We start from the raw sequence: 72,089 nt of genomic DNA on the forward strand, positions 1-72,089 counted from the left end.
CTGCTAGTGCTGTGATGACCCTCAAGAAGTTATGTGCCTAGTGAAAGTTTGAGTTTCCATCTCATATATTTTGTTTATAATTGCTTTTCACTTCAAAGTGGGAGGTTGTTCTAAGTTTCAAACAAGTAGTTCTAAGATGCACCTTATACTGCAACCATGCTATTATCATAATCATCATGCCCAGTCTTTCTCTGAGCTTCAAATTGTCTAGGATGTGAAGCAAGGCAATTGAGATCGTAGCGACAGCAAAAGCAATAACAACCATAAATGTCACTGGAAGTGAGGTGCTCAGAGGCCCTACATAACTGTACTACTTGTCAAATGTTGAAGTTCTTCTCTTTAAACACTTCTTTCTCCACTTTTCCACCTGCTTTGGATATTGCTGATGCTTTATAAGAGGTGCATCTATTTTTATAAAAATCTTTATGATACGCACTGTTGATGACATTACTATTGTCATCTTTGTTATTTCATCATTCTTGCCTTCTCTGTTGCTGAGCATTTCCCTATTAGAGTTACAAACATTTTAGTAGGCACTGGTCACCTCCTCCTTACTAAAGCCAAAGGACAATTCTAATTCCTGACTTTCTTTCTCTGAAAGCACTATGACATCACACTATTCCTTCCTTTCAGCACTCCACATAATCCTTAAGTGTTAGTAGTCCTCGGCCTCCTGTGTCAGCCTCTCTTTTCATCACTCTACATTGCATAAGTAGTTTTGTGTATTCTTAAGTCTTCAGTTATCTTTCATGTACTGATGACCTACTCCAACTACTTTCCAAAGCTCTTCTCCCAGACATCCAACTATCTTTTCAACATTTCTGCCTAAGTATCTTGCTGGCTCCTCAAATCAACATGTCCAAAATTGAACCCAAAAGCTCACCCCCAACACACACACACACACACACACACACGCACACACACACAATCTTTATTGTCATCTTAGTGTTTACTCTCAAACAATAAAATACCCACAGTTATCCACATCAATCTGCTGGCAGCCATTTTTCACACCATCGACAACCACATTTTCTCCTACTACTCATACACAGAAGCTTGCTATCTCCTGTCCATTCTAGCTTGTAAATAACCACAGAATGTTTTCACTTCAGTACCATGAGCTCAGGACAGTTGCCATCAGTACTTACCTGAATTGCTGTAACTTCCTTGCTTTCATTGATGCCCAGCACTATCTTCCCCAATCTATTCTTAATAAAGAGGCCATATAATTGTAAAAGCAAATTTTATCACATTAAAGCTCTTATTTAAACTCTTGAGTGGCTTTTCATTGCCATTAGGATGAAAACTAAACCTACCAAATCTGAAACTCAACAATTTTTCAAACCTTTTCATGCCCCTTCCTTATCTCCATTTGCTCTGTGCTTTAAAGATATTGACTGCTTAAAATCTATTGAAGTAGGCCATATGTGCTCTTGATTTGTGATCTTTACCTGCTATTCCTCCTACCGGGAGACCTTTTACTCTTCTTTTTATGTGGATAACTTGTATTTATCTTTCAGCTCTCAGTTTAAGTCATTTTCTTTAAGAAACTGTTATTGTGCTCCTCATTCCGTCCACACAAGCTCAGATGATTTGATTTCCTTGCTCCTAGTACATCTCCACCAGATCATTTAGTTATGATTATTTCTTTCTTTTCCTTATTTTATCTCCAATATCTAACACAGTGCTTGACATAGATGGTTACTATTTATTGCAAGAATAGAAAAATGAATGAAAGTATAAAGTGGCATTTTTTTTCATTGAGTTAATATATATTCTTCTGTGATAACACAATGTTGCCCTACATGCAGAATACACACTCAAGTGTATGTTTAGTGTGTCAGCAGAATGTGGAAAGGGGAAAGGTTTGAACATAAGGTTGTGGGAATTGGGAATGGAGAATGGTTTTAGGCCAGATGTAGTCATCGAGGCTTCAAGTCAATTTAAATTGATGAAATTCAAAATGTAGCTTTGGACTTTTTTTTATCATGACAAAAGCTGTTTGTTTATTTTGAACTTCTGATTTTTGCCTTTCGGCATTTTGGGAATATTTATTTAAGAGGAGCACAAGAACCAAAAGGATCAGACCTCTGCAGAGTTCAAGTGAATTCTTGTTGAAAAAAAATCAAATAAAACTTTCGTGTTTTTTTTTGTTTTGTTTTTTTTTTTTAGTCTCAGTAGAAAACACATAAGCCTATAAATGGCACCTTGGGGTACTCTAAACACAAAATTATTTCTATCCAGCTTTAGAATTAATAATATGACCTTTTATAAAGATCAGAAAATTTATGTCACTAATTATGATATGCTTAAAGATTAAAGAGGCTTTCCATTACCTTAACACATATCTGCAAGAAATGCTTTAGACAATTCAGAAAGTATACATGGGATTAGAAATTTTAACAACAAATTTATCTACAGAATGCATAGTTTGTAAATAATCAAAAATTATTTACAGATGACTTTCATTGCACATCTGTAGTAAATAATATACACATACCTTTGTGTACTGAAACTTTTGTTCACTGATTGACATAATAAAAACATGAAATGTAACAATAAAGTACATAGTCTTTGGTTCTACTAGTTATTGACATTGTTTCCCTAGCTGACAATAAGAAGGCAAGAATTTTTTTTCCAAGCGGAAATCATACAAATAGTCATTTTAGGGAAAACTTATGTGTGTATGTGTGTGTTTGTGTGTGTATATGTGTGGTGTGTGACCAGTGAGGATTTAGTTCACATCTAAAGGTTTGGAGATCCTACATAGAACTAAGCTGAACTAGCTTAGTTTAAGGATGATGATACTATTTATCTCATGTTTTCATTACAGTGGTTTAATGCTATCTAGAGCTCTTTTTCTCAAGTCTCACTATATAAGCCATATTTACATGTACAAATGTATATTAAAAATTGTACATAAGATTTGTGGAAGATGCAAAATTTACACAGGGTTCTTGCTCATTTCCTTTCTTTCATTTCTGTCCACGTTTTTTCAAACCCCTGTATTATCCTCATAAAGGAAGTTTTATCATCTCTCATTTCATGCTTTGTACTAACCTGTGTCCCTTGGGTCTCAAGGTTTCCTCTCCTTCCTCCCCATAAGGAATTTATCAAGATAGTTCCCTAAACAAAAACTATTCTCACTAAAGGCCTACTGTTCTCAGCTTCCTAATAAAGCAAAACAAAAAGAATTTTACTGTTACAATAAAACTATATGTCTTTTAAAAACTGATAAGTCTATTAGTTCATTTATACTTCTTCCCCCTTTTAAATAAATTAACAAAGTTATGCTGATTTGTAATATTAATAGTTTGTGGAGAAAAATACCAATGGTCTTTTAATGGTAATGAAAACAATGTAATTAACCAATCTAAAATTTCAAAATCTAAAATAAACTGATTAACTTCATTTTACAGTGGAAGAACTACACTTTGAAATATAGTGGTTAGCATCCTTTCAAAAAGAATACAAATTAGTTAATAAAGGAACATTTGGATAACTGATCAAATTTGTGTGATTGGCATGCAAATTGTGTGAAAATTATAATTACTTAGAGAAATTGTTTTAAAACTTCATTGACTAAGTATCTATTTGACTAAATATCTAAGAGTTTCCCTTTTATTACTTTTGAAATGAATACTACTTCACCTTAGAATAGTTTAGAATTAATACCACTTTACTGAATAAATTAAATAAGCTTGAGATGAAAACAAGCTATTAAATTCATGTTTTAGAATACCTAGGGAAGAAAATTCAGTACTTCCTGGATATAAACATAACACAGTAGATTATAGAAACAAATTAAGGGCAGAAAATTTGGTTCTGATATTTGAGTTGAGAAAGTCATGCATACAAAATTTGAATTTATTTTAATTGTTCCTTATTTGAAAAAATTGTTAATGTTATTATATATGCTCCTTTTTAACATTCCTTTTTTTAATACCATCATCTCTTAAACAGTAAAAGAGGAAATTAGAGAAAAAACTGACAAAATCAAAATAAGTAATTTAAGTAACAGTTTGGTAGCATAAAATGTTAGCTACTGACCTATGAAACTCCTCTGTCCTAGTTGTTGAGAGAGTTTTTTATATGCGAGAGTTGGTGAATCATCCTCTCTATCAACAAATATTTCATGGAAGCTATTGTTGCCCAAGAGTTGATAAGCCTAGCTATGGTCTCTATAGGTCCTAAAAAGCTGTTAAGGTCTGCAATACAAGGGCTATTCTTTAGAACATACTAGAGTAAAACAAAGGAAATAAAATGACTACCAATAAATTAGGGGGAAAATTGAAGTTAATACCTCCAGTTTGTAAAATGCAATCCCAGAACAATTGTAGTTAAATCCTCACATTATTGCTCCTACATGTTTTGAGTTCTAATGGGAGACAAGTTAGCCGAAATGCAAGAATCCCACCTAGTGAGTCACATAGAATAGCCCAGAAGGACGGCAGATGCAACCAGAATGATCAGAAGTACAATTCTAAAATAAATTAACGAGACTGCATTATCCATTAAATATTTAACATTAAAATCTTGATCCATGTTATTTAATAGAAAGAAATTTCATAGGGACAATTTTTTCTTCACAGAATTCTAAGAAGTATATCAAAGAGCCAAAAGTCATAGACCATTTACTCATAGACATTTTGTCTGGATTCCAATCTTTCTATTTTTTATGATCCAGTGGTAAAAGATTAAATACTGATTTTTTTTGACATTTAAGGACAAAACAAAATAATGAATAATGGCAATATCAGAATCATTTGTTTGTTGAAGTAAAGATTCTTACATACATGCAAAATACTTACATATAACTTAGAGTCTATGTATTAAAATGCATTTGCATGTTATATTTCCTACCCATAAATCAAAAAAGAAAAACTTCATTGGCAAAATTAAGTTACAGAGAAATATTACTGAAAAAGAAAATCTACTTTAAAGATATGTGTATTTTGTATGAATGGGAATATATAGATTTATTTTCCCCACATAACGTGGTTATTTTGGCCTTTGAGAGTTTCCAACAAGAGCAACCTAGATTAATAGTACTAGATTTTTTTCTGTGCCTGACCATGTTTCATAAGGAGAGGTTGATTAAAAAAAAAAATGTGGATTAGTCCTTTATCTCCTCCCACATAACTGAAGTAAAATTTGAAAGTTCTGAACTCCTACTTGATCTTTAGAAATAGACACTTTATTTTTCTCAAAACTTCTTTCTGCAGTTGGATGGTCTTCTAATAATTTGAGTTTTAGAAAGTAACTCAGTTGGGTTGCAAGTTAACCTCTTATAACTTAGATAAAAGAAAAATATATCTATTCCTCAATTTTCATTGGCTGCTCTGGTTTCTTTCATGAGAAATCACACACTGGTTGGTAAGAAAAAAATTAACTAAATATATTATCTGGTTTCAAACCTGGACTAATCATATTATTAAACCACCCTTCGAGTAGCTTCTCAGGTAAGTTCTCCATCTCACTGAATCTCACCATAAGATAAGTATCTAGTTGTGGGGGGGAGGGGCAGTATGTGTTGGTAAACAAGGCCCTTGGCCTCAACCAGTCCTTAGTTGTGCACTGCTGTTTGCGAGGTGAATTCTGTCTGTTTTGTCTTTAGGTATTCCTGACATCTATTGCTTAAGTCCTTGTCCATTAACCTTTGTTCTACAATCAGATCTAGAAACCATCCTAGTGGCAGTCCTTCATGAGCCTGTCTACCTAAAGATTTATGAACTAACCAAAGATTTGGGTGCAACTGGCATAGATCTTAGAGTGGTCTCTTCTGTGTGTGCCTTGCGGTATCACGGGAACTCTAGCAAGAATCTCACTTGCTTCTGATCTATAATATGGGAAATGAGGGTTCCTCTAAAGAAAGAAAACTCAATTGCTTCCCTATGCTGGACATTGCGGCACTCTCAAAATTACTTTGATAAATCTATTACCAGGTCATTGATTTCAAGCTCTTTCAGAGTTCCAAATGACTAGTGTCCTAACTATTGTGTTCTATCCTAACATAAATTCTACTTTCTAGAAAAACACCCAGGAGAAAGAAATCAAGACACACATCTGTAGTCATCTCCATGATCTCTGTTTCTAATCCGTATCTCCTATAATTTTCTTAGGGTTAGAAAAAACTGTCTTCCTGTTTATCTCTATTTGAACCTCCATGGTTTGCTCCATACATTCTAGCTGCTGTTATACTAAAGAGAAAGAAATTTGACAATCTTTCCTCATGACAATTTCCTTGCTCTCAAGGTTATTGACTTGCTTCCAATTTTAAATGTCAAATGCCGAATCTTTGTCTTTAATTTCTTCTGTTACAAATTCTAATCTTATTGAGGCAGAAGGATAGAGTTGGACAGGAGGATTTGGTACAAAGGAAGGTTTCAAAAGTTAAGAGGAAAAGCACATAAATAACCTTAAACTGTCACACTTATTACAGATTTTTTTTGTGCTTCTAAACGTAAACCATGAATATGAAGTATATGTAAAATTCAAAGGACAATGTTCTTTTAGTAATATGTTTCAGAGTCATAAAACATATACAAACTGATAAAGTTTAAAATATAAAAATTAAACATATTTGGAGAAAATACTGTTAATGTAGTTACAAAAGCATCCATACCCATAATTCTTACAAATAAATAAGGAAAATACAGATACTCTACTTATAAATAAGCAGTTTGTAAAAAATAGAGAAGAAAATAGCCAAGAAACATTAAAATAGATATTCAGAAGACTTCTGGTTTCCACTTCTATATGTAAGCAGTTTGGAAGTTGTCACTCTATTTTAACTTCAGGTAAAAAGCTGAACAGAATAGAAAATCAACAACTTATTTTGGATTCATAAGAGAAGGAAGGACACAGGGCACATTGTCGCCCCTAAAGTTTGAGAGACAGGCAAAAGTGGGGATTCATGGTTTAACACAGCAGAAATAAATAAGCAGAAAGCTTTATGGAAGTCACTGCCAGGGTTCAAGAAAATCTGGACTGTATTTGATTAATTGCTGAAAGCTCAATGCAAACTAGGCTGAGAGCCACAATCCTCAGGTAGACTCAGTCATAGGGGGACCTCAGTCATAAAGTGACTGCCACAACTTGGTGAGATTTACCTCCAAGAACCCATCAGTTTCCCACAATAAACACTGGAGAAAAACCCACTCATGTTTCCTGCAGAGAAAGTGGGAACTATTTTGAAATATACCAGATTAATACCAGAGCTTAGAGGAAACTAGTTAACCAGAGACTAACCTGCTAGGGTTTTATCAGAGCCTAATTAATCTGTGGAAATATCCAATTCCAGCTAGCTCTAGCAATTCTGCCCCACATAAGAGGGGAGAAAAGAACCTAAGAAACATTGTGACATTCAGAGGTCAGAAGCACAGGCTCACTAAAAGACTGAGACTTAGTCATAGGACTACACTATGCTTCCCCTTCTCCCATTCCTCACCATCACATTACTCAAGACCTGTTACAGCAGATCTTTTTACCAAGTACATCATGCATGGCTAAAGAAAATATTGCATGGAATACTAAAGAGCAGATACACACACACACACACACACAAACACTTTGTATAGACAGTGCAAGTATCAGAAGCAAATAGGGCAGTAATGTTAAAATTATTGGACTGGGACTAATTAATTTAAATAATTATTTATTTATTAAATAATTGCAGTTATTTATTAAATTATTAAAATAATAATTTAAAACACCTATGCTAAATACAATAAAGATACTAATGGATGTAGATAGCATGCAAGGAGATGGCCAATTTAAGAAAAGAGAATCTTAAGACAGACCTTCATAAAAATGCTTGCAATAAAAAAACACTAACAGAATACTTTTGATAAACTTATTAGTAAACTGACTGAACACAACTGAAAAAAAGACTCCACGAAATAGAAGATATAGCAATAAAATCCTCAGAAACTGAAAAACAAGAGGAAAATGATTGAAAAAGAAAATCAGAACAGAATATCCAAGGACTGTGGGAAAACCACAAAAGATATAACATGTATAATAGGAATAACAAAGAGAGAGAAAGGAACAGATAAATATTTCAAACAATAATGACTGAAAATGTTCTCAGATTAACATCAGACAGAAAACCACAGATTCAGGAAGCTAAAAAGAACATCTACATCTACATCTAAGATTATCATTTTCAAATGATAGAAAATGAAAAACAAAGGAAAAAATCCTGAAAGCCACCAGAAGAAAAATTTATTCCTCTATAATAAAATTAAAATTCTTTATAATAAATATAAGAATTACATCCAACTTCTCAAAATGTGTACAAGAAGGAAAAATGTGGAATAAAATATTTAAAGTATTTAAAGAAAATAAACCATCAGCCTAGAATTCTGTATCTTGTAAAATTATCCTTCAAAACTAGAAGAAAAATAAATATTTTCTCAGACAACAGAAAGTGAGGGAATTTGTTGCTAGGGAACCTGCCTTGCAAGAAATGTCAAAATTTGTAGTTTAGAGAGAAGAAAAACATTATAGTTCTGAAACTTAGAACTACATAAAGGAAGAGCATCAAAGAAGGAATGAGTAAAGATAAAATAATTTTATCTTTTATTCTAGTTGATCTAACAGATAACACAGCATTCAAGATAATAATAATGTTAGATTTTATTCATAACATACACACTCACATACATATTTGTATATAGGTTAAATGAATTACCAATAATACAAGGGGCAAAAGGAAAAAATTAAAATTATTTTGTTATTAGAAGAAACTCACTATCTGTGAATGATATGTTATTTGAAGTAGACTTGGATTACCTTGAAGTTTATATTGCATAATCTAGGGCAATTCCTAAAAAAGAATGTAGTAAATATATATAAATATATACATACAAGCTAAATATATATAAATATGAATATATAAATATGAATATTTATATATAGATATATAAAAACTAAAAGAGAAGAGAAAAGAGAATTATGTAAAATGTTCAGTTAAAACCACAAAAGGCAGAAAAAGAGTAGAAGACAAAAACAGAAACAAAAACAAGGGTAACAAATTAAAAGCAGTAACAAATGTGGTAGATATTAATTTAACTGTATCAGTAATCACTTTGAATGTCAATGGACTAAGTACACCCATTAAAAGACAGATTGTCAAAAGAATTGAAGAAACAAGGTCCAAATATGCAATCTACAATAAACCTAATTTAATTATAAACAAATGTATACTAAAAGTAAATGGATAGGGGAAAGTATACCACAGTAAGACTAAACAGAAGAAAATGGGAGTCGCTATAGTGATTTTGGACAGCAGACAGTATCAGGAATAAAGAGGAGCACTGCATACTGATAAGCTTAGAGTGAAATTTATAACACTGAATTAATATGTTAGAAAAGAAGAAAGATAAAAAATAAATGATCTAAGTTCCTACATTAGGAAACTAGGAAAAAAACACATGAAATCCGAAGCAAGCAGAAGAAAAAAACAATAAGAATTAGAGCGGAAATCAATGAAATTGAACATAGGTTATCAGTAAAACCAAATCACCAAAACCAAAAGCTGGTTCTTTGAAAAGATTAATATGATTGATAAGCCTCTATCCATACTAAAAAAAGAGAAAGGACACAAATTACTATATGAAAAATGAAAGAGAGAATATTATTATAGATCACTATGGACATTAAACAATTTTGATAATCTAGATAAAATAGACTAATTCCTTGAAAAACACAATTTGCCAAAGCTCATGCAAGAAGAAATAGACCATCCAAATAGGACAATATTTTAAAAGTTGAATCAATGATTAATAACCTTTGAAAGCAAAAAGCACCAAATTCAGATAGTTCACAGGTGAATTCTAGCAAACATCAAAGAACAAAATTTTATTAATTCTTCAAAATCTCTTTTGGAAGATAGGAACAGAGGGAATATATCCAAATTCATTCTAAGAGGCCAGAATTAGCTCATTAAAAAAAGATAAAAACATTAAAGAAAAGAAAACTGAAGGTCATTATCTCTCATAAACATAGATGTAAAAATTCTGGAGTGGAATCTAAATGTATAAAAGATTTATACATCTTAGTCAAATGAGATTTATTCCAGGTATAGAAGGTTGGTTCAATATTTAGAAATCAATTCATATTAAAAATTCTCAGTTAATTTTGAATAGAGGGGAATTTCCTCAACTTGATAAAAAAAAATCTAGAAAAATTCTACAGCCAACATTATACTTACTGATGAGAAACTTGAAACTTTACCACTAATATCAGGTACAAGGTTAAAAATAGTTCCCCCATCATCCCTTTTTGACATTGTACTGGAAGTTCTATCTAATGTAATAAGAAAAAGTGGACAATTTGAGATAGAAGTAATAAGTTTTTTGTTTACAGATGGTATGATTGTAGAAAATATGGATTAACAACAACAAAAGAATGCAATAAGTGATTATAGCTAGGCTGCCGGATACAGTCAATATACAAAAGTCAATTGCTTTCCTATATACCAGCAATAAATAAATGGAATTTGAAATTAAAAACACAATAATATTTATATTCACATACCCCAAAATAAAATAGTTATAAATCTAAGAGATATACATAGTAATGGAGAGGATATGTAATATTTTCAAGATGTCAGCTTTTTCCAATATGATTTTTAGATTCAATACAATACCATTAAAAATCCCAGTAAATTCTTTTTATGGGTATCTATAAACTAATTCTAAAGTTTATAAGAAGAGGTGAAAGACCCAGAATAGCTAATATAATATTGAAGAAGAACAAAGTTGGAGGACTGATGCTATTCAACTTCAAAATTTAATATAAAGCTATATAATCAATACACTGTGGTACTGGAGAAAGAACATATAAATAGATCATTGGAACAAAATGTAAAGCCAGAAATAGACTGATATAAATGTATCCAACGGATCTTTGACAAGAGCAAAGTTCATAAAACAGTAAAGGTAATCTCAATAAGTGGTACTAGAAAAATTGGACATCTAAATGCAAAAAAAAAAAAAAATCTAGATGTACGACTTACATCCTTCACAAAAATTAATTCAAAATGGATCATAGACCTAAAAATAAGATGAAAAACTATAAAACTCATAGAAATAACATATGGTAAAGTCTAGATGAACTTGGGAATGGTGATGACTTTTAGATATAACATCAAAGACATTATCTGTGAAAGAAAGAATTGAGAAGCTGGACTTTATTAAAATTAAAATACCTCTTCTCTATGAGAGACAATATCAAGAGAATTACAGTACAAGGCATAGAGTAGAAATATGCAAACAACTCTTAAAACTCAACGACAATAAAATCCTATTAAAACAAAAACAAAAACTCAACAGCCTTAAGAGATATTGTTTCACAAAGAAGATACGCAAATAGCAAACAAGCACATGAAAAGATGCTCCATATTATATGTCATCAAGGAAACACAAATTAAAATAAGATACCAGTACCTGCCTATTAGGATTGCCAAAATCTAGAACACTGAAAACACCAAATGCTGATGAGAATACAGAGCAATGGAAATTTTCTTTCCTTGCTGGCATGAATGGAAAATGTACAGCCACTTGGGAAAACAATTTGGCAGTTTTATATATATATAAAACTAAACATATTTTTACCATAAGTCTCAGAAATCACACTCCTTTTTTTACCCAAAGGATTTGAAAGCTTGAGTCCACACGAAAACCTGCACATGGATATTTATAGAAACTTTATTCATAATTGCCAAAACTTAGAAGCAACCAGGATGTCCTTCTGTAGGTAATTTAATAAACTGTGGTACCTGCAGACGATGGAATATTATTCATCACTGAGTAAAATGAGCCATGACAAGATATGCAGGATATGCATATTACTAAGTGAAGAACCAATCTGAAAATGCTGGTTGCTGGACGTAGGGGTGAGGGGAGTTAGAGAGAAGCAGATGAATGGGAAGAACACAGAAGATTTTTAGAGCAGTGAAAATTCTCTGTATGATACCATTATGATGCATAAGTTACATATTTGTCCAAACCCATAGAATGTACAACCCAAAGAGTGGACTGTAATATCAACTACGGACTTGGGGTCGTTATGATGGGTCAGTGTAGATTCATCAGTTATAACAAGGGTACCACTCTGGAAGTGGATGTTGATAAGTAGCTGGAGGCTATGCATGTGTGGAGCACAGTTATTTGTGAACTTTGTGTGCCTTCCTCTCAATTGTACTGTGAACCTAAAACTCATCTAAAACAGTAAAGTCTTAATTTAAAAAATAAACTTAAAAAATAAATGTTAAATTTTTACTGATTATCAAAGAAATGCAAATTAGAATGTGATATCATTTGCACCTATAGATTAGCAAAGATTTAAAAGAATGATAAAGGCCAGTAAAGGAAGCACAGAGAGAAACTGGCACTTTTCTTCATAGTAGAATTATAGGGATATAGTGATTAAAATCATTGATCTTAGAGGTCACATAATTTGTAAATTGAAATACTGTACTGCTAGTTATTACCTTCATAAATTTGGCAAGTAACTTTAAACATGTGATGTTTGGCTTTTCCTGTACTGGAAACGATGGCATAAGCCTTGAACAGTTCTTGGGAGGTTCCTATGTGATAATAATTATAACTCACTTGGTATGGTGTCAGTAGAGTTGTTATTAGAAAACAAATTCTTTTAAAACAAGAATTTGGCAATATGTACATTAAGTCTTAAAAATGTGTATGTCACATGAGCCAGAACTTCTAGCATTTTCAATGGAAATAATCAGATGTATGTGTAAAATGTATGCAGAGTATTTTAATTACAGCTCATTTATAATAGTGAGAAAATTGGAAGCAAATATGCAAACATAGGCGTTTATTAAAACCTTAGTATACCTACTGCAGAAATCTATTATTATTATATCCTCTTTGTTTTCTAACTTTTCCTTTTGTTTCTACAAAATCAGCCATATGTTTTAAAACATTTTGTTATATGTTAATCTATCATTTGGACCTAGAGATTTTTCAGGTGTTTTTAATCTGTCATCTTATTTAATGAGAAATCTATGCATGTTTTTGACATTAGAAAATATTCATCATATATTTAAATTAAAAGCAGCAATCTTTGAAGTTGTATATATAATAATTATTTTTAATGTTTAAAACATTACCTTTAGGTGGTTGGATTATTGGGGGGGGTATGTTAGTGTGTGCGTGTGCTTACTTTCCTATGTTTTGAAAAATATATTTCTTATTCAAATATATAAATACTATACTTAGAAGTATCTAATAAAATGCATATTCCTTTGGATGTGTGAAGATGTACATACTTTTTATAAAAAATAATTAAGAATTCCATTTTGATTTCCTTAAGCACTTTTCTGTGCACACAACCTTTTATAAAGTTATGATAGTAACTTTATAATGTTTTTTGCTTGTTTTTAAAATAGCATTATAACATTAAATAAACCAATATGTTATCCTGGCACTTAATATCCAGCTCAGATTCTGAACTACCTCTCTAGCCTTATTTTCTATGATTCTATAGTAAGTTCTCCACCTGGTGTCAAGCTCACCCACTTAGTGTTTTTCAAGCATGCATGGCCATACCCACCTCCCTCATGATTCCTCTGTTGGTAGAGTACACAAGCATTACTAAATTCTCAATCTGTTTAAACATACTCCTGATTCAAGGCCAATAGAAACGTTACTTTCTCCATGAAATCTTCTACCATCCTCTGAGGATGAAATAGTATCTTTATCTTAGAATTCCTATACTTTTCTAATTCATGATTCTTGTAATACAGTCACATAGAATCATACACAAGAACTTTTTCTGAACATTTTCCCCCATCATGTTAAATCTTTCTATGGACAGGGATTATTTTGTATTTAGTTAGCATCTATCATTTTCCTGACAAATAACAGATGCTTAAGAATGTTTGTTTGTTGACTGATTAAATAAATATTTCTCCAATTTGGTGGTTTATTGCTGGAGATTAACAATAAAAGTACTAGTAATTGTATCTGGTGAATCAATTATGAATTAGAAAAAAGCAAACTCCTAAATAATTTCTTAAAATAATTATTATAATTAAAGTAATTAAAATAAACTCTAATCCTTATAGTAGATTCATCTCACTCTACTAAATTTATTAGTATTTAACAAATTTAATGATTTGTATGAATCAGATTTGAATATAGCATTTTGATCCTGTACAATTTTCAAGGTCATGTAGGACCTTAAGGGACACCTTAATATGTTCTCTCTGCATTGTTCCTTCCGAATAACTTGAACTTCAATTAGCATGAGTGTATTAAGGGAAAAACTACACTAAAATTGAAGACTGAACAGGTCTTGCAAGACAATACTATTTAATTAGGTTGTATTCTTTTGTCTGTGTGATTTATTATTGGTTTTGGTGTGTTGTTGTATATAGCATTTTCATGTCAATGTGTCTCAATTCTTATTTTATTTTATAAATTAGGAAAAGCACTTGCCAAGAGACAAGAATTGTTACACAGTTGCAGACAGGGTTCCTGAAAAATAGCATTCCCTTTATAGTAAAAATAATTAAAAATGCTTATTAAAAAATAGAGTAAAATGTAGTTTAAAACAGGATCTAAATGTTGGCCATGGAAGTAGACTGGTCCATCAGAAGATTTATAACTAAGGGTTGCAGACAGGGAGAAAAAGAATCCCCGCGGGAACATGTTAAAATTATTCTGATTGGTGTGCATTATTGATTTATATATTGAGGTCAGGAATTGTGATTCAACTGCCCCATTTATGAGCTGCTGTTATTCATCTCAGAAATAATCTGAAATACTGCAGCTGAGGCTTCATAGCACTATTTAATTGGGTTATCTTGAGTAGAACTTTCTAAGGAAAAAGGAGAACACTAGAAATTCATCAGAGGTCTAGTCACAACTTCTGTTTTGCCATACAATTACCATTGTAGCATATATTCTCATAGCTCTCAATAGGTAGAAAGAGTTTGTCTGTTTTGTGTGGTATCCACGGTATCTCCCTTCCTCTGGAACTTTCTATGATACCAAGAGTAAGAAAAAGTTGTCAGAGAAGATAGAAGGAATGAGTTTATATTTTTCTGAACAATTTTTTAAAAAATACTTTGAGAATATATATGTTTGTGAAGGTATGTGTGTCTTATTGAAATACTCAACCATGTAAGAGTATATTATTAGCGTTTTGTGATATTGAGATCTGACGGCGCATCAAGATGCTTGGGTGAAAAAGAAAAAAAAATAAGACAAAATGCAATAGAAACCAACAAATAAAGCCCTTTGGAAATGAAAACAGAAATCACTGTTTTCTTTTATCTTTCATGTGTTTTTGCCATATTCAGAGGCAAATAGATTTTTTTTCTTTATAATTTCTGTCTTGAAAACATCTGTCTTGAAAGCCTTTGTGGTTATATCAGTGGGAAAAAAACTGAAGTCTTAGAGCAGTTTAAGTTATCAAGCATGAAGAATATATATATATATATATATTGCCTATATTCAATAATCATATCTGTGCATTAGACTCTGTTGTGGTGAGACATGAGGAAGTGCATGTTAATATTTAAACCTGACCTTGATCTCCCAAAGTATTATTTTAACAGCTAGATATAAAAGTCTTTAGGGAGAAAACACAGGGGCTTGATCATTTCTATAGGACACCACATTTGCATTGAGATAAACAATGGTGACCTAATAGTACTCATGGCATATTATGAATGTCTGAATAAACCAGTGCTCTTTCTGGTACTTGGCCTAGGAAAGATCTACGATTTAGACTGAAAATATTTAGCTTCCATGTGGTTACCTGGGCCTGAAATTACATCAAGTCTTGTCAATTCTGTTTTCTTCACATTCCTGGGCAGACCAAATTTTACCCAGTAAATCTTTCCTATCACTTAGGTCATCTCCTGCCTACGTTCCTCCTACAGCCTTTTTAATTGTCCCTGTGCCTCCAGCTTTTCTCCTTCCAATCAGCTTCAGCATTGCAACCAGGGTAATCTTCCTAAAATATAAATGTGATTACCATGTTACCTGCCTACAATCTCTTCCAATTTCTTTCAATTTGGATAAATGCCAAAGTACCTTTAAAGGCCTTCATGATCTGTACTCTATGTATCTTACTAGCTACACTCACCTAGAGCTTTTTCCCTTTCATCCCATACTCTTGCTTTCTGATCTTGTCCCCAGACCATACTATACTATTGCTATTTTCAACCCTATAACTTTGTACATGCATTAACTACCACCTCCAGCCCAGCCTTTTAACCCCACCTCATTTTTATGACTAGGCTTACATGGTATTTCCTGCAAGAAGCCCCAAGATCCTCTTGTTATTTTTCGGGGCTCTTCCTGAACACTGAAGTACTCTGCACACTCCTGCTGCAGAACCCAACACTCTGATTTGTAATCGTTCACCCCTTCTTACGTTTAAAATATACTAAGAACAAATGTTCTTATTCATCAGAGTATTTAGCTCTGTGCCCTGCCTTGAACAAAGAAGAAATAAAGGTATTCTGGTAAACTGAACCTAAGAGGTTGTTTTCCTTTGCCTCTTTCTAGTGGGAGAATAAGATACATTTCTTGACATATTTTGTACCATCAACTTTCCCATTAAGTACATACAGGGATTATACACAAAGGCCATATTTACCTCATATTCAAGGACAGGTATATCAGTAGTTAATATAGAGATACCAATGAATAAAAATCACTGTTATAAGCATACGGAGAGCATTTCTAGCCATGTGGAACATTTCTTAGGACCCTTTGGTAGGCATCCCTAGATGTAGAAAAAAGAGAAAATTCATGGCAGATCAGAGGGATAGGGTTCTAATATCCTGCACCAGCTCTGTAGCTAGGGTCTGTTCATTATTTTGACTATTACACCTAAATTTAGGGGCATAGAATTAAATACCAAGAGAATGACAATTTTTATTGTTTGCTCAATATAATAGTTCGGGTTTTTGCTGTGCTCTTAAGATATCTCACACATGCAACCTTTGTGTAAAAACCTCTCAATTAAAATTGAGGACTATTTCCCACAATTTGAAGGGGACAATTATCTAGAATTACTCATATTTCATGCTACATATACTATGTAATGTAAAACATAAAATGTAATTTTAATAGTAAAATTCCAAAATAAAAAGAACATATAATATTATCCCTTCATATAAATTTTTATAAGTAAAATCTAGATTGTACTTTAATTACAAATTTTAAGTTTTTACAATTAAAACTATAGGCCAATAATCTCCTAATATAAAGTAAGTACTTATCAGATCAAGTTTGGAGCAATAAAAATTACAAACAGTTGTAGTCATCTTTCCTGGAGCCTGGACAAATCAGCAGCAGGTATACCAACATAACCCTTTAAAAAGCCTTTCAGAGACAATATACTATTCAGGCTAAGGCCAGAAATTCCTATGACATAACAAACAAATAAGAAATTTTTCACATCAATACTGTGAAGTTTTTTGTTTTTTGTTTTTTTTGAACAACCAATAGTTTCTCAGTATTTCGCAGCAGTGTATGCTTAAAGGCAATAGGTAGCAATTTATTTATAGTATAATACAGAAGCAACATATAAAATAGCGTGTGGCCCCATGAAAAATATTCTAGGAGACTGACCAGGAGACCCTAATTACAATGTGCAAACAAGACTGGTTCCCACTTAACCCATTTAGTGGAGTAGAATAACCTTGACATTCAGTACTAGGTTTTTGGCATGAAGAAGGTCTTTTTAAGAAATGAAGTAAAAAAGCTATTTTCAGTTAGTAGAGATACATAGAAATCTCCTCTTAAACATATCAGAATTTGGTATATATAAAAGGAAATGGCTATTAAGACACCATGATTTTCTAGACCCTATGAAAGATAATTGAAGCATTAAAACAACTATATAATATAACAAATCAGAGTTGTGAATTGTTACCATGAGACATTAGAATGTCAAAAAAATCTTTCTTAATGAGTGAAATTGCACTTATGTACACCTGGGAATTTTGATAATAGTTCTTTAAGGTAACTAGGTCTTAATATTTAAAATGGAATTCTTTGGTTAAAGGCGACCATGTTTAATAATGTGTATGCGATGACAAAGGATCCAAGAAAATACAATTATTATAACTCCAGTGCCTAACACAGTGCCTGACACAAAATAAATATTTTGTAGTGCTTTGCTGAAAAAGTTAATAGATATATTTATCTCTGTATCAAAGAAATGGTACCATAATTTGGTATAGAAAACCTTGAAACTACTTAAGAAATTATGGCATACTGTATATGAAATGAAAGGTACATGTATTAAAGCAGGAAAGGAAACATAGAAGCTTAGAAAAAGAAATGTAGGGGTGGGAAAATGTCATAAAGTCAAAGTAATAACTTAGGAAAAAACATTAGAAATAAATACCTGTTATTTCAAAATCATAAAGCCCATTTGTAAACATGTATTTCCAATGTATCATAACATTGTGACTAATATTAACTTCTCTGGAGTCATACAGTACGGATTGAGATTCCAGTTCACTATTTACTCTTTGTCTGACCATGGTCACATTCCTGACTGTGTTTCCTCATCTAGAAAATGGGGATAATAATGGCAATCTATTTTATAGTGTTAGAGTTAATTTAGGCCACTCAGTTAAAGCACCTAGCAAATATAACCATTTATGAAGCTTGAGCTCACTCTTGAAAGGCAACACTTATTTTCCCAGAAGGACAAAGCATTCAGATGTTTTTTTTTTTTTTCCATTTTGAATATAGGTATCAACTAAAATTTCCAGACTCCCCCCCCCTAATTATTAAATGGGACAAAGGGCACAATAGCCAGGACACTGCACTATAACAAAACTATAATAGGCTCTTTCCATAATCATTGTGAAGCAGATATCAGCAAACTGACATGTGTTTAGTATGTGCTGGGTGAATGATTAAAAGAATGAAAAGACATGTATTTTTCAGTGTTAGTAGAAAGTTAATGAGAAGGGATGTATTAGGAGAGTGTTTATCAATTTTTAATGTGCATGTGAGTCACTTGGAGAACTCATAAAACTGAAAATTCTGATTCAGTGGATCTTGAGTGGGGCCTGATATCCTGCATTTCTAATGAGTCTCCAGGTGATGTCATTTCTGTTTTTACTTTAATCAACTCTGAGCTTCAAGTTCTGGTTATACATAGAAAGGAGAGGTGATCTTAACTGCTATATTTGCCATCTGTTAAAAACCATGTTGGGATACTGTGAAATTTGGTAAGCAAAAAAAAGAGGACATTAAACTAAAAGATTTTAGCTGTATAAATTTTTATAGCATCTAATCGAGATTGATTTTATAATTTATGGCCAGGTTTGCTCACAGGAAATAATATAGTAATAGTTATCTCAAACATAATGACACAAATGTTATTTTCTTCAATTTCAAGAGAAAAACACAGATCCTTCTTCATGTAAGAAAATAAAAGTGTCATGCATTATTGAGCAATTGTGATTTTATATATTTCTGGGCCATTAGAGTTTTTAAGAAAGATTTGTTTAAGTAAATTGAAAATATTTAAATGGAGATAGTATTTTATTATTCCTACATAAAATTCTCTCATAGAGGATGAACACAAGATGATATTTAATTTGATTCATTAATCTGTGCCTCTCGAAAACATATTGTCCTATTAACAACAATATTGTATTATGTGAACAAGTCTAAACTCACTTCAAAAGTCATTGAAAGGCAGCATGCATGTACACTAGATTTATTGAGACATCAAAATTTCATTTCATGAATTCCAAATGTTCAATTATAGCTTAGGGCGTTTTTATGGGTCTTCTAATTTGATTCTGTGCATGTTGGAAAATTGGAAAATTAGCAGCATATTGTCAGTACATAAGTTTTTAGGAAATAGTCAATGTTGAAAACTTAAAAATAATCAATGTAGCTGCATAATGAAGAATTAAGGTGTATTACCAAGCAGATTTTCTCTGACATGTACACTTTCAAATACACTTTAAAATAAATGAATTTGAGCATGAACTCCTACATGTTCTTTAATCCTGACAGATCATAAGAGGACACCTAATGTAAATGCCCCCCAAAATACAGAAAATATGTAGACTTCATCATCAATTTCACTAATAGCTATTGTGTGTAATTTATGATGATTCAAACATATGAGAGCCAAGAAGTAATTTGTTTCATATATCAGTTTGTGATTTCATGTCGACCCAATGTACCAGCAGCCAACACAAACATAAAAAATCACCAACTATAGTTTAAAAAAAAGTTCAATAATTAACAACGTAGAATGTAACTGCAGTACACCTTTCTACAGATACATATACACCCACCTCACAAACATACATATACAATATAAGACACAAGTTGCATTTTCCTAAGACCTAGTAAATTAAAAGTGGTGAATACATGTTTTACCTGAAAAAGAAAGAAAGAAAGAAAGAGAAGAAAGGTCACACTAAGACTTTTTTTATATATATATAAGGGGTTAGCAGAGATCTAGTAACTGTCAAGACTGATTTATCAGATGGACACAGTAGCCAGAATAGCCCAGGACCTAATCCAGATATGAAAGCTCTGAGTAACCAAGATTAGCAGTGTATAAAACCTAAAACTGGAAGAGAGTTGATTTATTATCATCTCTGACACATTTGGCATAAACATTTACACCACTGTCTTCAATTAAATTCCCTCATTATTTTTCACTGGTCTTCCCTTTCTTGTCCTTTTTCAGCATAGATCTAAACAGCAAAAAAAAAAAAAAAAAAAAAAAATGGCTTTTTAAAATTCCAATAAATTCATATACTTGGCTGCTCAAAATTTTCCAGTGGCTTCTTATGCTATTAAGAATATAAATCCAGACTTCATCAAGACCTCCAAGTCCCTTTACCTTCTGGACTTGCTTATCTCTTCGAACCTTATATGCTACTTTGTTGTTCCTTAATCTTCTCCAGCTGCAAAGTCTTCCCATTATTAGATGTAACACACTGAAAGGCTGTGCTTTACATAGTTTTATATAAACTTTGTTTATAATTTTACTGTTGTATCCCCAGCTGCTCAAGCAGGACTTTACTCTCAGTAAATATATAGCGTGGATTTCTATAAATTTCAGTTTCACTTTTTGATATACAGCCCAGCTACTTTGGATAGAACTGAATTGAATTTATTAAACACATACTATCTCTAAAGCACACAGTTATGTGCTATGGAGAAATATAGAGGTTGACAATGTGTTCAAAAAGCTTACAATCTATTAGGGGATCCTGATATATATAAAACAATCTAATAAAGTTTAAATAAATGCTACAAAACAGAATATGCAATAGAAATAATTGAGGCACACAGCTCCTTCAGAATCAATTGGATTTCAACAGGGAAAGTGAGAGAAATTTCATAATAGAGATAGGAGATAAGCAAAACAAACAAGGACAGTACATAGCCTAGGTATAGATTATTGCAATTTAAAATTAAAAGAAGTTAAGAGATCTATTTACATTGTCTCATTTTCCAGATGAATAAATTGAAGTATATATAAGCTAAATGACCTTTCAAAGATGGTACATCTAATCAATGGCAGTGCAAGAACAAGTTTCAATCCACACTTCTATAGATCCCATATCCACCTTAATTTGCACTACCAGGCCCTCTAATTATAGAAACTCACACATCATTTAAGATCTGCTTTTTCAACTGTTCTCTTCCTGGTAATGTCGGCTTAATGCTCATTTTTCATTCAGTCTGTCCTTTGGTTACTGAATTATACTGTATGTTTGATATTCAATGGTCCTGCTTATTTATCTCACATATTTATGTCATCTTATCATAAAAATTCATAACATTTATTATAAACAATTGCCTTCTTTATTCTTTCATTGTTTCATGTGATTTAAAAAATGCAATAAGGTCTTATATGGGTTTTTTCTATTTGAATTTTGAATTTGTGTGTGCACATGCATGTGTGTATGGATGGGTGGTGATTCATCTAGACTGATGATGAATAAAACTTAGCTATCTTTGCACTGTGATCTCTACTTTCAGAAACATATAAACTGAATTATATTTTACCACAAGGATATTTTATATAACATGGATGTAATAATTTGGTCTTAAGATGTCTATGCAAAAAAGTCCATCACTATGTTTGGATGATAGTGCTGGTAAATGCTGTCTTAAGCAAAATAATAAATTTGATAATGATTCACCACATATGAAATTATTTCCTTTGATTCTATTACTACATTTAGGTCAATGTACATTACCATCTCAGCATTTTTAAAACCAACCATCATTTTCAAGGACTCTGACAAATTATGTTGTGTTTTTAACTTTGTAATTTCCTATTTGGCAAAAAAAAAAAATCACTTTGCCTCAAATGATTGCTTGTTTCTTTGGAAAATATATATGTTCTTTTTGCACTTAACAACTTATGTAGAACTCTATCACTATGAAAGCATTTATTTCATAAATCTGAACACTTTGATCAAAACCATTTGCAAATTCAAAAATAGAGTCCTGTTTAAGATGAATTGGCAAATTATTCCCAAACCTAAATCTTAATAACAATATACACAAATTCATTTCTTAGAGCACAGCATCTTCAATCCAATCATGAATTCAGAGCAGCCTACCTATGCTATTTTGTGGGTGTGAGTGGTTTTTCTATACCCCAGAATTATTGTGCAGAGAGAAGATGTGACTTGCAAAATTTAAAAGAAAAAGTAGCAGCATTTTTTATTATGTAGCAACCAAGTAGTTTCAAGCAGAGAGCTGTCTTTATAAAATCACTCTATGGATTCTATCATATGATAATGAATAACGTCCGTCAATGGAATTATGTAACACATGAGCTTCTTTTCAAAGTACAACAATGAAGTTTTGATTATGTAGAAATAAAACAAAACAGAAAAATTTTTAAAATAATGTACCTAAAATGTTTTACAAAAAAATTAAAGATATTATGTATGAATATAGACATATATAGACACAGATATATGAATATTTAGAGATATATTAAGAATAAATTTAAGTTGTTTATCACAGATACTCAAATAAGTACTTAATAAAGATTACATATGCATAATATGCTTTATTCAAATTTTGGTTTAACTTATCTTTTAAGAAAATCTAAACTAAGAAAATCATGTAGACTTAGAAGTAGAAAGTACTTTATATAACTGTTCAACTTTTAATTGAACAATTGAGGACTGAATCTTCATCAAAACTATGGAATGGCTTGAGACTAGAATTCCAGTTAACTTTCCTCTTACTAACTGCATAACTCTATAAAATCTCTTGATTTCCTGAGATTCGGTTTATCTGCAAATTTTACCTAAGACCTCAATGGAAGCAAAGCCAACTGTAGCTGCCATAAATAAATTTTAAGAAATATTGCAGAATCAATGGGAGACTTAAAGCCCAGCTAAGTTTAAGGGGAAAATGAAAAGAAGCCAAAAGGAAGAACAGACTCCTACTTAGCAACAGTCAAATTAGTTTTTTGACTTAGGACACATCTTCAGGCAATATGTCACAATTCTATCTTATTTGATTTCACCTTATCTAAACTACTTCATATACAATCTATGAATTTATTCTTACTAAGTAACTGTAAACCCTATTCTGGGTCTAATTACTTAATCTTCTATAGTTAATGTAAACACTGCTAATGAAAATGTAGTTTGTTGTTGTTTGTTTTAAGCACATGTTGATACATGGAATAATTGGGTTAGCTTTCCTAAATACCTTCATGCTTGATGTAAGCTAAAGTTTTATAGTGAGGAAAAGTATTAAAATCATTAGACTGAAACCATAGTGCTTTAGCTTTTAGACATGCAAATGAGAAAGTAAAGAGTCAGGACTAATTCTGAAATAGCTAAAATGCAGAGTTCTATGATTTAAGTTATGCCAGGAAGGAGCCATTGCTTAAAAGTTTCTCTCACTAGTACCTACCATGTCTTGATATTCTTATTAAAATTTTAGAAAATGTTATTTGAGATGCTCTGCATCTCTTTAATAGTAAGATTGAACATTAAACTATTTTATAACCTCTGCATTTTCTTATTTTAAAATTATCTCATCATTTACCTACTGATAATTAGCATATTTAAGAGTGGCTTAGTAAACAATATTAAACAAAAAAGTTATGGCAGAAAGGGTACTGCTTAAACTTCTGAAATAGTTTGTTTTCATAGGATCATTAAGTCTCTTAAAGATCAGTTGTAACATAACAGAGAACTTAGTCATTGCTGGTTTTGCAAAGTATTCATATTATTTTATTATTTAGATTTGAATCAAAAAGTCTAGGATTTAACAATGTTGGGTGGAGAAACAAGCAGAAATAAAGAGAGGCTGATATTTTGCTAACCACGGTGCATGTGCAACCACTAGAAATGAATTAGATCATTTTATTTATCAAGATGAGTAATAGAAGAAAATTAACTGGTCACTAAGGGGAAACTTTAGCTTTAATCAAATTTTTTGACATTAATAAACTGCAGTGAATTCTTATGAAAAGTCTTTTAATTTATTCAGTATAATAAATTAAGATAGATGCCATGTTTATATGGCTCTGTATTACATTTCCTAGGACATATGTCATCATGTTATAATTGTCTTGAGTGCCAGTTAGGTGTTGAAGGTCAACGAGATGGCTCATGGTTGGGTTCTGACTTTGAGAAACGAAGTGCATAAGGTGTTTCCCTTTCCCAATTGGAAGAGGAAAATACAAATCAGCAAACTAGTCTTTTAATTGTGACAATTTTGAAAGTGTTAGTGTAGTCAAAAGTAATCTGTAACCCTGCTAGGTTTTACTCAGATGGTAAAGTTTCATTCAAGTGTCTACTGCTATTCAATGAAAATATGACCATCTGCTTTTAGATACCATACACATTAATTCATTCATTCACCTAAAATGTATTTTGAACCACTACCCTCTGCTATGCACTGTACTATACGCAGGGGAGCCTTAAACGAATCAGACAAGCTGTCTCCTCTTAGAGTTTTTAGGACCATGGAAAAGCCAATATTAAACAATTATAATAAAATTGTGAATGTGGTGGGAAAAGAAATACAGGGACCTATGGTAGCATGGACTAAGTGTTCTTACTGAGCTTAAAAGTTTAGGAGAGGCTTCCTGAAATCAATGAAATGCTAATATATATATATATATAAAAACTAATTACAAGAGGAAATAAATATTGAGAAATCTTCGAGTTAGTTTGCTCTTTGTTTTACCAATAAAAGTGGATATACCATTTTAACTTTATCTGATTAAAAAATTCAGTCAAAATCAAAACTGATCAAATTTTTCCTATGAGTTAAAGATTTAATTTTAATCAAAATTAATTTAAAGAGTTGAATTACAAAACTGGTGGATTTCAGATTCACACAGCAGTTTTGACAAAGGCAAGAGAGAAACATTGAACAAGTTTTCTATGTTTTCCTAAGTTTTATTTTTAATAATTAACTACAAATTAACTTGGAAACTATAACTATTAAAATGAAGCATGAGCCTATTCTTGACTGCCTATACTGACTTTACTGCCATTCACATATCATGGGATATTAAAATTGATGCTTTACCAGAGTGTCAAATGTAATGTGTGCTACATATCTAAGTGAAGTGTCAGATAAAATCATTTATTTGAAAGAATGTAGTTAAAACAGGTTGAGAATTAACTTGATCATTCCTGATCCCTTCTTCTAGGAAGTACTGATTTGAGATCTAATATATTAAATGTACTAGAAATTTTTTTTAAAAGAATGATTTGTCAGTAGGCTTTTTAGAGAAAAACCTGCTGCCCTCTATAATTCTCATCATCACCCTCTCTTACATCATGGAAAAGTACAGGAGAAGAAATTTTCTTTCATAATAATTACAGAGAAGAAATTTTAAGACTTCTACAGAAAGCTTAGAGTATATCTCTGCAGTTTGGAAATGATAGTAAGCGGGTCAAAGAGATTTATTGGAGAGCTGCTTGGGCAGTGTAGCAACAGAAGGCTGTGACTGCCTTTCAGTGGTAGGTCCAAACATCCATGAAAGCTTCTTTGGGATAGATATAAACTACATGGGAAGGATAATGAGCCTAGAACTTTTTTAAGTCTTACCCAAGAAAAACTTCCGGAAAGTATGTCAAGACTCTAAACTATGAGGAGTGAACTACCTGGAAAAAACAAAACAACAAACAAACAAAAATGGAAACTAAAGAGGAGGCTATCAGCTGGAGGTAAAATATGGGCTATGTTCTGAAAATTTCAACTGGAGAGTACCATGGAGAAAATGTGTTCACTACTAAGGACAGATCTCACGATACTACATCCATTTAATCATCAGCCAGACACATACAGCAAGAAATCATCTTATACCAATAACCATTCATGTGAGAAATTTCACTGACCTGTTCCCTTAACACCACATCCCTACTCTCTAGCTGTGAATGAGTTAGTATGGTTATTAGAGAGGGAAGAGGGGAATGATAATAGAATGACCGTACGTACCATACCCACAGCAAATTGACAGCTTACTATGGGCCCAGGATGGAGGATGGGAGAGGAATTGTTAAGTCAGGTATCTAGTTTACCACTGTTAGTAAATTTACTGTTTCCCAACATTTCTCTGTTCTTTTTTTGCCCTTGTCTTATCTTCCACCCCATCGTGGGAGGAGTGTAATTACTCACCTCACTGATGTTAAATTTGGTCATGTGAGTTTCTGTGGCCAATGGAATGTTAGATATAAGAAGAGTGGAGGCTTTAAATAAGATTCTTGCAGGATTTGTACTGACCTCTTCCACTTCCACTATTTACCATGAGAAGAAAATATTTTGGGTAGTAGCTGGTTGGTGAGAAGGACCTGAAATAAACTGAAGGCCTGTACCCAACTTAGATCAGCTGAGCTTAGGAGAGTTCAGCTACAATTCTAAGGGAGAGAAAGAAAGATTTTTTCTGCTAGCCACTAACATTTTGGAGATATTTCTAATGCAGAAAAACAATCTATTGCAAGTATTATGATTAGTGTAGAAGATAGGCCATTTAATTTCTTAATTGAGATTCAGTTAATAATTTAATATGACTAGAGAATATTTAACTATCTAAAGTGAGATTAAAACCTTTGAGGCCAAAGACAGATTATTTAAGGGCAAGAGAAAAATTTTTCCAGTGGCTGTTAAAAGGACAATGGGAAACAAAGAATCAAGTTGCATATTGTTGAGTACCATAAATTGCATTTGCCTATTTTTTCTAGTTTTTAAACAGTTCTTCAGAATTAGCCTTTTTTCCATTTAAAAACAAACATCGATAGTACATGCAAGACTTATTACCAATATGATTCTTATTACCAATTTCCCACATAAATCTATAATGACCACATAAATATGATCAGAATATGTATATTTTTAAATTCTACAATGTCTAGAACCAACTCTCTCAACAAGACACAACCTGAAATAGTTTCGTTGTGTGTGGAAAATGATTTTACAACTTTACTGTTTTCTAATGCTAAGAATGAAATAATTGAAACACCTTTCTAATTCATAATTCAGTTGAACTTGGCACATTTGTTTCAGGCCCTTATATTTTACTTACTATAAAAAATTTATGAAGGTCATGGTCTAAGAATGAACAAACACCAGGATGTTCTTTAGGTATGTAGTAGTAAAGCTAAACATTTTTATTGTAGACATTAGCTGCTGGTGTTATGCTGGTATACCATGCTAAAGTGATACATCTGCTCATATTATCTACCCAGCTGCGACCTCCCCTTTAAATAACAGAGCCAAATATTTCTATAAATAGTTCTCATCACATCAGCCTGAGCCCAGGCCCATTTCATACCAATAATAAGGTGATGTTAATCTTTTGATTTCTTTTCCTCTCTAGCAGATTACATCCTATTTTAAATCAAACACAAACAAAATCTTACAGGAAACATAATTAGAAGTGAAATTGCTCTAAAGCACCTTTGTCTCTGGAGGAATCTTTTCACCCTCCGTGATGTGCCAGGATGTATCTAATCTAATGATCAGCTGCCACAAAGTAATTGAATATCCCAGAGTCTGAACTGCTGGAGAGCCTCTGCATTTTACTTCTCTTATTTTTACCTCTAAATAAGTAAAAGGGTAAAGTGGACCAGCATGACAATAAATTGCTGCATTTGATGAGAAGTTGCTTATATTTGTAGTATTTATTCTCAAGGTTAATATGTTGTGGTTTTTTAGCATACACTTGAGGTATACTTGAAAACAGTTATTCATCAAATTGAATACATGGAGTTTTAAAAGTAATTTTAAAGTAGCTATGAATTTGAATTCTACGCCTTCAAAAAGTGTTAGCATCCTTCTTGATTATGAAATACATGTCTTTTAAAACATCTATTATCATCAATAAATAATGAAAATACTAAGACTCTTCTCTTGTGGGAAACAAATTGGAAAAAAATCCCAAGGCAAATTAATTAAGGAGTTTCAACAAACTATTTTTTGATGAAATGGATGCTTTTTTATGCTATATGTTAACTATCAAAAAAGAGTACTTTTGTACTCCCTCTACATAAAAAAATAACTACAGTATAAGAAATTAAAATTGGTTAAGGTCACTTATTCTGAGCATAGCAGATGTCCTCACTACAACTGAGATTTCAAAAGGCTATAAAAATTAAAAAGTGCTTGAAAACAGATCTTCTTATGACCTCAATTCTCCTTTACCTCATCTATACCTTTAGGGAAGATTGATAGCTCATATATAATATTCTATTTCCTGATAATTAGCAGAGCTACAGTCTAAAATTCCCTCAAGAGAGTAACAATCCCATATCCAAAGACATCTTGGGAGAAATATGGTAGCAATGTAAGCTTTCTTATCTCTAAGAGCATTCAATGGCTAAATGAGAAAATCTGTGATTTAAAATAGCCAGTTTCCAGCACAAAAACTTGCTGATGATAGTAAAGCTCTCTAATTAAGTTATATTATGGTCTTGGCACAACATGTAAGAAAAGCCATTCCTAAGAAGGAAGCCTTAATATGATTCTCCGCAATGTTAAATTTCAGATAATAACCAGGTAGTTTGGAATTTATTTATAGAATTGATATGAAGTAAATTAGAACCATCATGAGTGTTAAAATTCTGCTAGTATCAAATTCTACCCAGCCCATCTCTTTAACCATGAAGCTGAGGGAAAAAATATACAGAATTATTGTCGGCAAGGTCATTAGCCGTCAATGTGGCCAGTCCTCATGGGTGTGTGCATCTACACAAAAGTAAAAACCTGTTACCCACTTGCCAAACAGGTTCTCAGTGGTAATGCTTTTCTCTCTCACACTCCCAGTGCTATTTTGGGTGTCCTTTATTTCCTGCATTATTCTTCCAGGCCATTTTTCTACTTCCTTCCCTAAAATCATTCATCTTCAAATTATAGGAAATTGAATAATTATAGTCATTGGGCATATAGGCAACTCCTTTAAAAATTTAAGTTACTCTTTATAGTCATTTCTTCCAACACCATTTCTACTATATTTCTTAGTAATTTCATTATGTCCGCGTGTGTGTGTGTGTGTGTGATCCTTCTATTACATATTCTCTCAGGTCCTCTTCACTTCTCTTACTCCGATCTTTTCTTTCACCCTATATCAGCCTCTTGCTTACTTCTCTTGCTCATTCCCTGGATCTTATAAACAAACACAAACCATTCATATTCTCATTTTATATATCCTATCTTCAGTTCACTCCATTTATTATTGCTACTCCAAGTCCTTCACAACCACTATAACCTACAATCTATTGATATGACTACCATATTATCATACCTCACCATACTTAAATCACTATCTCCTACACAAGTTTTGATTCCATGTCCCATCAATAAAATTATTCCCTTACATATACTTTCAACTATATTGTCATTTTTTAATATTTTTCATTTACTTTGGCAAAATCCCAACTCTGCTTAAATCCAACTGTTTGCCTCCTATGATCCTACACACATAAAATTAAATATGGCCAGAAAATAACACAACCATGCTGATTGTTTGCCTTTAAATACCTTTCTATTAACTTCAAATATGTAATCTTTAGAGTTGCCTGGCATACTATATTTTCCTTATCTGTTCACTTTCCCTACTCATACTTAGTGACTCTGCTACCATTTTAATGAGAAAAATTTATAATAGAATATAACTTCCAACATCACCTACCTATATATACTCTTATCTTCTCTCCTTTTATTATAGATAAAATATTCATATCTCTAGCAAAAATCATGTGAATTCTCACCCCCTCTTGCATATTTAAAAACATGGCCCTTATCATTCTTTGACTTTTTAGCATTTTCTTGTACTGGAACCATACCCCACGCCATAACCATTTCTCACTAACATTATAGTAGCCTCTAAATTTGTCCCTCTTCTCCCACCATAGTTTTTTTTTTTTTATCATTTCCCAAGTCATGTTACTCTTTTTCTTTAAACCATTCGATAGCTTACAAGAATAACCAAATCCTTATGATGACCTACAAGGCTCTACTTGATTTGTCTTTCATTTCTTCTGACTAAACCTCTTCATTATTTCCTCCAAGCTTATTAGCCTCCTTTACTATTCCTTGTACACTCTGAGCAAGTTTTAACCTATGGATTTTGCACTTTGGTTCTTTGCCCAGTTTACAACTCCTTTATGAGACTTTTCTATTTACTATTCATTGCTTTGCTTTTCTCCATAGCATTTATAAATATCTAATATTTTATATTATGCTTGTTTATTTTATCATCTATCTCCATCCACTTGTTATAAACACTGGTGGATTTTGTCTATTCTTTTTCATCAATAAATTATCTTAATTATATGCCTGACACATAGTAGGTATTCGATAAATAAATGTTGAATCAATGACTAAATAACTTTAACTGATAATTTAGGTCGATCAAAATCCCAGTTACCCAATGATAAGAAAATTATAACATACTTTCATGCAGTATATTTCTATGGTTTCTAATAGAAAGCATAAAAATTCCTCTTGAAAACTACTTTTCTCTTAGATTTTTATCTGGAATAGAATCCCAAGCCAGATTTATAATCGGATTGTAATAGTAATTTCAGTAGTCCTGTCATGAGCTATTTTAGAAGAATTTCCCTATAATAATTCTAATCAAGTCTCCATTTTATTGAAAGTGAGAACTTGGTCCCTACATTTACTCTATCAACACTTCTATCTTTAAATTTGACTGTAAGTTACCTGGGACAAGAGAGAGGGGAAACTTTAGGATTAAGATGGAGTGATATTCTACTAAAAGTATAAATAACATTTTGATTTATAAGAAATGTACATAAATTCCATTATATCTCCATTTGAGAAAGACCATTTTTCTAATAAATTTTTGCATATTATGTAGAGACCAAAAGTGATTTTGTTCATTTGATTTATAGACAATTAATAGCCAGATTATCCTATTTTTTAATTCAAGAATGGAACATCTCTTATTTCATTGGACAATTCAATATTCCCAAGAGCCGGCCTCTTCTAACTCAGATGCCTTCCTTCTTTCATACTTCAAATAATTCTTACTTTTATCAGGATATTTCCATCTTCTACTCAGATTAACACCATAACCTGGATCATATTCTTTACATGGTTCATGAATAAAAGCATAGTTATCTGCAAATGACATACATTTATATGCTAAAATAATTTAGTGTAGGGTCACAGAGTCATTCTTCTGTCACTGCAAAGGGTTTTATATGCAAGGTTAGCATGCAGGTACATCTTTTTGAAGTGTCAAATAAAGAATAAACACGATGATAATTTATATTTTATACTAACATGCTGTCATGTTCTGAGCCAGAGAAAACAATCAGATTGGAATTTTAGGAAAATAAACGTGGGGTGATTTCAATAAATTAAGGCTTCTAGCTTATCCTCTCTTACTCTGACCGAAATACCAAAGGGAAAACAAAAAGAATCAAAACCCATTACAGCTATCCTCCACTTTTTGAAAGTTTGCATTATGCCACTTGGCATTCATGAGAGACCTACATTAGTACCTATTTTTGCTAACCAAAAGAAATCCAAAGAAGATTTTTGTTTTAACAGGAAAGTCAGAAAGTGAAAATAGCATTTACTGTTTGTTTTGTAGCAAGTCGTGATAGAGGCAGAGTGCTCTGGGAGCAGAGTGGCACAACCAAGCTCACTCTACTTTATACAGGCTGTGTATTTATTGTATAATTCCTGCTTTTACTTATTCTAGGTTTTGTGTGTTGTCTCGTGTGATTTGGTAAGTTATTTTTGGAGCCTGAGAACACTCAACATTTTTTTCATATATGAATGTTAATGGCTTTTTTGCTTTATGCCATTTCAGCTTATGACAATTTTCATAGGAACACTCTACTTTGGGATGGTGGGGGAAATGTATTCTTTATTTGGAGGTAGATGTGATGGATTAGAGCCCAAGAGCCCAATTAACATACTCCTGTAGTGGTTTCCTGTATTGCAGGGGTTGGAATTCTGCATTTTCTAGAATTTTCTTGTAACTACATCTCTAGATATAATTTTGATTCTGTTCATCAGATATTCTCTTGACATTTGCTTGGTAACTGTGATGTTGAGGCTATTTTTGCTCTTTAATTAGTTTCTGTTCACAAAGACCATAATAGGAGTGTCTAGTTTTCTGTGGCAACACTGGCAAAGATATCAATGTGTGATCACTTGATCTATGAGTATTAAGAAGAATTGTATAGGGCATTCATTTTCTTAGTGACTTTTTCCAGGTGTTTCTGGAAGCTGCAGCTGTAACAGTGGTTTCCTAATCATGGGGACTTTCTGAGAATGGCTTTTTTATTTTAAGTTTTCTGATTGTGGGTGGCTTTCTTAATTTGGTAATATGTCATGGCATGGATTTAGATATGGCATTTATAGTGGAAAATTACTAATTTTCTTAATCACATAAGAAGCATTAACTCCTGTTGTAACTCTGTTCTTCAAAGAAGTCATTTTGAATGCTAAGCCTAAAATACATTTCTTCAGCTTTAACAATAACTTCTCTTTTTTTAGGCAAAGCAACCCTTGGTTGACCTTACAGATTGCAAAGACCTTGTCAGCTTATAATCCCTTATTTTTTGTTTTTTATGCCTACAGTGCTTGGTCTTCCTATGCTGTCTCCCATCCAAGTACTAAGCAAGCCTGACCCTGCCTAGCTTCTGAGATCAGACAGGACTGGGCTTGTTCAGGGTGGCATGGCCATAGAACAATAACTTTTTAAGTTATTTAATGCTCTGAAATAAAATTTTTGTGCTTAAAACATCTAAAATGTCCTCATTCATCCAAAAATACATAAGAAATTTTACAAATCAACAACCAAAATCTGTCTGATTAAAAAACAGCAAAGGACAAAGACAATTTGGCAAAGAAGGCCAACAAGAATATAAAAGATGCTCGACATCACTAATCATAAGAGAAATGCAAATCAAAACTACAAAGAAATAGTATCTAAAATCATTTGGATGACCACTATCAAAAAAGTAGGAAATGAATGTTGACAAAGATTTGGGGAATTTGGAACCTGTGCATTGATGATGAGAAGGTAAAATAGTACAGTCATTATGGAAAACAACAGTACAGAGGCACCTGAAAATGTTAAAAATAGAATTACCATATAATTAAGCAATCTCATTTCTGGGTATATATATCAGAAAGAATTCTAATTGGGATCTCAAAGAGCTATTTGCACACTTGTGTTCATTACAGTATCATTTACAATAATCAACAGGTAAAGGCAACCCAAATATCCATCAACAAATGAATGGATAAATAAAATTTGTATATACATACATAATGAAATTTTATGTTTCGTTAAAGTAAAATAAAATCCTGTCACATGCTACAACATGGATGAAACTCAAAATCATTATTTAAGAAAAATAAGCCAGTCACATAAAAAATACTGTGTGATTTTACTATTATAAAGTATCTAAAATCAAAATTATAAAAACAGAAAGTGAAAAGGTAATTGCCAAGGGCTGAGGAGGGAGGAGGAAGAAAGTGTTTAGTGGGTAGAAAGTTTTAGTTTTCCAAATGAAAAAGTCTAGAGAGTTGTTGTTCAACAATGTAAACATATGTAACACTACTGAACTGTAACACTTAAAAATGATTAAAGTGGTAAATTAAATGTTATGGGTTTTTTTTACAACAATTAAAAGTTCACATTCTCTGAAACTGAACCTTGATTATTTTACAACTGTTGAAAGTCAAACCAAATAAGACATAATATCAAGCAAATACCATAACTTAAGAAAAGTCTACTATATAAAAGGAAATGGATTTTATAAAGTTACCAATAATTGAATCACAGCTCCATTTTTCAAGAAAGTTTCATTTTTGAGTTAAATAAATGTGGGACATTATAAGTTCCCTTTATCAAAGTTTAGAATGGGCCGGGATGTGAGATAAAGTGGGCTCAATTATTTGGAAAAACCATTTGGCATCTCTAATCAGCAGCATTCTAGTGAATTTGGAAAAACTTACCAGTGGCTACGTCAAGGTCTTGAGGTTTGAGACTTTTCCTCTGCATAGATTTCTAAATGTTCCAATGTGGGAACATTTTGTAGAATTGGAGAAAAACTGCACCTACATTTGGAAAAATGAAAGTTGATATAAAAGTTAACCATAAGAAAGATGAAGATAACTTTAATCTACTGTTATTATATAAAGCCAATATCAATTAGATATTCAGCATGTATACAGAAAACCCAGCAAAACTCAGTCTCTGACACAATTTTTCACTGTGCGTTTTGTTCAATTAGAATAAAAGAAATTGCCTATATTATAATAATTCTGTTCCTAAATGGGAAATGTGTATTCTGCCAATTTTCAGTCAGATGTCACATGAATGATATTGGGCACAGCAATCAATCATTTTCTTGGAAGAGAAAGCAGGCTAAACAGAAATTTATTTAAAAAGCACATTTCCTGGAGTGCTTTTAACCTATTAAGATTTTTCTTTGTTCAGGTCCCTCTTCTTTCCCTTAATCCTGCTGAATACCTGGTGATAATCTACACCTACAATATTTCTTCCAGGTTGAATACTAAATAAAAAAAGAAAAAAAAAATAACAGCAGGGCTTAGTCAAACAGAGATTTAAACAATGTAGAAAAAAAAAATCTACCTTTTTTTAGGTAGAGAAGCAAGTAGGTACTACATACCTAGACTATATGATATAACCTATTTCTCCTAAGCTACAAATCTGTACAGCATGTTACTGTATGAATACTGAAAGCAATTATAACACAATGATATTTGAATATCTAAACATAGAAAAGGTACAGTAAAAATATATCTGTATAGGGCACTTACAGTGCCTGTCAGACTGGAAGTTGCTCAGGGTGAGTGAGTGAGTGAGTGGTAAGTGAATGTGAAGACCTAGGACATTACTGTACATTAATATAGACTTTATACACACTGTACACTTAGGCTACACTGAATTTATGAAACATGAAATTAAATCAATCCCAAGAGAAAATGACACAATCAAGAGTCACAGTAAATACAAGATGTGTGAGGCTACTGCTGGTATAACGTGACATTCTATTTTACAGCAAATCTTTATAAGTAGAAAGAATATCCTCTAAAATAATGAGCAAAATATAGTAAATACATAAAGCAGTGACATAATTGTCTATTATCAAGTATTATATAATTGCACATGATTTTAAGTGCTATACTTTTATATGACTGGCAGTGCAGTAAGTTTGTTTACACAAGCATTACCATGAGTAATGTATTGTGTTATGACAGACAGCTATGACCTCATTAGGTGATAGAAATTTTTCAGGTCCATCGTAATCTTATGGGCTCACCATATTTGTTGTCTGTGATTGACCAGAATATCGTTATGTGGCACATGACAGTACTGAGACATAATCATAGGACTACAGACAACTTCCTCTCCTATGCAACTTACCACTGCATTACTAAAGGCCAATTTATAATAGTTTCCTTTACCCAATACATCATGTGTGTGTACACACACACAGACAGCCATACACACACCGAAACAAGAACAGCAGACATACAAAAGGGCTAGAAATACAATTAGAAGAGAGAGCGCGCACATCAGAACCAGACTAAAATGACAGAAATGTTGGAATTATTGGACCAAGAATTTAAAACAACTGAGTAATATGCTAAAGGCCTTAATGGATACAGTAGATAGCATGGAAGAACAGATGGGCAATGTAAGATGAGAGGTGGAAGTTTGAAGAATAGCATTTTTATGAGGGGGATGTCAGAGATCAAAACACTGTACCAGAAATGAAAAATGCCTTTGATCAGCTTAATAGAGGGGATACAGCTGATGAAAGAATCTCTGAGCTTGGGTTTATTTAAATAGTGATCTGCAAAACTGGAAAGTAAAGAGCAAAAGACTGGAAAAAAATAAAACCGGAACAAAATATTCAAGAGCTATGGAACAACTCTAAAAGGTATAGTATATGGGAATGAGTGAATAAATAAATAGTGTAGGATATGGATAATAGCAACAACAGAAGGAAAAAAAGGGGATAGAAGTAGTATTTGGAACAATAGTGAGAATTATCCCAAATTTGGTCAGATACCAAACTACAGATCCAGAAAACAAAGAGAACACCAAGCAAGGTAAACTCCAAAAAAAACCAAAAATGAACAAAAACAAAACCCCAGCACTTCACCTTGACACGTCATTTTCAAATTACAGAAAATAAAAGAAAAAAAAATCCTGAAAGAAGCCAGAGGAGGAAAAAAAAATCATACAAACAAAAAGTAAGGGAATGTTACTGGTAAACTGACTGCCTTGCAAGAAGTGTTAAAAGTTCAGAATGAAGAAATTTACATAAGTCAGAAACTTGATCTACATAAAGGAAAAGTATCAGAAAAGGTATAAGATAAAATAAAAACTTTACCTTTAGATTAATCTAACAGAAAACAATTTGTCAAAAATAATAATATCAACAATGAATTTAAATATATATAGGTAAAGGTGCTTATATAGAAGCAAAATAACAGAAGTACCAAGGGATAAGTTAGAGAATTCAAATTATTTTATTATACTCATACTATCTTTGAAGGTGCTCTCACTATCCATGAAGTGGTATAATGCTATTTAAAAGTGGACTTGGATTAGTTGTAAATGTATATAGCAAACTCTAGGGCAGCCATTAAAAGATATTTTTTTTAAAAAAGTATAACTAATATAATGAGAGGAGAAAAAATGTATTCATATAAAATGCACAGTTAAAACCACGAAAGGCAGTAAAAGAGTAGAAGATAAAAGTAGAAATGAAGACCAAGGGCAACATACAGAAAATACTAACAAAGATGGTAGATATTAATCCAAGTATATCGGTAATCACTTTGAGTGTCAATAATCTAAATGCACCAAAAGACAGATTGTCAGAATGGATCAAAAAAATAACACCCAACTCTATGTTGCCTATACTTTAAATATAAGAGCACACAGATTATAGGCAGATGGATGTTTTTGCTTAGTTTGTTCATTTCTTTTGTTCCTTAGATTCTGCATATAAGTGAAATCATGTGGTATTTGTCTTCTTCTGTCTGACTTATTTCACTCAGCATAATACCCCTAGGTCCATCCATATCATTTCAAATGGTAAGATTTTATTTTATTTTTTTTTTTATGGCTAGGGGGAGAAGTTGGGTGAAAAAAGTGAAGGGAGGAGGAAGTAAAAATTAGTAGCTACAAAATAGTCACAGGGATGTAGAATACAGCATGGGAAATATAGTCAGTATTACTGTAATGGTTATGTATAGTACCAATTGGGTACTAGAATAATCAGGGGGATTACTTCATAAGTTATATAAATGTCTAACCATGCTACTATATATATGGAACTAAATTAAACTAAATTAAAATAGGTAAATGAATGGAAAAAAGACATACCATTCTAATACTGATCAAAAGGAAATGGGAGCTTTGTTAATTTTGGACAGAACACACTTCAGAGCAAAGAGAGTATCTGGGATAATGAAGGGCATTGCATACTAATAATAAAGGGATCAATTCTCTTAGAAGACATTATTCTAACTGTGTATGTGCCTAACAAAAGAATGTCAAATTATGTGAGGCAAAAACTGATAGAACTCCATGGAGAAATGCACGAAACTCCTATTATAGTTGGAGACTTCAACACTCTTTCAGAGATGGAGAGATGCGGCAGGCACAAAATCAGAAAGGACAGAAATGAACTCAACACCATCAATCTACTGGATCTAATGAACAGATTAAATATATTTTATAGAGAGTATTATTTACAAAACAAGCTTACAGTCGTGAAATTTATCTAAATTATTTGCCAAATGAGTGAGTAGTCTAGAAGAGCTCTCAAACAATTTCAAAGCCATGGAGGATTTATATTGAAAGCAATGAATCTATCAAACCTACTTTATCCTCATGTCAGTCAGAGCATGTTTTTCCTTAGTCCAAATCCCTATGGCTTTAAAAATGGAGAAATTATATATGATACTTTCTGAAGGTCATACTCAATTTAAGCTTCTTTCTCAGGAAATAATCTTTCTTTAGAAAATTATACACATGAACTCATGAATCTGTCAGAGTTTCTAACTTTTTTATACATTTTCCTACTAACTTTTCTGTCTGCTATCAACTTTAACTTTAGTAAATTTATATTCAGCAAAACTTTGCAATATCGAGGTGCATACCTTCCAATATTCAATGTAGAAGTAGGAACAAAGTTTGAACATACGATATTTTTTTCCATTAAAGCATTTTAAGACTAAGGTGCATTATACTCTTCATTCAATTTACTGACAACTTTTTAAAATCTAATGTAAAGTTGTACTATGCCTTCAATTTTCAATTTCATCGTTTAACTCAGGTATAAAGTCGATGAAGAGATTTTTTTTCCCTTGTGTTCCTTCTTGCCAGTTTCCTAATTTTAAGAGTTAGGCCCTGAATATCAGAAGGAATTTAAAAACATGTTAACTGGCACAAAGTGAAACATTTAACTTAATATTTGACATTTTTAGAAATTAAAAGAAAAGAAATAGAAGACTAGGTCTATTTATACTTCTGACATTAACCTCAAGACAACTGATCTGGAAAACTAGCATCTGGTCAAGAATGACAAGACCTACAATAGCTAAGGAGCAGTTGGAACATAGACTAAGAAATTTTAAAAACTGTTTTTTTCAATGTGCACACATGGGCTGCATGTTGAACTTGTAAACTTTATACCTGTACATAAACTCAGATATTTTCAAGTAGGTTGTGCTTAAAAGCATCTCTATCTAAATAAAGTCTAGATTTAAGTGAATCGATGGCAGGCTAGATATGGAGATTGGTTTACACAAAGAGAATCAGAATTCCACTTCACATATAGATTTTTATTAAAAATTATTCTCAATCTACTCTAAATTATCTATATTTTTGGAAAGGAAAGTAAATTTGGTTAGTGTTTCTAATGCCCAAAGCTCATGCTTGCAAAGACTAGCGGCTTCAGATTAAATTATCGGAGTTCAAGTGAAAATTTATTCATGCTTAAGTTTTGGTTAGAGAAAATAAATTCCTTCTTGGATAATACTGGAATCTGTCACTATTAGATATGATTTTGGGATGTCTCATTTATTAATAAATAGAATTCAGTTTAGATCTATCTACATGTGAATCTTCAAAAGCTCTATCAATTGCTAGTTTCTCTGATTTTCTTGCTTTAGTAAAAATGTTGTTTTCAGTGTCTTAACCATAAAAATATAGTCCATCTAAAAATGCATCAATATATATGGGCTGAACTGTTTTCCCCCAAAATCATACACTGAAGCTCTAATATACTAATTGTATTCGGAGATAGGGCCTTTAAGGAGGTAATTTAGGTTAAATGAGGTCATAAGGGTGCCACTCTAATCCTATCACAACTGTTATCCTTACAAGAGGAAGAGACAATAGAGCTCCCTCTCTCTCCAAATACTCACAGAAGAAAGGCTGTGTGAGGACAAAAAGAAAAGGCAGATATCTACAAGGCAAAAAGAGAGACCGCGCAAGGAATTAACCCTGAGAGCACTTTGATTCCAGACTTCTAGGTTCCAGAACTGTGAAAAAATAAATTTTTGTTATTCAAGCCAATCTGGGATTTTTGTTATGACAGCCCAAGCAGACTAATATAGTACAGATCTTTCTTTTTTAATTTTCCTATCCTCTATATGTCTTCTTCACTCAGATAGGGCCAATCGAATGCATCTAATCTCATGGTTCCTTATGAAATGAAAAGTTTTCACTAGTCTTCTGAATTTATCTTGTTTGTTAGTTTGTTTTCAGTTCAATTAAACAGGCATATATTGTGCTGAGAAAAAGATTTTGTACTGAATTTACAAGATAAGACATTGTTTCTACCTATCAGGGGTTTGTAATTCATTATGTTGGCTGCTGATCTGGAAAATCTCCATGTTAAAATCCAGCATATTGTTTAAAGGACATATAACTTCTAAGACACTCTGATATGATTGCAAACAATAACCATGTGACATTAAACAAGTAGTTGATATAAAAATGATTAAGTGGGCTAAAAATTACATTTTATTCACATTTGGTCCAATTTTGTTTTTAAATGACATGGTATGACATTCTTTAAAATAGTATAAGAATTTTTGTTTTATAAGTTTACTTTAACATATATAGTATTATTAAAATTTTATTTTTGCCAAATACATGTTCATAGTCAAAATGATCAGAGGAGGGAGTCTAAAGAAAAATAGTAGTTTCCTAATCCAAACCATTTTTCAACTCAAAAATGTTTCTTCTAATACATGGTTCTACATTTTAATATTCTTATGTTATCTCATTTATGAATTTTAAGTACTATTGTCTTCCTATTTTATAGTAAAAATTTAGCTTTTTAAAAACAACCTACTTACCTTTTAATTTTTTTAACATAGTTATATCACAATTTTTAATAATCATTTATAACTATATAAATATTGTTTATTTTTAAACCAATTAATATAATTTACCTTGTTCTAGTTGTTTTTATCTGGATTTAATAACTGACATTCATTTTGCTTGGTAACATCTTATATAGCTATAAAAGCAAAATAAAAAGCAAGATTGACATTGGTGTAATCCACAGACCTTATTTATATTCACGAATTTTCCATATACTCATTTGTGAGTGGGCACATGTATTGTGTGGTTCTATGAAATTTTATCTCATGTGTAGATTCATGTAACCACCACCACGATCAAGAGGCAGACCTGTTCTATCATCACAAAGATATGCCTCATGCTACCTCTATATAGTCAACCTTTCCTCTTTACTCCTATACCCTTAACCCCTGGAAACCACTAATCTGTTCTCAGTACCTGCAGCATTTCAAGAATGTTCAAATAAATTTTAAAAAGCTTTTGGTTATATTGTTATTTTTACGTTTTTTTTTTCTGTTGCTTTTCCATGGCACTGTTCTCTTATTTTGCATGTAGTTCTTATTCTTATCCAAAAATAAATGGGACTAGCTATAGATTTTGTTTAGAATTTTTTTTTTTTTTTTGCTACATTTATCTGTTTCTTCCAGTACTCCCTTTTTGTTTTCACTTTTAGTGATAAATTTGAGTGACTCCTTAAAAACTTAATTGAAAGCACTGTGTGAATGTATATGGCTTGTGGGTTGAATGTTAACCTTTTCTTTCTTGAGATCCCAAACATTAGTAGCTGGACTTTTTTTATTTTTTAAGTAAACTAACACCCATTAACAACATACACACAAATTAGGGCTATGTTTTAAAAGCTATTTACAACAGGACTCATTATCCATCTGTGAAATACCTTAAACATTAGAAATTTAGATTTGGTGATTTTTAATGGGGGCTTTAACTGTACCAGTCCAGTTTTGATGCTTTGATCCGTTAGAACAGCATCACAAATCCCAACATCACCTTTGCTAGCTGTGCACTCCTGAATTGAAAGATATTTACAAATCAAGTTCCCAGGCAGAATGCTGCCTTCAAATTACAAAAATGACTCTACCTTAGAGCCACAAACACAAGACACATCAATTTCTTTGGGTATCCTTTTACAAAGAATGCCCAGTTTCACATCCCAGATAATATCACCCTGGCCCAGGAGTGCACCAGAGAAGACATCATTCCTTGCAATGACTTCACCAGGGACACTAAAACTTCTGCTCTACTGTTACTCACAGGCTGCTTCATCTAAGGTGCTGACAAATTAGACATAAAATACTTATTTTCTTCTTTCGATATTAGAATTCTATTATAAACACATGTATATTTACTGTTTAACATGTGTTCCTGGTATAATCTTTGCTTTTGCCAACACATACACCCCTACACTCCCATGCCTTAAAGGAAGTCTGGTAGAGGTTACTACAATCCGTGCCATTCTAAAAATTAGTGGAGATTATTGCTTTCTTCAAGAGGCAACTACCTCATATTGGTCCACCCCCCTACACCCTGGGGAGAGGGCCATCCACTCCTTGGTGCCTTTTCCTAACCCCTTCAACTCTCCACCACAGCCTTCTGCCCAAGCCTCCAACCATAATTGCTACAACCACAGCATCCCTCCACTGGGGCACACAAATGCCACCAATCTTTGCATATACTTTACTAACCTATCAGTTCATACCCTTCAACAAACATACCTGCTGGACCTACCACCTTGATCTGAGAAATACACCAAAATATTATCCAAAATATAATGTGTTATCCAAAATACATAAGTTTTACACATATTACAATGCTATCAAAATATTATTAGAGACCCCAGAAATTTCAAATCTGTCTGCTTGGCTAATGTCATGCAAATAGGAAACTTAGTTACGAGCCAGTCTATAGGGACTCCTTACACTTCTACTTGTTCTCCTTATTTCCACAATAAAATGTTTTCTATACTGTTTAGGGCAACTTAAGTCCTACTCTTTGATGGTGTCCCCTAATACTCAAATAACTGAGCTAAATTTGTATCAGATATCAAGGAGTCAATTGTAGTATAGCTTTATAAATGTTGTCCTGACCCAGGTTTGAGGACCAGCCAGAGGCTGCTCAGTTCCCCTTCTTGATCAGCCAGTTAAGTCCACACCCCAACTCCTCCTGTATCTAGAGTTTAAACCCTTGGCTACTACACATCTACTTTAATCACCCCAGGTTCAGGTACCAGGCAACTGGAGATAGCCCCTATACTTCAGGGCCCCTGAAATTATTTAAACCAGCCAATCTTAAATCTGTGTACCCTGATTCACTCGTTCCTTTCCTTGAGAACCACAATAAAGGCTCTTAACAATACCCGTCTCTCCTTTTGCCTTGCAATTGACCCCAAGTGATTCTCACTAGGGCCCCCTGTTGCATAATGTGTTCTTTTCTTGGGATCCGAGATTATAACAAACTATCTTTTCGATGGCGATTGTCTTCTGGCCTTGCTATACCCAGATGATTTTTTAAAAGCCTAGAAAAACAGTATTTGGCTAAATCATATCATTTTCTGATACTTCATCAAAGTCTTCTATTCTAAAGGCCCCAGTTAAAAGGTTTCTAACAGCTCAATCTAGGACTTACATAACATCAATAATATTCTCTTTCTTCAGGCTATAAGCAGAAATATGATAATTCTTGCACAATATGCAGCAGTTTAAGAGAAATTACAAATTGCCGATAAGAGCAATCCTTAATTTTTTTTTTTTTTTTTTTGAAAGTCAATGAGTTAGAGCACAGCCATGGGATCAGAAAGCTAAAATTACCAAATTCCAGTGAGTACTGAAACAAATGCATTTTGTTTTGTTTTGTTTTTGATGTGGGGACACATATAAAGAAAATCCTTCTACTTCCCATTTTGAATTACCACCTAATCAAATGTTATGTACCAAGACTATCAGTTTCCATTAAAAAGAAAAAAAGAACATCTTTATACATGTGTTAAGGACATTCAGCTCTGATGTTTATAATTTTGCACATTTCGTATGCCTGTTGAGATTTATTTCTCCTTTGAGCTATTTCTCTTTTCATTTGAAGCTATGGGGTGGAGGGCAGCAGAGAAGAAGAGGGGTGGAGGTGTGGGAGTATTACCTTTAATGAAATTACTAATCTCTTACTAAAAATGATTATACTTTAGAATTACAACATAAATAGTAAATATAGATGGCAATCTTAATTTCAACATCCTATGAAATCCTGACACACACAGAAAGGTGAGACACTAAAATCAATTACCATTACATATTCTGAAACCATCAAGAAAGCTCTAGTGGTTCAGGAATAAATCAAAGCTTTGTGCAGCTCAGGAGGGATTAATATACTTTGAATTATTTTAATCTTTTAGGCTCAGGATAGTTGTTACACCAACTACATATTTTTCAGCTTTTTATGAATTCTTAAAATGATCCATGTAGTGTTAAAAGAGCAAAGCAAAACTGAATTAAAATCACCACCACTGATTATGTTTAAAGGTCAATGCTCCCCTCCACACACAATGATTTAATTTCTTGCATGATATGAGTTGCATTCACAACTGCCTGTGGTCCTGGAAAACTATGAAAAGTATAGGTAACTGCGGAGATGAAACCTTTCTTATTTTGTATAGTTTGGGACTCACTTTTATAAGTTTGAGTTAGTTTTAACCCATAGGCCTTAATTCAAGATAGATCCAAAGAGAAGATTTCAGTCCCTTCTTTTTTATTCCCATTGAGCTGATCCCCTCTATAACCCATTTTAGGTTGTCTTTTTTTTTTTTTTTTTTTCTTTCCATAGGGAGCTTTCAGCTTCCACTCCTTTAGACATATTGACTGGCATGTTCATTCAGATTCTCCTTTAGGAAATTTTCTAACTTATGTATTGCAATCCTCTTAGCTGTTGGACAGTGAAATTGTATCAGTAGAACAGACAGAGTCTTTACTCAGTATTTACCAGGCTCTTTCAAACTGCTCAGTTCTTTAATCTGTTACCAGCACATCCAGTCTTCCTAAGTATGGCCATCTCCTCCCTCAACCCCCTTCTTCTCCTGTAACTCTCATTTATTGCTTAACATGAAGTTCTTTTGCAGTTTCCTTCCACTGTTCTGATTCTATTACATCATTTTCTCCATTATCATATTCTTACCCACATAACCCACACTAGAAATGGAACATTCCAGGCTATGGTAGAGCTGGCTAATAGCACAGGGGTATATTTGTTGGGTATCACTAATATCAAACCTACATTATCACTGAGCACCAAACAAAATTCAAGTAATTATAACCATGAATATATAAAAATATACATGAATATATAATGAATATATAAAATATATACATGAATATATAAAAATATTTGAGAATAGGTACATATTTCTGTAGGGAAATTTTATAGCTTTCCTTAGGTTCTCAAAGTATTGCTTAAATCCATAAAGATTTAAGGACTACTGAATGTCCTTTCTACTAAGTAGGTAAAGAAAGTGATAGATGATTTACAAGAACTCTTTATATAAAGAATAAGGTCATGAAGATAGTAGAATCTTTCATGAGCAAATCTTTTTATTAATACATAAAATAGTTTTATCACCTGTCTTCACAGCAAAAGAATGGTGAAATTATATGATTACTTGAGGAATTTAAATAACCAGGATATCTAAAGGTAAATATTTTAGGTTTTCTGAAACAATCCAGGACTTCCATTACCATTAATGTCTGTTTAGGTCATTCAGACCAAACTACTCATGAGGACAAGTAGTAAATCTGGAGAAAAAGAAAAGCTTATGAGATAGTCAATAATTTCCTAGGAAGGATCTAGAAAAGGAAGCCCAGGAGTTTGAATGACTACGTGGAGCTTTTGCCCCACAGGGCTGGGAGAAAAGGCAGAGAATAAGAAAACTCAAAGGATTGTGCTCTAGGAACAAGGAATAACTACAAGTAGGTTCTCCTGTGACTATAGTTTAGGGCGCTATTAACTAATCCTTGACACTGAAATAACACCTCAGTTCCTCAGGAATTCCAGACTGCAAGTGCCCACAGACACCTGGCAGAAGCAAAGGAAAAACATCTCAGGTGGAAGGTAATTTATGTACTTCTTAGGGCCAGAAATAGAGTGACATGAGTTAGGTACTCATTTCAGGTACAAAATTTAAGGGAGGAGCCACAAAAATTAAAATTATAATAAATATTTTAATGTAATACTTAAGCAATTAAAATCAATGCAAAAAAGAGCCTTAGTGAACAAAATATTACATGTTTCTAAAACAGCAGGATCTGGCAAGCTTCTGGTTTCCAATTTGGTGGTAACAAACCTGTAAGTTACCACATTATCCCAATAACAAATAAAAAACTGAACAAACAGTAAAAGCAACAACTTTATCTATGCCCCATAAAAGAACTGAAGTCATAGGGCAAACCACTGCCCCTAAAATTGGAGAGACCAATAGAAAAATATAGAAAACACAACTTACCAGAGCAGAAACTCATAAGCTAAAACCTTCATGAAAACCAGTGTAAGGCAAGAAAACTTTAACTCCAATTGAAGTCTTGCTGGAGGCTCAGTGTGGAAAGTCTGAGAAACAAAATCTCCAGGATGACCAGGCATTGGAAGGGTCCCACATTTTGTGAGCTTTACCCCTCTGGAGCTTGCCCAGATTCTCACAGTGAACACTGGAGGAAAAACAAAAACAAAAAAACCTTGTGCTTTTCACAGGGGAAGGGGAAACAGCCATTTAAATATACCAGAGCATTCTGTTGTTCTTAATAAGGCTGCCCTCAGCAGAAATTAATTAGTATAACCAGCTGGGCGTTACCAACCTAAGTGGCCTGGGGGAGGAAAATATCCAACTACAGCTGGCTCTGAACTTTTACTTGGAGAATAGAATGTCAGCCCCCTTCAGCCTACCACCAAGAAGGGAAATGCATGACTCAAGCCCACTTTTATCATTGGTCTCAACTAAAGAGAGGATCTTGACAAGCCTTTGTGAAGTTCGCAGTCCAGAGCCATAGGCTCACTAAAAGACTGAGATGTAAGCATAGGACTATAGAATGCTCACCTTCACTACAGGTGACCACCACATTACTAAAGGCCTATTTACAGCAACTTCTATTATTCAATTCATCATGTCTATCTATGGAGAAAAAATTACAACACAGTATAAAAAGACAAAAGCAGTCTGAAGAGGCAGAGAAAGCATCAGAACAAGACTCATGTGTCAGGGTTGTTAGAATGATCATACTTGGAATTTAAAACAGCTGTGATTAAAATGCCAAGCGCTCTAATGGATACTGAAGACAGTGTGCAAGATTAGATTTGCAATATAACGAAAGAAGTAAATGCTGAGAAAACTAAAATAAAAGAAATACTAAAGATCAAAAACACTGTAATGGAAATTGAGGATCCCTTTAATGGGTTTATTAGCAAATCTGACGTGGCTAAGAATCTCTGAGCTAGAGAATATCTAAATAGAAGCCTGCAGAACTGAAAAAACAAATGTAGAAAAGACTAGAAAAACAAAACAGAATACCCCTAAACAGTGGGAAAACTACAAAAGGTATAACATATGATTAATAGGAATACCAGGAGGAAAAGAGAGAAAGAGGCAGAGAAAATATTTGAACAACAATGACTGAGAATTTTTTCAAATAAATGTCAGGTACCAAACCACAGACCAGGTAGCTGAGAGAAAACCAAGCAAGATAAATGCTAAAAATAATAAAGCTAGGCATATCATTTTCAAATGACAGTAAAGATGCAGGAAAAAAAAAAACTGAAAGAAGTCAGAGGGAAAAACTCTTTACCTACAGAGGAATAAAGGTAAGAATTCTGATACCTTTTCAGAATCTATGCAAGGATGATGAGTGCAGTGAAATATTTAAAGTGTTAAAAAAAAAACCTAGAATTTTGTGTCCCCCCCCAAATTATCCTTCAAAAGTGAAAGAGGAATAATGACTTTCTCAGAAAAATGAAATTGAGAGAACGCATTGCCAGAAGATATGACTTGCAAGAGATGTTTGAAGATGTTCTTTAGTGAGAAGGAAAATAATATAGGTCAGAAACTTGCATTTACATAAGTAAGGAAATAAAAGAGTATCAAAGAAGGAATAAGTAAAAAATTAAAATCTTTTACTTTTCTTATTCTTAATTTATTTAACAGATAATAATTTGTTTAAACATAGCAACAATGTATTCAAATATATATATAAATGTGTGATTACTTCTATGCTTAGAGATGAGTGAAATAAATGACAGCAATAATAAAACAAATGAGATGAAGGAATGGGATTTTTTTGTTATTATAAGGTACTATGCTACCCATGGAGTGGTATAGTATTATTTGAAAGTATACTTGGATTAGTTGTAAATGTATATTATAAACTCTATAGCAGCCACTAAAAAAGACTTCTTAAAAGTGTAATGGATATGCTGAAGAAAAATTACATAATCATATCAATAAATGCACAAAAGCATTTGACAAACCTAACACTCATTTCTGATAAAAACCATAAGTAAACTAGGAATAGAGGAAAACTTCCTCAACTTGATAAAGAATATCTACAAAGACCTAGAGCTACCATCATACTTAATAATGAGAAACTCAAAGCTTTCCTGCTTATATCAAAAACAAGGCAAGGATGTCCACTCTCACCAATGCTTTTCAACATTGTACCAGAAGTCCTAGCTAATGCAATATATAAGAAAGGTAAATAGATATACAAATTGTGAGGAAAAAAATACAATGATTTTTATTTACAAATGACATGATCACCTATACACACAATCAGAAAAGAATCGACAAAAATATCCTCCTGGAACCAAAGTGATTATAGCAAGCTTGCAAAAAATGAAGTTAATATACAAAAGTCCATTGCTTTTCTATTTATCAACAATATACAAGTAGAATTCAAAATTTAAAATGCAATATTATTTACTCACACTCTTTCCAATAAAATGAAATGCTTAGGTGTAAATTAACAAAATAGTACATGATCTGAATGAGAAAAACTGCAAAATTTTGATGAAAGAAATCAAAATGAACTATATAAATATAGAGATATTCCATGTCCATGAATAGGAAGACTCAATATTGTCAAGATGTTAATTCTTCCAAATATGTTTTATAGATTCAATGCAATCTCAGTCAAAATCCCAGCAAACTATTTTGTAGATATTGACAAAATGATTCTAAAGTTCATCTAGAGAGGCAGAAGACCCAGGATGGCCAAAATAATATTGAAGAACAAAGTTGGAGGACTGACACTGATTTCAAGACCTATTATAAAGCTACAGTAATCAAGACGGTGTGGCATTTCAGAAAACATTGATAAATAAATTAATGGAACAGAATAGAGAGCCTAGAAATAGACTCACATAAATATATATAGTCAATTGGTTTTTAATAAAGGAGCAAAGGCAATATGGTGGAGCAAATATAGACTTTTCAACAAATAACGCTGGAATAACTGGATATTCACATGCAAAAAAAGTGAATCTAGACATAGATCTTACATCCTTCACAAATATTGACTCAAAATTGATCACAGACCTAAATGTAAAATGAAAAACTATAAAACTCCTAGAAGATAACATTAAAAAAATCTAGACCTTGGGTTTAGCTATGGCTTTTTAGATACAACACTAATGATAAAACCCATGAAAAAAAAAGAATTAATAGACCGAACTTTGTTAAAATTAAATCATCTGCTCTGAGGGAGACACTTCAAGAGAATAAAAAGACAAGCCAGAAACTGGAAGAAAACATTTGCCAAAGACATCTTTGATAAAGGACTATTACCTAAAATGTACAAAACTTTTAAAAGCCAACAATAAGTAACGATCAATCTAATTAAAAAAATAGGCCAAAGATCTTAAGAGACGCCTCATGAAAACATATATGCAGATGGAAAATAAGCATATAAAAAGATGCTCACATCATATATTATCAGGGAAATGCAAATTAAAACAATGAGATACAACTACACACCAATTAGAATATCCAAAATCCAGAATAAAACCAAATTCTGGCTAGGATATGTAGCAACAAGAACACTCATTCATTGCTGGTGGGAATACAGAATGATACATCCACTTTGGAAGACAGTTTGGGCTTTTCCCAGAAATCAAAATTCAAGTGGTTATAGGATGATGTTTCTGAGGGTCATCTCTACATTAGACCACTTGGCTTTTGTCTCAGTTCTACCACTTACCAGCTTGTGCGACTTTGTGCCCAACTCCTTATCAATAGTGAAAATTAAATGAGCCGATGAATGTAACATGCTTAGCATCATGCTGGCACATAAATAAAACCTCAATAAATATTGGCTGCTATCCTTACTATGAGACTGATTTCAGCAACAGAAATTTCAGTGAGAGCTTCTTGATATTCAGTGTGCTGATAAATTATTCCTTACCACAAAAAAGCTCTGATTTGTAGTGTTTGCCTGTAGTGTCAAGTAAACACTATCATAAGGCACAATAGGTCATCAAGGACTTTGGTATATCCATTCTTGGTTAAAGGGCACGGGCAATTTAACTGCAGGCAGACTGTAACTTCTAAGGGAAAGTAAAGAGCAAATTTTCCTTTTGTGTTTTTCACAGAACCTAGCACAGGGCAGTACTAAGTTTGGAATACAAATTTGTATATTCTTCATGTCTTCCTTTAATTAAAAAAGTGCTTCCATAAACTTATCAGTGCTGTATAGTGTGGATACAAGCAAATTAAAAAAAAAAAACTCTCGGAGCTGAGTGATTATTATATGGCTTGAGTTCCCAGAATAACTGAGTTGAAAATAATATAGCTACAGTTCTTGAAAACAAATTTTTGTGGCTAAAAGAATTCAAGGCGCCATAAAATTTTAGTAGGTTGCTGATGAGAAAGACAATTAAAAAGTTACAGCAACAATCCTTCAATTTGTCTTTAGTGACATGAGTTATGACAGTTTCTATAATACCTTTGCATTTTCACCTTCTCTAGAAACCACATTTTTATAAGCAAGCTGGGAAATGAGCCGTTATATAGTAAAAAAGTAAAATTAATTCTGAGCCCCACTCAAAAATAGATATAACCATTTGCATTAAAATGTGTATGCAAACGTGACTTTTGAGGAAATAGGAAGTTTTCTAAGATGAGTGTACTGAAAAGATTTCCTGCATAAACAAAGGCTTGCGTGTTTTAGCTTACTCCTTAGTCTTTAGATGCCAGCTTTACACAATTTGTATTCTTAAAGCTATCAGCATTATTTTAGATTATAGTAATTTGGTATGAGAATAGTATAAAATTTAGGCTTAAACCTGAAATTGTCCCTATAAGATAAAAACGTCCTAAAGAGAGAGGAAAAATAGCATAGGTGATAGAGGCTCTGTTCGTCCCTCTGGCAACCAAATCAAAGTTGTGACAGCAACAAGGAGCAAACAGCAAGGAAAAATCGCCTGGGATCTAGAGGAACAAGCCAAACAACTTGGGAGAGAAGAAATCACCCTGAAACAGGAGGAGATAGGAAGGGGTGAGGACAGGGCTGCCTGGTCTCCAGCAGCTGAGTGGGACAGAGGCCATAGCAGCGGCAGCAACAGACACCTCTTAAAGGGTCCACGTCCGTGAGCGGACTTTTGGGTGACAAACTTGCTCACTCTGAGTACCAGCACCTAGTCACTGCACAGGGAGCATCAGGGATTTGCAGGGGGACACTGAGTTGTCGGGGTGAGAGCCAAGGCAAGATTCACTCTGTGTAGAAGTACCCGCAGTATTCATTGTTCCCCATTGAGCCCTCCCCTCTCCCAGAGTGCGGATTTAGTGCCACAACAGCTGAGGTGTCATCGAATTGGAAAACAGAGTTTGTTCTGCCCAGAGAATTCCCTGAAACTCTGCCTCCTCTGACTCACGGCCCCATCCAAGCCACATCCAGTTGTGTCCTTGGTGAGTCCGGTGCTCTTTGATGAGCAGCACCAAGACTCACACTGGTGGCAGCTGACTGTGGTTTCTGGAGTGGCCTTTTGAGGCAACTACAAGCACAGCATCTGTGGATGGCTTGCTGAATCTTGACAGGTGGCCCTGGAAGGTCACAGGCTGGGGCTAAATTTTGCCTGCAGCTGAACCCTTCTGAGGACTGTGCCACTGGACACCTGCTTCACAAATCCACACTAATAAGACTGGGAGACTTAAGAGTTTTGCTTAGTACATAGAGACAGACACAGAAAGGCAGCCGAAATGGGAAGACAAAGAAGCAGAAACCATATGAGAGAACAGAACAGAGATCCAGAACTAATGGGGTCAAGCAATCTAACAGATGCAGAGTTCAAAACACTGGTTATAAAAATGCTCGATGAACTTAGGGGAAGTGTAGATGAATTCAGTGAGAACTTTAACAAAGAGATAAAAAAAAAAACATAAAAATGGAAATACAAATTATAAAAAGGAACCACTCAGAAATGAAGAACACATTATCTGAGATGAAAAGGTATATTAAATAGAATAAACGAAATGAATAAAGAAGAGGATGGAATGACCTATATAGAGGACAGGAAAGCTAAGGACACTCAATCAGAATGGCAAGAAAAAAGAAGCCAAGACTATAGTACTAATTTAAGGAGCCTGTGGGACACTATTAAATGTAAAAATATCCCTGTCATAGGATTACTGTAAAAAAAAAAAAAAAAAAAAAAAAAAAACCAAACTACTACAAAACGTTGAAGAGCTATTCAAAGAAATACTAATGGAAAACTTCCCTAACTTGGTGAAAGAAATGGACATAAAACCCCAGGAAGCTCAGAGAGTCCTCAAAACCAGGAACCTAAAGAGGCCCACACCAAGACACACCATAATTAAAATGCCAAAGGTTAAATATGAAGAGAGAATCTTAAAGCAGCAAGAGAAAAGCAGTTAATTACCTACAAGGGAGAACTCATAAGACTGTCAATGGATTTCTCAAAAGAAACTATGCAGGGCAGAAGGGCTTGGCATGAAATATTCAAAGTGATGAAAATCCAGGATCTACAACCAAGAATATTTTATCCAGCAAAGCTATTATTTAGAGTCAAAGAAAGATAAAGAGCTTCCCAGACAAAAATAAGCTGAAAGAATTCATCAACACCAAGCCAGCATTAGAGGAAATGTTGTAGGGACTTCTTTAAGAAGAAAAAACATGTACCAAAAACATGAATAAAGGATGGTAATAACTACATTCCTATCAACAGATACCTCAAATGGAAAAGAATGAAGTGATCCACCCAAAAGACAGAGTGGCTGAATACATAAGAAAACAAGACCTCTGCATATGCTGCCTACAAGAGACCAACTTTGTATTAAAAGATACACACAGACTAAAAGGAAGGGGATGGAAAAAGATATTGCCTTGATGGACCTAGAAGGAATTGCACTGAATGAAATAGGTCAGATAGAGAAAGACAAATAACACATGAGTTCTTGTCCATGTAGAATCTAAAGAACAAAATCAACAACAAAAGTGGAAATAAATTCATAGATACAGAGAATATTTTCAGGGCTACTAGACGGGTGGGAGTTTGGGGTGGACAAAAAAAAATGCAAAGAAATTAAGAAGTACAAATAGATAGTTACAGAATAGACATAGAGATGCAGAGTGTTGCATGGGGAAATGGTTAATAATGTTGTAATAAATATGTAAGGGGGAAGAGAGGTACTAGATTTAGTGGGGTTGATTGCTTTGAGATTTATGTGGATCTCTGATCACTATGCTATACAACTGAAACTGGTATATTATTGTATGCCAGCTATAATGGAAACAAAAACATATCAAATTATACAATGTAAATACAAGCAACTAATTGTCCATTATATTTCAATAAAGACAACAAACAAACAAACGAACGAATAAGTGGTGGATGAATCATGATTAAAAAAAGGATAAAAATGTCCTAAATGGCCCTTTGCCTTTCAGTAGCAAAAATATTTCACTTATTCATAGAACTCTCTAGGGCTAAATAGAAAATAAATTACTCCTTGAGGGCAGGAGAGAAGTGGAGAGACTTTAGGGGACAAGGTTTCTGCATTTTTCCCACCAGCTAGTTCACTCATTCACTTTCGGGTTCATTCATTTACAATTGTACTGAACATGTACATATGGAACGATTGTTGACATTCCCATTACAGAAAAGAAAGTAACACTTCTGCAAGGCACGACCTAAAAATATTTCATTCATTTGCTTTTGTATACAGGGAATCATAATGTTCACAACATTTAACCCACAAGAATATGATAAAACACATTGAGATAATGTAGGGCAAAGTCTTTAAAAAAAATTAAAACTGTATGAATGACAAGAATTGCCATTATTGAAAGCTAATAGCTCAGATTCTTTTGACTCCAAATTTATGCTCTTATGTCACCTCTTTTTACTTAACAAGACCATAAAATGGAATACAGTATGAAATCTATAAAATATATCTGCTGGCTGAAACAACATCTAAACAAGAATCACTTCTGGAAGTTGCTTAATTTAATTATCAGATATTCTTTGTTACTGAAACAAGATTTTTAGTGACCTTGAAAAGTACATCTTTATTTTTTTCCTGAGTGTAAGTTTAATTTAAAATCCTACTTCCTCCATAAAAACTTCCTTGAATTTGCTCCTTCTAGGTAAATCATCTTTTATTCCCTCAAAGCCATATTATTTTATTTATGTGTATTTTTATTAGTTTATGTCATGTAATGCTTACTACTCTGAGATATAATATAGTTTATATTAATGCACCTGTTATGTCTTTGACTATATTTTGAATCCTGAAATCTGTCAGATTCATTTCTCTAGCTTCCATAGTGTTTAGTAAAAGGCCTTATTCTACATGTATTTAGTGAATAACTATAGAGATGGAAAAACTGCACCATCTTTAGAGCTGTAATTGCCATTTTACAAAATTATATATTTTCCCCAAATTTATCAAAAAAAATTACAACCAAAAATATCAAAAGTAAAATACAGTGAAGATATATTCACAATTTTGTATCAACAATTGTTAACATTTTTCCAAATATGCTCTGTTTTCTTTCTACATACATATACATACCAATAAAAATAACATTTTATGAACTATTAAAGTAAGTTATAGATGGCATGATACTCCGATCCTAAATCCTTTAGAATATAAATCCTCAGACTAAGGATATTTACATATATAACAATAAAACCACTCACATCTAATAAAATTTACAACAGAGTCTTAATATCATCTGTCAGGTTAATCCAAATTTTCTCAATTGTCTTCAAACAATTTATTGGTATTTTTTTAAATCAGAAGGCAATCCAAATGTATGCATTGCTTTTAATGATGTATTTTAGTCTATTTTAGCCTAGGTCAGTCCCCCCACTGTGTTCTGTTTTTGTTTTGCATGATATTAGATTTTTGAAGGAATTAGAATATTCTACATTCTGAATTTGACTGAAATTTTCTTTGTGGCATTAATTAATGAGTTCCTCTATCTCACATATCTCACATAGATGTTAATTGGAAATTACATCTATCTGCTTGAAGAAACTTACATTAAAGATTTCTTTTCAGTAATACTACATAGATGATACTGCACACTTTATATTGGATCAAATCATGGGGCACAAAATGCCATGTTCAATAACAGGTTGCTTACTATTTTTATGCTAACTTTGATGATTTAAGGTAAAAAAAAAAATCTCCCAAACTTGTTAATGATAAAAGTATGCCTTTTTACATTTCAAATTATTATAAACACCATGGGAATGTCAACTTCCCAATATCTTTCACCTGATGGTTTTGGTGCTCATGAATGATTCTTGCATTAAAAAAAATATTTTATTCCTAATTATCTTGTTCCCTCAACTTTTATTAGCTGACATTTTTCAGTAAAAAAAAAAAAAAAAAAGCTTTCTTTCTTAAACTGGGGTTAAAAAACAGTTCTACTTAAAAATCGAAGTTAATACTTAATCCTTTACCTTGAATTATCAACTTACTTTCCACCACAACAAAACATCCCAGGCTTGCCTTGCATAATTTTTCTTCCACAGGACTAGAATCAACTGCTTCTCTAAGGGCCTGAATTCTTTAACCGAGGAATCGCATTTAGAAATCAGTATCTGGGTACCGCTTGTGCTCACTGATGTGTTATTGTGTCTAGGCTCTTTCAGCAGAAGAAATATTTTTAAAATCATCATAAATTCATATTAAATCTATAGTTTTGATTTCACATTAGTGAAATCACATAGTTTTGATGTACTTTCTTTGGTTCTCTATTTCTTATTTTTCACTTACATAAAAATCTTGTTTTCTAATGACATTAATATGTTTGTACCCTTACACGGTTGTTATTAGCTCTATTCTGATGTGAACATTTTCACGATTACAATCTTAATATAATTTCTAACAATAAAACTCTGATTGAATTTTTTGTTCGTCTTTTTGTTTTAGAATATATTCCATTAAATATGTATAGTCATTATAATGGGTTTGAGTCATTTAAAATATTTTTTCTCTATGATTATCCTATAATTTAATGCTCAATTTAGTTCATTTATTTCCAATTTTAGGACTTGAGATTTTCTTTACATTTTTAAATATGTAAAACCATTACATAGTTTGAAAACCAAAACCATTTTTTAAAAGGTTTTACTCAAAAAATTCTCACTTTCAATCTTATTCCTGTCTTCTTTTCTTTTTCCCTTGTATTCACTCATTTGGGTTATTTTCTGGTTAATGTTTTGTATTAATTTTTCAGAAATAAACAAATATGGACATATCTTCTCATTTTGCCACTTTTTTATATAAAAGATAACACTATATAAATTACTCTGCATCTACATTTATTTCACTTAAAATATATTTTAAAATTCTTTTGCAGAATTTAATATCCAATTATACTGTCATATTATCTCCAAATGGAGATATTTTAATCTTGTCTTTTTCAATTTTATGACTTTCATTGCTTACTAATATGTAAAGTTAGTTATTAATATTATCAGAAGTTGATATTGAATTAGGTCAAAGTCTTGTTTAATGTCTATGGATATGATTTTTCTTCTTTTCTAATATGGCAAATTACATAATTAAGATTTTTTTTATACTTCTCAGTTTTGTTAGAATTTCTTAGCTAAATTAACAAAAAAGTTAGTAGTAAAAATATTAAATCTGTACAGTTTGAAAGAGTATAAATACTTTTTAATGTTTATGAGAATAAGGCTTTAATATTTTAATAATACTTGCTTGGCTACAAAACGTTCATAAGATTTTTGTTTTAATACCGACACATCTCTGCATTTCTGCAATATAACCCATTGATTATTGATGTATTTTTAAAAGTGATGTTGGATTGTTTGCTAATATTTTACTTAAGACTTTTATATCGAAACGTATCCATTATCTGTAGCTTTGTTTTTATAGAAGCTGTTAACAAGTTCAAAGATTAATTTCCCTGTGTATCATCCGAGCATATGCTTTTTAGAGGAATAATGATTCAAGAATCAACTATTTTTCCTATGAAAATTTATTTAAACTGTCCATTTCATCAAGCATTTTTAAAAAATAAACTGGAAGGGGGTGAGCAGTTTTAGGTTCATAGCAAAATTGAATAGAAAATACAGAGAGTTCTCAATTACCCCCTACCGTCCCACATGCACAACCTTCATGTTATCTACATTGTGCACCAGTGTGGCACATTTGTTATAGTCGCTGAACCTACATTAATTGACACATCATTAGCAACCAAAGTCCATAGTTTACATTGGGGTTCATTCTTGGTGTTGTACATTCTTTAAGTTTTGACAAATACGTAAAGATGTGTATCCGCCATTATAGCACCATACAGAATAGTTTCACTGTCCTAAAATCCTCTGGGCTTTACCTATTTATATCTCCCTCCCTTCTAATCCCTGGCAACCACTCATCTTTTTACTGTCTATAGTTTTGCCATTTCCAGAATGTCATATTGCTGAAATCATACATAATGTAGCCTTGAAGACTGGCTTTTATTTACATAGTATTAGGCATATTTCTGTATGGACATAAGTTTTCAATACATTTGGGTAAATGCCAAGAGACACATTTTCAGAGTCATACAGTATGTTTTAGCATTTTGCGTTCCCACCAGCATTAAATGAGAGTTTCTGTTGCTCTACATCCTTAATAGCATTTGTTGTCATTGCTCTGCATTTCGGCCATTCTAATAAGTGTAGTGGTCATCCATATTTTTCTTCTTAATGTGCAAAGTCATCTTTTATGAAATCAATTTTATTCTTTTTATGGATATTTCACCTTTGTTATTTATTTTGTGTATTTGTGCTCTTCTTTTTTATTAAAATTCCAAGTGTTTATTTTGTTATTTTTTTGTGATCCAGAATTTTGTTTATTCATTACTTCTACTTTTTGTTTTGTTTTCTAATTCATTAATTTCTGATTTTTTAAATACCAGGTCATTTCTTCTTTTTTAAAAAATAACTTTGGGAATTTTTTTATAGCTTTTTAAAAGTATAAGGTTAAGTCAGTTACTTTTATATTTCATTTTTATTTATATAAATATTAAAGACTATGAAGTTTCTTTAATCATTAATTTAATGGTATCCTACATACAGAATCTTATATATTTTATTATATTCTATAAATTTTGTTGTTATATTTTCAGTGCATTGTTTACTAAATAATGTACATTTTAGTTTTTATCTCTCCTTAGATCCAAGAATTATTTAATAGAGAGTTTTAAATTTTTCTCTGTGGAAGTATTTTCATTGATATTTTCTTGATTTCTATTTATTTATAGTTTTATTGCATTTTGATTAATGTATTATTTTTACTTCACGCAGCTTGAGGTTCTCTTTGTGAACTAATATACCATAATTTTTGTGAATATCCTAGATGAACCTGAAAAAATATTTTGTTAGAACTTATTTTTGTGTGTCCGTGTGAACTATCATAGAATAAAGGTGTATCAAAGTTGCCTAATATTACCCTGTTTCAGTTTGCATTTCTTATTTTATTAAAGGTGTTATGTTATTTAGTGCACAGACCTGCATACCTATTTGACCTTCATTGTGAATTGGGCCAATTAATATTAAGAAGTGTTATTCTTTTCCCTTTTAATCTTTTTGGTCTGAATTCTGCCTTGTTAGACATTGAGATCTGAATGCCAACTTCATTTTGTTATTCTACTATACATTTACTTATCTTTTATTTTAGCCTTTCTGAATCATTTTGTTCTAAAGGTATCTTTTTTGTGCAGCACACAGTTGGATTTTATTTTATTAGCCAACCTGAAAACACTTTCTTTTAAAGAGAGAATTAAAGTTAAGCCTATTTTATTTACTAATATATTTGATTTGTTTGGTTTTAGCTTTATCGTATTATTTCGTTTTCTACTAATTGTGTTTTCCACTATGTGATCTATTCCTTTTTAAAAAAATATCGAATTACTTTTCTACATGAAAAGGCTGATGTTTTTGTTCTACTGATACTTTTATATTAATTTTTAGTCTCCATTTTCCAAGTTTAGAAATTGTATACTTGGTTTGTCAGCTTTAAAGAATAATCTTTGATTTACACCTATTATCTATGTGGTAATAAGTGAGATTTTCTATTTTTTATTTTCTTCTTTTCCCATGTATTTTTTTCAATTTCTTTTTTAAATTCATAAACTTACATACTATTTTTCATTTTTACCGCACATCTTAGTTTTAAATCTGCAATATTAGACTCAATCAGTTTCTTGTCTGATATTACCTCTTTGTTGGGTGAAGCTTGGTTTCTACTAGACTCCTCAGAAAAGTCTCATTAGTCCAGTGTTCTATGAATTCAAGTTTATTTTTTTTCTTTTGCTTTTATATCTGAAAGACAGCTTGGTTGGATACAAAATTATTTTTAAGATTTTTCTCCATTGTGCTCTTGCTTTCAATGTGATGTCAAGTAATCAAATGTTGACAAGAATTTCTTTTCCTTGTGAATACTTAGGACTATTTTGCCTGAAGATCTATTTTTTCTTCATTTTTAAAACCTGATGGTTTTATTCATGTAAGTCTTGGACTTGACCACTCTGTTCAATTTTCCCAAGTGTATGAGAAATGTGTAAATTCAGGTCATCTTTTGTTTTGAGGAGGTCTCTTTGAATTATAGTTTTAAAGATTATTTCTTTATTGGTTTTCTGCTCATCTCTTCTATCATTTTGTCTTCTATTTTATGCCTTTCTTTATTTCACTTGAATTTTCTTGGTTTTTTGAATTCTACCTTCTTCAATTTTTGTTGTATTTTTGGCCTTGCCCATACTCAGTGTATATCTTGAAAATCAGTTGTTTTGTCTAAGTAGGTTGTATGTTTTATTTTATTTTATTTTCCTGAGCTCAAATTCCATTTTGCATCTGTCTTGTACTTATCTACTTTTATTCTGAGATTTTGAATTTCTAGTTTCTGATGCTCTTTAATCTGCAATTATGTTTGTCTTATTAGAATGTTGCATTATAATTTTCCTCTTATTTTTTAAAGCCCTTTTTAAAACGGCTTTACAAAAAGGCTTTTAAAATTATTTTTAAAAAGATTTATTTCTTATTTCCTAGTTTCTTCTTACAACTTTACATCAATGTTGAGTTCTTTCTTTGGTTCATGTTTATATGTATTGGATTTCCCTTGACCTACAATGCATAGAAGATCATATAAGATTAAAGGGATGAAGGAGTTTAAATATTTTACCCAGTGTCTTAGTACAATTATTTTTCTCCACAGGTAAAGTAGAGCCGTTTCTTTAATAAATGTAGATTTTTTTTTACTCTGGTTTCGAGAAATACTGCCTTCTTCACCTTTTTATTAACCTTCCCAGGGTTACCTTCCCCTTCTAGAGCATTTCCTTTTCCTCTTATCAAGGTTAGCACCTCTCATGATAAGCAATTTCTAAGACCTCTTTTCAACCTCCTAGTACACAGTACTCTAATGCACCAGATTTTAGACCTGTTGCCAGTACTTCTAATCTCATTTGGATGCCTCTTTCTCCGTATATGAATCCTGACAGATGATATCTATATTCTTTTCCCTTCCATGCAATTCTTGCTTGACTGTTTGCCCTGGTGTAGATTGTGGGGACGATTGCACTGGTCTTATATGTTTATCCATACTTACATGTAAATTTCATCTTGGAGTATTCTCCCACTCTTAATTATGCTGTATGTGTGTTCAAAGGTAATTTTAATTTCCTTTCTTGTTGGTTTATGTGCTATGAAAACTAGAGAAAAATATAATTTTATGCTATTCTTATCCAAATTCATCAGGAAAAGTTATTAATAAAACTCTATTGCAACTGTTTTTCAATCTTTCCAATCAAGAACGCTTATTAACTTAAAAGGTGGTAGCAAATCATGGAAAAATGCCAATGGTAAATATATTTAAAAGAACTTTGTTATAATAGTCAATTTATTTCTATCTTATGAACAACTTTGGAAGTTTCAATATGATTTCAGAAAATACCACTTATATGAAAATGCTGAATAGGTAAACACAATTGTATCTATAGCCTTAGGATTTAATTAAATTTGATAAGCAATATTCTCTCTTTCTAATATAGTCCATTTTTATAAGTCAGTTCTTTTCTTTATTTATTAAGCTCTGTTTTATTGTTCAAGAAATGTCACTGTATATATATACTCTGACAGAGAATTCTTGTCATGGACTCCTAATTTCCCAATCTCTTATGTTTGTGGACATGGACATTTATAATCTCAGAAAATTAGAATAGAAAATTCTACTTAATACATTGAAATAGGCAATATTATAATTGTGGCTTGTGATGAGAGAACATTAACTTATCTCCCCAAAATGAAAAATTTACTTTCTTTTCCACATCATGATATTTTATCACTTTTAAGAAATCACACATTATGAAATACCTCCCAGGTTTATAAATGTAAGTAATGAATCACCTAGTGAAGTTTATAGTAAATGGGCTACTCTTTTATCTATGTAGTCAGATTTTCATGACTACCTCACACTTAATATTCAACTCAAGACAAGCAGGCAATTGAACAAAAATAAATTTAAAAAGCAAATATGAAATTACTAACTATGTAAAAAGCATATTCCTATTACACTATATCATTTAGTGAGATCAAGCACAAAAGAAATATTTCTTTGCGAACATAATTAATTACTTAGAAACCAAATTAATACCATAGTGCATTCTAGCAATATATTAATATACATAAAATAAAACTAGTGACTCAAAAGCAATATATAATTTTTTTCCTCACAATTTTGTAATGTCTAGAGCTTTTCTCTATAAAGGATTAACTTCATCTCTACTCATGACTATGACTAAATTGAGATAGAACCAGATAACTTAAGGACAAACATCCATATAGTACCTTATGAAAAGAAACATAAAGAAATGACACCAATGATTTTTTCAGTTATGTTTTATTTTAAATGAATAATTACTTATAAAATCAAGTTTAACATGAGCCTTCCATGTGCTTGTCACTATCTAGGACCTTTAGAAGCCATAGGTAGTATAACTACCTGAGAAATAAAAGACACATACCTTTAACAGTTATATTAAAACAGACAGATGATTATATAGCATGTTCCATGTACTTAAGTGTTTAATATGTTACAGATTTTAAAAGGATAACCAAAAGATAGGAATATTAAAGTTCATGAACTATTGGAAGCAACAAAAAATTCAAAGGAGCAAAATACTGAATTAAACAGCTGACTCTGATGTTAGCCTAGGGTGGGGTTTTAGTGTATTTGGTTCATGAAATGATGAAACGAGTGATGATCCAGTGGATAAAGGAACTATTAAGTGAGCTGGCTGAGTGGGTTCAGTTAGCAAAGTGAATGTTTCTTTAATGAGTGAAAATTTTTTTCTCTGACTTATTGAGACATTTTGACACTACTTTTTTCAATTTTCCCTCTTTACTTTAATCACCAAATCTCTCAGAGTTACCTTCTCCTTCTAAGGTGAAGTGAGGAATGACAAGTAAGATAATTGTGATTGCCAAGAGTAGAAACTTCACTTTTAAGATATTACTTATGAGGGTAACTTCTAGTGAAGCCTAAGATGAAACCACAGTGCTCTGTGAGCAATACAGAATAGTAAACACATGAAACATAAATTATTTCTAATATCACTAGCATAAAAGATAGTGAGAAGAGAAAAATGGGATAGAAAAGAAAAATATAGATTAAATACCAATGTGATATATAGGGAGGTAGAAAAGGATTCAGGATTTTTACACAGTTGCAATAGATAAGTTCTGATAGAAACAACATTGAATATTTACTATTGCCTTGAATGAATTAACATAAAACTCTCTGAGGCAAAACAAACCACACAGAGATTAAAATAATCATAATAATAATTATTTTATTTTAATTTATAATGATAATAATTATTATTATTTGCCCAAGGTCACAAAATAAATAAAAGCTAGATTTGAATCCAGAGCATCTATTTTAACACCTGATTTTCTTGTCTTAAACTGTGTATCTTGTTTAGTGCCAGAACTGGTAGCAGGAGCAACCAGAGGTCGTCAGCTGATTTTTATCTCAAGTTATAGTCGTCAGTTCCAGAACAACCCCTACAATGCAGACAATTATTAATATGTGGTATGTGTCTTACCTATTTTTAACCAAGGAAGCAGCAGATCTTGTTTGGAAATAGTCTGGAAAGAATTAAATTTTAAGTGGCATTTCTGGTCACTTAGTTCCTGCTGTGGTTAGTTGCTGCAGCTGTAGCTTTCTCAATGTTTTCTTTCCTGTTTCATGAATTTGTTTTTTTCTCTGTATTTGACATAGCACTTTCTTTCCAAAGAAATCAAACCAAAGGATTCTGGAAGCTTTAAATTAATAATTGGCATTAATTCTCCAAATAACCATGAAATTGTTTAAAATCTTGACATCTATGTTTTCTATGAGACTATGATATCACATTGAGAAAATAGAAACTTGGAGATTTGTCTCTTAAAGGAAACATTACAATGGAATGAATAATGTTTCTCTTCATAAGCCATACAAGAAGAAACTTATTTCAATATCTGATAACAAAAATATAAACCCATTCACTTTACTTTTCTGTCATATAGACACTAAATAATTTATAATAAAATAACAAATAGAGCCTGAATAGATTATAAGGAACTCATATTGTTTATTGGTTTTTTATTATTATCACTAGGCAAGCAGCAGACTGTTACAGAAAGAAGTCAGTTAAAATATAAGCCTGTCCTCAGTGATCTAAAAAATTACATGAAGATCTTTTTAAAAAAATCAGTGCCCACCCACCCTCCACCCCTCCCCTCCCATTAATTGGCATGGGCATTGGTTTATTTTTATTGTACCTACAGGTGATTCTGTTGAATATTTGTTCAGATTAGGTGTCTTAAACTGATATTTATTTTCTCACAGCTCTTACAGTTAGAAGTCTGAAATCAAGATGTCAGCAGGATTAGTTTCTTCCGGGGCCTCTCTCATTGATTTACAGTTGGCCATCTGCTCCCTGTGCCTTCAGGTGGGCTTCCTTCTGTGTGTCTGTGTCCTACTCTTTTCTCATAAGGAGATCAATCATATTGGGTCAGTGCCTACGCTAATGATTCACTTTATCTCTTTAAAGAGTCTATGTCCAAATACAGCTACATTCTAAGGTACTGGGAGTTAGGACATGTGAACTTGGCAAGGACACAATCCAGTGCGTAGCATCACTAATCTAGAAAGTGATCAGGTAGGACTAGATAATATGCAGCTAAATCTTTCTGTTTAATATATTTTTTTTAATTTTTCAATTACAGTCAGCATACAAGGGTATATTAGTTTCAGGTAGAAAGGAAAATAGTTAGACATTTATGTAACTTACAAAGTGATCACCCTGATATATTTAGTACCCATCCGACACCATTGTATAGTTATTACAATATTATTGTTTATATTACTTACACTATACTTTACATCATCAGAATTAATTTGTAACTATCAATTTGTACCTTTTAATTCCTTCCCCTTTTTCATTCACTCCCCCAACCACTTCCCATCTGAGAACCATCAATTTGTTCTTTATATCTATAATTTGTTTCTGTTTTATTTGTTTATTTTGTTCTTTAGATTCCACACATGAGTGAAATCATATGGCATTGTCTTTCTCTGTCTGACTTATCCCACTCAGCCCAATAACCTCTAGGTCTATCCATGTCATTGCAAATGATAATATTTTATTCTTTTAAAAATTTTTATGACTGAATAATATTCCATTGAATATATGATCCACCTCTTCTTTATCCATTTATCTGTGAGTGGACACTCCAGGTTCTCTCCATATCTTGACTATTATAAATAAAGCTATGATAAACATGAATTCACGGGGCCTTTTGAAGTAGTGTCTTGGGTTTCTTCAGATAAATACACAGAAGTGGATTATTGGGTCCTTCTTTGTTTCTTGTTACAGCCTTTGTTTTAAAGTCTATTGTCTGGTGTAAGTATTGCTACCCTACCCAGCTTTTTTTTTTTCTGTTTCCATTTTCATGAAATATCTTTTTCTATCCCTTTACTTTCAATCCGTGTCTTTTCACCTGAAGTGAATCTCTTGTAGGCAGCATATGTAAGGGTCTTGTTTTCTTAACCATTGAGTCCCCCTGTTCTTTGATTGAAACATTTAATCCATTTACATTGAATAATTATTAATACATATGTAGTTATTGACATTTTATTATTCATATGTTTAATCTTTTCTTCTTCTTAAAGAAGTTCCTTTAACATTTGTAATACTGGTTTGATGGTATTCAAGTCCTTTAGCATTTTCTTGCCTAGGAAGCTCTTTAGCTGTCTTTTAATTCTAAATGATAGCATTACTTGGTAAAGTATTCTTGACTGTAGGTCCTTTCTTTTCATCAACATGCAAATGTTGATATACTTGATGTTGTCCCAGAGACCCCTTAAACTAGTTTCATTTTTTGGATTCTGTTTATTCTTGCTGTTCTAATTGGGTATATTCTGCTGTCTGATCTTCCAACTTGCTGATTTGATCCCCTGCTTCATCTAATCTACTGTTGATTTCTCCTAAGGTATTCTTCATTTCAGTTACTATATTCTTCATTTATGACTGGTTCTTTATTATGTTTTCTATCTCTTTGTTAAAGTTCTCACTGAGTACATCTACTCTCCCAAGTTTTTTGGACAACCTTATAACCAGTGTTTTGAACTCTGCATCTGGTAGATTACTTGTCTACCAATCTATCAGATTGTTTAGTTCTTTTCCTGGAGCTTTGTTCTGTTCTTTCATTTGGGACATGTTCATCTCCTCATTTTGGCTGCCACTATATGTTTGTTTCTGTGTATTAAGCAGAGCTAGGCTTGGAAGTGCTGCAAGAGGCCAAACTATTAACCAAAGGCAGCTGCTACTAGCGATGGGCTTGACACTGCTCAGCAAGAGGTATGGGGCATGCTTAGGCTATATACTGCTTATTTAAATTTTGTTAACCTTTGAGAGATTTTAAGAAAGGCCATAGCATGAAACAAGACACACTGTTTTATGGAAAAACCATTGTGGCTTTGCTGGGCCCAAAAGTGGAGTGGGAAGGGATCTCGGGAAATTGGTGGAGTGACCAGTGTTAGCCAGTTGATGGAGACTCAGGCATCTGCCTGCATCTGTACAGTGTTGGGTGGATGGGGAGGGTCCAGCAAAAAAATAATGGATTCTGCCAGCACTTCTATCTGAGAGAAAGCTGCCCCTTCAAGTCTCCCCCTGAAGCCAGACAATTCAGTTCCTCACCACATGTCCCTGGCATCTTTCAAGTTACTGATCCAGTGCTGGAACTCATTAAGTGAGTCCATCAACAAGTATGTGCACAGGCCCTTTAAGTGGAACACCTGTAACCAGGCCACAATTCACTTGTTTTCACAGCCAGTAATTGTGGGGACTTCTCTTTCTAGCACTGGAATCTTGGGCTGGAGTCTTGATGTGGGGCTTGGACTCCTCCTCGCTCCTTTGAGGGTCTTTTGCAGCCAAGATATCCCTTCCATTATTTAACCTCCACGTGTGGTATGGAACCAGCCCCTTCCAAATCTCCACCCCTCCTACCAGTCTCAAGGGGGCTTCTTCAGTATGTCCTTACTTGTAGGGCTTCTATTCAGTTAGGCTTCAGGAAGTTCTCAATGATGGTATTTCTGTAGTTTAGTTGTAATTTTGATGAGGTCATCAGAGGAAGCAGGCACAGGGTTTACCTACTCTGCCATCTTGACCAGAATTTTCTCAACTGAAACTTTTAAAGCTACAGACTCTTTTTAATAATTAACTTTGAGGATAAAGATATTATTTAAATTAGGGAAAAATCACTATGGAATGCCTATGTCATGATATTTCTAAATTCTTCATGATAAGCTTAACCAGAGGAATTTATATTGAATAAGAATGTAGTTTAGAAATTTATAGTCCTGAATTACTCTTTTTTTTAACACTTGCTTGATAATTTTCTATCTCTAAAGCAACCATTTTCACAACTCTAGAACTAAAAAGTAGAAGCTTCACCTAAAACATTATAAAGGTGATAATTTGAATAGCAAAAGATTCATTAAGATGCCTTTCATCCACAGAAATCAACTGATTCATAGATGAAAACTAAAATCATCCAGAGTCATGAAACATTGAGCTGCTACTAACTTATTATGTTGGCCATAGACCAACACTAGGAAATGCCCCAGGGATTTGCTTTACATGTTAATCAACTGGGGTTATTTTTAAAATTACATTTTCTGGGTAATCAAGAAGAATTAACCAAGTATTGGATTCAGGTGTAATTATTTGGGGGATGATTGCATGTGTAGCCAAGTTTGAAAGTACTAATTTAAAGTTCTAAAAGAGAGTACCTGAATATAAGCTCAATTAAGTTTTTGATGGTTTTTAATTCTTGTTAGTTGCCTCTATAGGTCAGAAGATTGTTCTGAGATAATCTACCACAATCACCTCTCTTAAAGAGAATGGATGAAATTTGAAAATAAGAGGCCACACCTAAATTTACCATTTCAAATATAAATTTAGATAGGCAAAATATTGCATAGAATTAGCAAACACTATACAATGTAAACAAATTCTAAGTGAAAACTTCTTCTAATTAATAATGAAAATCCTGAGCAAACAATACATTTTTAAAAAGTAAAAGTTTATTTCCAACATGTTCCCAGTTTTCTAGCTTAGTGCCAAAATACCCAACGAATTTTCTCTGTGACAGCTTTGAGATGATGCCAGAAATCCTGAGTATGCCCATTAAAAAATGACTTTATATAGCTAGAAGTTTTATATGCTATCCAAGAAAGTGAACAACATAACATTAAGGATTAAAACAAAATAAGCAATTGCTATTGGTTCTATATGTATTTTCTCCATGTTAAGTATTTTTAATGTTTCTTTACTAATACTGTATTTTTTAAAAATCAAATTTATTGAGGTATAATTTCCATCAATAAAGTTTCCAATTTAAGTGTAGAGTTCAATGAGTTTTGACAAATATAAGCACGACCATAATCAAAATTTAGTTCCATTATCACAAAAAGGTCCTCTGGTACACTTTCCCAGTCAATTCTACCAACCTCTGTTCTTCCAAATACTGATCAAATTTCTGATTATATGAATCAGTATTGCATTTTCTAGAATTTTATATAAATAAATATGGTCTACTTTTTATTCCTGAATTTTTTTAACCTGGCACGGCATATTTTTTAAATATAGTTTATGTGATATGTATCTGTAGTTTGTTCTTTTAATCAGTGCATAGCACTTCATTACATAAACATACCAAAAATTATTTATTTATTCATTAACCTGCTCATGGACATATAAATTATTTCTAGTTTGGAGCTATTATAAATAAATCTGAGTTGAATATCCTTATAGAATTCTGTGTTGGAAATATATTTTTATTTACCTTAAATAAATACCTATGAGTAGAATGGATGGGTAGTTCATTAGTCCGTTAGGACTTCTGTAACAAAGTACCACAACATGTATTGTCTTACAGTTCTAGAGTCTAGAAGTCTGAGATCAAAGCAGCAGCAAGGTTAGTTTCCTCTGAGGGCTATTAGTGAGAACCTGTTGTATATTTCTCTCCTAGCTTTTGATGAATTGCTGGCAATCTTTGGCTTATAGAAGCATCACCCTAATATCTGCCTGCTTCATCACATGGCAGTTTCCCTATATATTTGTCTTTTTGTCCAAAATTCCCCTTCTGTAAGGATATCAGCCATATTGGATTAAGTCTCAACCTACTCGAGCATGATCTCATCCTCACTCAACCAATTACATCTGCAATGACCATATTTCCAAATAAAGTCACTTAGTGACATATTGAAGGTTAAGACTTTAACATATGAATTTGGGGGAACACTATTCAACCTATCATAGGTAGTATGATAAGTATATGTTTAACTTTATAAGAAATAGGCAAACTGTTTTCCAAACCAGCAACATGTGAGAGTTCTCGCTATTTTAAATCATTGCAAACATTTGGTATTGTCAGACTTTGATTTTAGTAATTCTAATTAATATGTATGTGTATCTCATTGTTTTACTTTGTATTTCTTCAAAAACTAATATATTTGAACATCTTTTAATGTGCCTTGGGGACATTTTTATATCTTTTTTTACCTATTTAAAATTTGGTTGTTTTTTATCTAATCGTAAGGTTTTTTGTTTTGTTTTGTTTTTACTTCCTGAATATATGGCCTTTAAATGATGAATTGAGAGAGAGAATATTTTCTCCCAGTCTGACTTGACTTTTCATTTTCTTAATGGTATATTTGGAATAATGCAAGTCTTTTTATTTCAATGAACTCCAAATTATCAAACTTTTCTTTTAAAAATGCTTATTTGTGTTTTGTTAAAAAATTGTTTACTGTAAACTTATGAAGACTTTCCACTATGTTTCCTTTTAGAATTTCTATAGATTAAGTTTTTTAAGTTCATGTTTATGTGCCATTTAAAGGTAAAGTTTATATATAGTATCAAATAAAGATTAATTTTTTCCATATTTGATTTCTAGTTGCTCCAGGATCCTTTTTGAAAATAAAATTCTCTCACCATTCAATTACCTTGACACCTTTACTGAAAACTGATTCACCATCTAATATGGTTCTATTTCTGAATTTTCTATGTATTTCCATTGATATATGTTTATTTTTATGCCTGTGGCACACCATCTTGATTATTGTGGCTTTAAAACAAGTCTTAAAATTGCGAGGTATAAGTCCTCCAACTGTGTTCTTTTTCATATGAATTTTACAGTCAGTTTATTAACTTCCACAGAGAGGCTGCTGTATTTTGATTAAAAATTAATTAAATATGAGGGTTACTTTTGGAGGAATTAGCACCTTAAAACTATTGAGACTTCTAATTCATGAATGCAGAGTATCTCTATTTGTTTAGGTCTTTTTAATTTCACTCAGCAAAATGTTTTATAGATTTCAATACACAAATCTTATACATATTTTGCAAATATATTCCTAATTATTTTATATATTTGATGCCACTTTTTTCAATATGTTTTCCAAAAGTTGAAATGCAATCACAAGCATTTAATTTGTTATTAACAGAAACTGCAAAGGATCTGAGATTTTACTCTGCTGGTAGAAGATATGAGGCTCCTGGATGAGAAGATAAAATATTATTTATTATAGCAATCACAATGACCAGAATAACATCATTACACTGGTTCCCTGAGCCTCAATTCTTACCTGTCCATCTTCCTCCCCAGAGGAAAATCTTATTTTTATCACCCTGGAATTTAAGGAAATCTGTTCCAGAGAGAGAGATTTTTCTCATCCAATGCCACTTACTCTACAAATATACTTGAAAAACATTTTACATTAAATTAACTTAATGCCTTTGAAGATATGCATACATACGATTCATGGCAAATATCCACAACAGTTAGGACCATGCAAATATATCGCAAAGTAGAGCAAAAGATTTTGCTGACATATATTCCTCTTTATGGACCATTGTTAGAATACTGTTCCACATAATGATGATGATTCACAGCCTCCAAAGCAATCAGAATTTTCTCTTTCATTTTACCAATTCATCAAAACCGTGTGATACATTTTTTCATATTTGAAAAATGATTTTTATGCAGTTTTTTTAAAAAAAGCATTTTTTGCCAAAAGCTTCTGTTTATCTTTGGAGTTCACTTGTTAAGAGAAGACACACGTGCCTTTACACAGGCTTCATCATAAGATGAAGTGATAAACCTAAAGATATCTGTTGTTTCTTGAATATCTATAATAATGTTTCTTTAATAACTATACCAAGATGGAAGCACTGGATTCTTACAGCTCTGAAATTTTTCTATGAAATCATACAACTGTTATTGCTACTGCTTATCCATATTTGGTCAGACATGAGAAAATTGTGTCCACTCTTTGACCCTTCTTATTGTTCTAGGGTCTATGATGATGAGCCTGACAATTTACTAGGGGTGTAACTTACTTAAAAAATTGTTGAGATTCAAATAATATTTTAAGATAAGGTTTTAGAAAATTAGCTGGTGCTTTCATATCTGAGAATGTCTTTATATTGCCCTCACACTCCATCGGTACTCTGAATATTTAATAGAATTTTCTGTTTCTCTTTTGGACCTTCATCAATTAATTGAATTTGTCCTTTATATTGTCTTTATTATCTTCATATGTTCCATCTTGTTTAGCTTCTGGAATTTTTGTTGGACTTTATTTTTGAACTCCCCTTTTAGTCTATATATTTTTAAAAATTCAGCAGTCATGTTTTCAATTTCAAAAACTTCTTTCATGTTTTCTTTTTTTAATCACTAATTTTATTCTTGTTTTGTGGCTGCAACTTCCTCTTGTTTCTATATGAGATAGGTGTTAGGTTGAAGAGAAAGTTGAGAACAGAAGGATCTTTATTTTTTAGATATGAGAAAGTCTACTTCAGGATCAAATCAGGTGTTCCCCGTTTAGGCAGTTATGGATGGTTACGAGGAAAAACATGGCCGACAAAGATAAAGTTTGTTATTCCGAATTAATTTGTGCCTTCTTCATTGATAAGAGTCTTTGATGATTTAATCATCTTTCTCTTCCTAGCACAGATACAGTGACACTTATACAGATGGAGCTATTGTTGTTGTAGTTGTTTTAATAAATGTTAACTTTTATTTTATTAAAAAATTCTTTTACAAAAAAGTAACTTCTACAGTGTTTT

General features: G+C 32.4%; 1 long non-coding RNA gene across 1 annotated transcript; it reads right to left on the reverse strand.

Moving 5' to 3' along the window:
- Nucleotides 1–20,672: 20,672 nt before the first annotated feature.
- Nucleotides 20,673–46,491, reverse strand: LOC107505435. Its single transcript, XR_001595710.2, has 3 exons — nt 46,400–46,491; nt 34,494–34,595; nt 20,673–20,737 (listed from the first exon to the last, which is right to left on the reverse strand). It is a non-coding gene; the product is annotated as an uncharacterized LOC107505435 (long non-coding RNA).
- Nucleotides 46,492–72,089: the final 25,598 nt, after the last annotated feature.

This window comes from Rousettus aegyptiacus, unplaced genomic scaffold, assembly GCF_014176215.1.
Source record: "Rousettus aegyptiacus isolate mRouAeg1 unplaced genomic scaffold, mRouAeg1.p scaffold_m13_p_1, whole genome shotgun sequence".
Taxonomy (NCBI): domain Eukaryota; kingdom Metazoa; phylum Chordata; class Mammalia; order Chiroptera; family Pteropodidae; genus Rousettus; species Rousettus aegyptiacus.